This window comes from Narcine bancroftii, chromosome 6 (genome assembly GCF_036971445.1).
Source record: "Narcine bancroftii isolate sNarBan1 chromosome 6, sNarBan1.hap1, whole genome shotgun sequence".
Taxonomy (NCBI): Eukaryota; Metazoa; Chordata; class Chondrichthyes; order Torpediniformes; family Narcinidae; genus Narcine; species Narcine bancroftii.
Genome location: NC_091474.1, coordinates 146,275,732 through 146,347,820, shown reverse-complemented (window position 1 = coordinate 146,347,820; position 72,089 = coordinate 146,275,732). Strand labels below are relative to the sequence as shown.

Here is a 72,089-nt window from a genome sequence, read left to right as displayed (position 1 = left end):
TATTATAGCACTATTTTTAAATTAGAACTAAGCTTAAAGATCAGATGATGTTTAATCATTAGCCTGTTACTTTGATACCCGTTGTGTATTCAAGAATTTTTAACACTAAAGGTCAAATTCAAAATAATTTTCAAGCAAATTATCTTACTAATCATATGTTTTCTGATTAATTTAGCATTATACTCTTAAATTATTGCAATGACCATTCACATGGTCACCACTTGTCTGAAAAATACACTCCCACTGTAAAGAACTATTGGAGTGAGTTGCCTTGGTCACTCAAAGAATACTCATGGTAATTCTTTCTGGATTCAAGTGATTGAATAGTGTTTAAAATATTGAACCTTTTCAAGCGATAACCTGTGTTTTTAAGGTCAATGTTTCGAGTAGGTCACAGTTTCTTCATTATTTGATTGGATCACACTAAATTAATCCACCAAATGCTTGATTTGTGCATTAATCACAAACATTATGCACTGTACAATAGCAATCACACTGTGGCAAACAAGAAAGATGCTGGAAAACTGGAGCAACACACAAAACACTGGAGGAACTCATCGGGTCGGGCAGCATCCATGGAAAGCAATAGATAGTCAATGTTTAGGGCTATAACCCTTCATCTAAATTTGTGTGTTGTATCAATCAATTACACTGTGTTATTATTTGCATCAATGAGAAGAGTGTAGACCTCTTCCCTAAAGGAGGGAAACAATGGTTACTCAATGGAACGTGAGAACAGACCAAAACAGTATTGTTGAATTCCATTTTCACTGGAAGTGCTGCTTTGAGATTTGAGATAGGCAAAACGCTTTTATATTGATGCATTTATAGTGGCAGATTTAGCTTAAAAATAATTGTTTTGACTGATTATTTTACACAATAATTAAGGAACTAGTCTTTCATTGAGTTGCATAATACTGAAATGTGAGAAGGGGAAGTGGCAACACAGGTAGGCAGGGTGATATGGAGGTTGTATGGTATGCATGTCTTCATCAGGTGGGCATTGAGGAAACAAGCTGTGACATCATGTTACAACTATACAAGATATTGGTTAGACTGCTCTTGGAACATTGTCTACAGTTCTGATCACTGTGTTATAGAGGGATGATTAAGCTAAAGAGGGCATAGAAAGGATTCACAAGGATGTTGCTGGGATTGGAGGGCTTGCGTTTTAAGGATAGATTGGATAGAACTGGGTCTATTTTCCCTGGAGTATAGGAGGCTAAAGGGCAACCTTGCTACAGTAAAACTGCTGTTATCCGGAATTCAAGCAACCGGCAGCCTTAAGCCACCGGCAAAATAATTGAGGAAAATAAATAGGTAAAAACTACAGATTTAAAATTGGCGCACCTCACCATTCGTTCACCAATCACACAACATACAATCTCAAGCAACTGAAAAAAAACTTAACCAGCATCTACAAATGCCTGTAGGTGCCAGGTACCATGGATATAAAAATCACGAGGGGCATGAACAGTTACAGTCCTTGTCCCAAGATAAGGTATTCTAAAACTAGAGGGTACAGGCTTAAGGTGTGGGTAAAAATTTAAAGGGGATCTGAAAGTTAAGTTTTTCACATTGAGGGGGGTAGATATGTAAAATGAGCTATCAGAGGAAGTGGTAGAATCAGGTACAATTGCAATGCTTTAAAGATATTTAGACAGCTACATGGATAGGAAACATTTTGAGGGATGTGGGACTAGCTCAACAGGCACTTTGGTTGGCATGGATGAGCTGCTTCTGTTAGGTATAAATAGGTGGAGAGGAAGAGCAAATGTAGGTTCTTGGGAGTCACTATCTAGGAAGATCTTTCCTGGAACAAGACACACCAATGGCATCATGAAGAAAGCCTCTACTTCTTCAGGAGTTTGCAGAGGAGCTAGTGGAGTTGTTCAAGTGAACCGGTACGGACTTGAAGGGCCGACATGGCCTGTTTCTGTGCTGTAAACGGTTATATGGTTATATGGTTTTATGGCACTATGACTCTATGAATACACACCATTAAAGGATGGAGGAAGCCCAGAAATAGGGAATGAAAATGGCTAAAGATTAAGATGAAAGAAAGCAAGTTTCCACATTTTCCCATGTAAGAGTACAGATGGCACAATTGAGAATTGAAGCATTTTATTGTTAAGAGTACTGGGGAGAATTACATGCAGAATCCTGGAAAATCTACCATGTCCCTGAGGTCTCTTACCAATTTTTACAGATGCACCAGAGAAAGTATTCTGTATGGGTGCATCAGAACTTGGTATGGTGCTACAAGCCAGACCAGCAGCAATAGAAATCCACCAAGGCAATGGTATCTTCAATAATTTTTATTAATAATTATTAATCATATAAAATCTTACTTAACTCTAAACTTAACCCCACTATGCACAAATGTGTGTGTGTATGTGTGTGTGTGTGTGTGTGTGTGTGTGTGTGTGTGTGTGGGGTGGGGGGGGTGGGGGAAGATCCCAAACTATTACAGCTTAGGCACAATTCTGAAGAGATTACTTAAATTTAAAGTTCAGTCTTAGAGATCTTTTGTGTTGAAACTCAGAGTCTTTAAACTGCATGTTCAAAAGTTCTCAAACTCATGAATTCTTGTCGATTTGCTTTCAGAGAAATATTTCTTCAAATATGAATTACTTTTTTTTTAATTCCCCTCTCTTGCACGGAGGTTACAGAATTCGTATTTCAGACGATGATTTCACCAACCCAGACAAGGGGTTAAATGAAGTGGCCATTACAAATGGACATGCAGAACTCTCTTGACAAAGAGACAGTTGAAGTGGTCCTTTTCTTCAAAGCCACTGATTCTGTGTCCTTCCCTGTCAAAGGGAGAATGCCGAACAGTACCTCTTTCATTGAAGGTTATTGCATTTCTGACTTCAGATGAAACATGATTCAATATTAAAGATGCCTTCTTGAAGTCTCCCAATCACATGATATTTTATCACCACTGGCTCTTGTTTAAAAATACCACTCATGGCAGTGGTCTCCAACTTGTCTCCACAGGTCATGAAGCAAATGAGACTTTCTGTTTGCACAGGTGTTTATCCAGCAAACATTCATTGTCTTCAGTATTTCTATGGATCAATCCCTCTAGTTTTATGGCTTTTAACTGAACAATGATAAGGCTTTGATGGCTTCTGCTTTTTGAATTAGCAGACACTTTGATTCTGGAAGACCTCTCTTATCTGCTAACATGAATGTGTGATGTGTCTTTCCGTGTTGTAAAATAATTATAAAATATATATTTCTTAGTAAAGTTAGTTTGTGGGCTGGATCCAAGGTCACACACAAGTCACATCACATTTACAGAGTTTCAGAGAGAAAGTTCATTTCAGAGTCGCTGAGTCTGGAAGACAAGACCCTCATGAAACTGAAGTGGGTCTTAATTGATTCAAGAACAATGGAGTGTTTGCTTCATTAAAACAAATGAAGCTTTTAAGTACTCAAGAAGAACTGCTGGTTGTTCAGGAGGGCCACCTGGCATGATTCATGCATTAGAAATGAAATGAAACTGAAACAGTGGTGATGTCATGTCTCATGGTTTCAGAGAAACATAACTGAAGGCAGAGAGACATTTTGAAAACAGAAAGAGGAGACTGAAAAAAATTGACCACCCTGTGAAAGACACAGAGGTAAAACGGTAATCTCTGGAGAGAGAAGGAGATGTGGTTATGTATTATATTATCCTTATCATAGAAGATACTCAAAATAAGTGGCTTTAAAGTAAATAAGACCACTTCGCTCTTGATTAAAAAAGAATGCATCTTGAAAATCATAGTTCCGTAACGTTAATAAGAAAACGGGAAACTTGTGAAAACACTCGCATGAGGACTCTCTCTCTCTAAAAGACAACTCATCAAAAGACTTATGAGTTTAAAGAGAGCTGAAGCCATAATGTTTACGAAAGTGCTTCATAATTACTTCTGAACTGCGATTTAAAAATCTTCAAGAAACACTACATGTTTGATGCTGAAGTTTAAAATTGACGTTTCAGACTCACTCAAACTGTAATGGCTTTGATTTTGACACATACACATATTTACATTTGCACATAGTGGGAATTAAGTTAGAGATAAATAAGAAATGTTATGTAATTTATATCAATCAAAACTATTACTTTGAATTTACCATTGTCTAGTGAATTTTCCATTGCTGTTCCTTTGTCAGTACTAATAAGATTTTATTAGTTTGTAATACTGTCCAAACCCATCCAATAACTTTACTAAGAAATGTATTTATATAATCATAAATATTAATAATAACACAATTCCGTAACAACGGGAACTACTCTGCCTAAGACCACAACAAACTGCAGAGTTGTGAATGCAATTCTGCCCATCACACATATCAACCTCCCCTCCATCACATCTTTTAATACTTACCAATCTCTTGGGAAAGCTGCAAACTTATGAAAGGATGCATCCTACTCCTGTAACACTCTCTTCTCCCTCTTCTGCCGGCCAGAAAATGCATGAGCTTGAAAATACCAACCTTCAGATTCAAGGACAGTTTATTTCCTACTGTTACCACAGTCTTAAATGGACTTTTGTTTATAAAAAAATTGATGCCCTTGGACTGTTTTAACTGGACTTTTCTCTATACTTTGCACTTTGTCCTTGTAACACTATATCCTGCACTCTTTGACTCACTGTAATACTATTCCCTGAATGCTTGCTTTATTATTGCACTATCTGATATATTTAAATACGTGGTGTTGTGACTGGATAGCATGTAAAACAAAGCTTTTCACTGTATCTTGGTACCTGCGATATCACAAGTCTCGTACTTCCAGGTTCGGGAACAGCTGCTACCCCTCGACCATCAGGCTCCTGAACAACAGATTCATTCAGATTTCAGATTTATTGTCAAAGTACATACACGACATCACAAACAACCCTGAAATTCCTATTCCTGCGGGAACGGCAGAATTATACTAATTGGTGTGCGAAAAATCAACTCTACACAGCGTAAACATGTAAACAAATAAAAGAACTGTAAACAGATAAAGAATGTAAACAAACTGATTGTGCAATACAGAGAGAACTAAAGAAAATCAATAAAGTGCACAAGTAAGAGTCCTTATATGAGTCTCTGATTGAGTTTGTTGTTGAGGAGTCTGATGATGAAAGGGTAGCAGCTGTTCCTGTACCTGGTGGTGTGTGTCTTATGGCACAAATACCTCTTTCCTGATGGTACAGTGAGAACAGAGTGTGTGCTGGGTGGTGAGGGTCTCTGATGATTGCCGGTGCTCTCCGACAGCTGCGTTCCCTGTAGATATACTCATTGGTAGGGAGGGTTTTGTCTGTGATGTCCTTGGCTGTGTCCACTACCTTTTGGAGGGATTTACGCTCATGGGGTATTGGTGTTCCCATACCAGACCATGATACAGCTGGTCAGCACACTTTACACCACACCTCTGTAAAAATGTGCCCGAGTTTCTGGTATTGTATCAAACCTTTGCAAACTCTTGAGGAAGTAGAGGCATTTTTTTTAACTTTATTTATTCGTTCAAAATACAGATAGTAAATAACATATACAACAATAAACGAAAAACATGAATGTTATATTTTATAGAAAAAAATGAAAAAAGAAAAAAAAATAAAGAACCCCCTTCAGCCAGCTCTCCTAAGGTGAGTCATAAAGAAAGGAAAAAAGAATATTAAGGAAAAATTAAACATACATATTAAAATCTAAATAACATAAATCGAAATGTCAATATTCTGAATATAACAACCACTTACTAATAAAAAAGCTATAGTTATCACGCAAAACATATGTAATTTTTTCCATTATTAAACAATATGTCATCTCATTATGCCATCTATTAATATCAATCATATTTGTATCTTTCTACATACTAACAATACATTTTTTCTCTACAAATAATGCTAAATATACAAAAGCAAGTTGAAATTTATCTAATCCCAAACCTTTCAGAGGTTGCAAACTGCCCAATAAAGATACTATCAGATCTAAAGGTATTTTAATCTTATACAGATCTGGATTTATCCCAACCCTTTTTATCCATACCATCCTATAATATTTAATACATGAATGAAATATAACCCTTCTCTGGTACCTTCATAAGAAAAGTCTCAAATTTAATCATTTCAGATAAAATCATATCGCTACCAAACACACATTTTACTAAAAATCAAATTTAAAAATAAAGAAACAAAGAATTCTTATCAATACCATAGCTGTCCCTCATCATTACACTTAATTGAACCGTTTAAACCTCGAACATTAAAAGTAGCAAACCTCAACTTTAACATATCTTTCTTTGGCTTGGCTTCGCGGACGAAGATTTATGGAGGGGGTAAAAAGTTCACGTCAGCTGCAGGCTCGTTTGTGGCTGACAAGTCCGATGCGGGACAGGCAGACACGATTGCAGCGGTTGCAAGGGAAAATTGGTTTGTTGGGGTTGGGTGTTGGGTTTTTCCTCCTTTGCCTTTTGTCAGTGAGGTGGGCTCTGCGGTCTTCTTCAAAGGAGGTTGCTGCCCGCCAAACTGTGAGGCGCCAAGATGCACGGTTTGAGGCGTTATCAGCCCACTGGCGGTCGTCAATGTGGCAGGCACCAAGAGATTTCTTTAGGCAGTCCTTGTACCTTTTCTTTGGTGCACCTCTGTCACAGTGGCCAGTGGAGAGCTCGCCATATAACACGATCTTGGGAAGGCGATGGTCCTCCATTCTGGAGACGTGACCCACCCAGCGCAGCTGGATCTTCAGCAGCGTGGACTCGATGCTGTCGACCTCTGCCATCTCGAGTACTTCGACGTTAGGGATGAAAGCGCTCCAATGGATGTTGAGGATGGAGCGGAGACAACGCTGGTGGAAGTGTTCTAGGAGCCGTAGGTGGTGCCGGTAGAGGACCCATGATTCGGAGCCGAACAGGAGTGTGGGTATGACAACGGCTCTGTATACGCTTATCTTTGTGAGGTTTTTCAGTTGGTTGTTTTTCCAGACTCTTTTGTGTAGTCTTCCAAAGGCGCAATTTGCCTTGGCGAGTCTGTTGTCTATCTCATTGTCGATCCTTGCATCTGATGAAATGGTGCAGCCGAGATAGGTAAACTGGTTGACCGTTTTGAGTTTTGTGTGCCCGATGGAGATGTGGGGGGGGCTGGTAGTCATGGTGGGGAGCTGGCTGATGGAGGACCTCAGTTTTCTTCAGGCTGACTTCCAGACCAAACATTTTGGCAGTTACAAAGCCGTCCTGTCCAGAGAAGAAACAAGCCTTCCGTCGCGCATGCAGCCATCTTCAGCGCAAACTCCGGGAGATCCAAAATGAGTGGTGGACTAGCCTCGCCAAACGAACACAGCTCAGCGCGGACATTGGCGACTTCAGGGGTTTCTACGAGGCTCTAAAGGCTGTGTACGGCCCCTCACCCCAAGTCCAAAGCCCGCTGCGCAGCTCAGACGGCAAAGTCCTCCTCAGCGACAAGATCTCCATCCTCAACCGATGGTCAGAACACTTCCAATCTCTTTTCAGTGCCAACCGCTCAGTCCAAGATTCCGCCCTGCTCCAGCTCCCTCAACAGCCCCTAAGGCTAGAGCTGGATGAGGTTCCCACCCTGGATGAGACATATAAGGCAATCGAACAACTGAAAAGTGGCAAAGCAGCAGGTATGGATGGAATCCCCCCAGAAGTCTGGAAGGCTGGTGGCAAAACTCTGCATGCCAAACTGCATGAGTTTTTCAAGCTTTGTTGGGACCAAGGTAAACTGCCTCAGGATCTTCGTGATGCCACCATCATCACCCTGTACAAAAACAAAGGCGAGAAATCAGACTGCTCAAACTACAGGGGAATCACGTTGCTCTCCATTGCAGGCAAAATCTTCGCTAGGATTCTACTAAATAGAATAATACCTAGTGTCGCCAAGAATATTCTCCCAGAATCACAGTGCGGCTTTCGCGCAAACAGAGGAACCACTGACATGGTCTTTGCCCTCAGACAGCTCCAAGAAAAGTGCAGAGAACAAAACAAAGGACTCTACATCACCTTTGTTGACCTCACCAAAGCCTTCGACACCGTGAGCAGGAAAGGGCTTTGGCAAATACTAGAGCGCATCGGATGTCCCCCAAAGTTCCTCAACATGATTATCCAACTGCACGAAAACCAACAAGGTCGGGTCAGATACAGCAATGAGCTCTCTGAACCCTTCTCCATTAACAATGGCGTGAAGCAAGGCTGTGTTCTCGCACCAACCCTCTTTTCAATCTTCTTCAGCATGATGCTGAACCAAGCCATGAAAGACCCCAACAATGAAGACGCTGTTTACATCCGGTACCGCACGGATGGCAGTCTCTTCAATCTGAGGCACCTGCAAGCTCACACCAAGACACAAGAGAAACTTGTCCGTGAACTACTCTTTGCAGATGATGCCGCTTTAGTTGCCCATTCAGAGCCAGCTCTTCAGCGCTTGACGTCCTGCTTTGCTTAACATATCTACTAATATTACTAAAGACCAATAATATCTTTATATAAAAACTCAAATCATCGTATATAGGCCCTCCAATAGGAGAAAAAAAATCACAAAGTAACAGCTAGATAAAATAAAAATTTTAAAAAAGAAAAAAAAGAATTAACAAACCCCCCCCCCTCAAAAAACTACCAAAAAGTAGTAATCCCTAAACAAAATTTGGATGTGGATCACCCACCAGTGGCTGATGACTAATAGAACCTAGAAAAAAATCTCTTCCTCTCCAGCCGAACAAAAAAAATCTCAAAATATCATAATAACATAAAAAGTAAAATAAGAATAAGAAGATTCTGCTATTCATTCAAGAGGTTCCAAACTTGAAGATCCCATTTCAAAAGAAGTTGGACTCTTTCCATTCCGTTTTTCCCATTTCTACCATTTCTTCCATTTCCAGAACAACCAGATTTTTCTTTAGGAGACAATGGTAGACTACGTCTTTGTCCTCTTATATCAGGCAATGAATCAGCAAAAATCATTGCTTCATGATCATCCTAAAAAAAACAAGATTGATAATCTCCATGAAACACCTTCAACACTGCCAGATAGCGTAAAGTAGACTTATCACCTTTATGCCACAAAACTTCTTTAACTGGATTAAATTGACGTCGACGATCATATCAGGGTAGAAAAAAACTCTGCTATTCTGAATCAATAACGGAGTTTGTCGTTTTCTCGCATTTTGCACCGCCAATCGAAGTATTGCTTCTCTATCCAAATAATTCAAACATCGAATTATTACAGGTCTCGGTGACTGACCAGGTAAAGGTGATCTCCTTAAAGTTCTGTGAGCTCTTTCCAATACCAAGCCTTCAGAAAAAAAATTCTTGCCCTAGTACTTGTGGGATCTAATCTGTAAAAAAATGAAGAGGATCTCGTCCTTCCATACCTTCTGGCAAACCGACAATTTTCACATTATTCCTTCTACTTTGATTCTCCAAATAGTCTATTTTCCTCTCCAACTCCTTCTCACGTTCTCGCAATTCTATAACGGATTTTTCAACCTTCAACACTTTTTCTGTATTAGAAGCCACTTGTTGTTGACATTCGAAAAAAGCAGACTGAAATTTTTAAAAATCTTCACAAGATGCCTCTACACATGTTTTAACTGTATTCAATTCTGAACTTATCCTTTGAGCCAACTCATTCATTATAGGCTGAATGACAGCATTTAACTGGTTACATTGTAATTTAGAAAAGCTCAGCCCTGCTTTCTCTAACGTAGTGGCAGAACCAGGTAACTGCAACTCAACAAAAGGCATTTTAACAGTCTTACTGTGGGTCTGGACTCTCAGCGACGGCACCCCAACTTCCTCAGGGGGTCGACGCTGGTCTCCCCCCCGCAGCTTGTTGTTTTTTCAAAAAATCATGGAAGAGATCAAAATCTTCAGGTTGGAGCATTGCCAGAAAAGTTTCAGACAATGGAGTCGTCTTCCTGCATGCTCCCTCCATTAAAATTGGCAGGCTGCCAGAATCGGGATCCACTACATGGGAACACGCACCTTCTTCTAGAGAACAGGTAATTCCAGCGCTATCCTTCATTTGGTGAGTAGTAGACTTTTTTTTCAGCTCCCACAGGCAGGCTTTGTAGTTTAGGCACTGAAGAAATTAAACCTGAGGCTGTTGCAAGTTGTTTAGGCCCCAAATCTTCAGTACTTCAAAAATGTAACTTCTTCTGCACTTGAGGTTTAATCTTTTTACCATAAATGGCCATAATAATTCCTTAATACTTTAAACTAAAATTTAAGAAGTTTAAACTTGAAAACAAAGGGTTAAAAAATGGGTACTTAAAAGTCCGGCCAGAGAGGTCGAGATTACACGTATAGACTCTATGCCATCTTGCCACACCCCCAGGAAGTAGAGGCATTGATGAGCTTTCTTTATGATGCCATTGGTGTGTTGGGTCCAGGAAAGATCCTCCGAGATAGTGACTCCCAAGAACCTAAATGTGCTCACCTTCTCCACCTCTGATCCCCCAATGATCACTGGATTGTATACCCCTGGCTTTCCTTTCCTGAAGTCAACAATCAACTCCTTAGTTTTGGTGACATTGAGTGCAAGGTTATTGTTGGTCACCATTCAGTCATGTTTTCAATCTCCATCCTGTATTCTGACTCATCCCCTTCCTTTATACAACCCACTACCATTGGCAAATTTGTAGATGGTGTTATTGTCGTATCGAGCTACATAGTTGTAGGTGTAAAGTGAGTAGAGCAGGGGGCTAAGAACACAGCCCTGTGGTGGACCAGTACTGATGGAGATTGTGGAGGAAACGTTCTTATCAATCATCACTGATTGTGGTCTGGGGGTGATGAAATCCAGGATCCAATTACACAATCAGGTGTTAACTCCCAGGTCTTGGAGTTTGCTGATCAGTTTTGAGGGGATGATAGTGTTCAATGCCAAAATGTAGTTGATAAAGAACATCTTGATGTATGCAACTATACTGTCCAGGTGCTCTAGGGCTTTGTGTTGAGCCAGTGAGATGGTATTCACTGCAAACCTGTTGCTATGATAGGCAAACTGGATGGATCCTTGTTACTGCTCAGACAGGAGCTGATATGCTTCATCACCAGTCTTTCAAAACACTTCATCACTGTTAATATAAGTGCTACTGGCTGATAATCATTAAGGCAGGTTACTACCCTCTTCTTGGGCATCGGTATGATTGACACCTGTTCTAAACAGGTGGGTACCACGCCCTGCTGGAGTGAGATATTGAAGATATCTGTGACTACCTTGGTAAGTTGGTCAGCACAGACCTTTAATACTCAACCAGGTATTCCATCCGGGCCAGATGATTTCCTCAGATTCGCTCTCCTGAAGGCAACACGAATATTATCCTCAGATATGGACAGGATGGGACCAACAGGGGACCTGGGGATGCGGAGAGATGGTTCTTCATTGTTACTTAGGCCAAATTTGGCATAGAAGGCATTTAGTTCCTCTGAGAGAGAAGTTTTGCCATCTACTACTTCACCTGATTTGGTTTTGTAACAGGTTAAGGCATTTAGGCTCATTTAAAGACTCTTACTTTGCTCATTATTTATTACTTTTTTTTTCTGTATTTGCACAATTTGTTTATATTTCTTTCTTTTGTTTACATTTCTTTTTTTTGGTAAACATTTTCTTTTCTTTAGTATGGTTTAGTTACCTGCAATTAGAAATTCTGCCTGGCCTGCAGAAAAAAGAATCCCAGGATTGTATGTAATGTTATGTATGTATTCTGATAATACATTTGAACTTTGAACTACAGTATTTAGTTATGGTTCTAAACAGCACCAAGGACTTCCATAGTAAAGTCATGGCCTTGAAGGGTATGAGTGGGACCTGTCATTCATACCAGAAATTGTTAGGAGGAGACACAAAAACAGAGAATATAGGAAACATTTAGCAGGTCAGACTTCCAAGGCAAGAGTAGTGGAATTTCAGATCAGAAGTGCTACATCTGATTTCTGCAATACCCATGCAGAACATTTGCTTAGCGAACTCGGGCAACACAGTGGATGTCATGGTTAGCGCAAGGCTCTTACTGCACCTGTGACTCAGGCTCGAATCTGGTGCTGTCTGTAAGGAGTTTGTACATTCTCCCCGTGACCTGCCTAAGTTTCCTCCATGCGCTCCAGTTTCCTCGCACCCTCCAAAACAAAAAAAAAACGTATGGGGTTTGTTGGCGAATAAGTATATTTGGGCAGCATGGGCACAAGGGCTGGAAGGGCCTGTTTCTGCCCTGTGTCTCTAAATTAAAATTTAAAAAGGAATCATTGATTTGAAATGTTGACTCCATTTCTTTCTCCACAGATGCTGTCTTTCCATGTCTCCAGCACCTCTTGCTTTTATTATAGCACATTAGGTTGTTCCCTTTTAAACAAATCAAGGTTTTAATAACACTCACAACACTCCTTCCAGATGAATTAGAATATAATCAGTGTTCAATTGCAGAGAAAGGGGAGATGGAGAAAACTGTTACTTTTAAATAAAACAGTTGGAATGAAATGATATGGAAGCAGAAACAATTTGTACATAATAAATTTTAAAAAAGAGAAGTTACTTTAAATGATTAAACCAATGTAAGCTCCAAGATTTGTGATCTGTCTTGTGAGAGAATGAGGTGCTGTTTGTTGAGCTTATGCTGGATATTGTTAATACAATGTAGGAGGCCAGAGACAGAGGGGTTAGAGTTAGACTGTTAAAGTGACTGGCAACTGGAAGTCCTGTTTGTTCAGACAGTACATTTACTGAGAATCTCATTTTCTGTAATACATGCTTACACATAACTCTCACAGCCTAGGAACATATACATGCTAATAAAGAGGAATAAGGAATGATCCTTTTGTGCTTTCCCTATAAATAATCCTTTAAATCCAGGCATCCTTACATTTTCTCCGCTTGTGCAGACTGCAGCAACTAATTAGCACTGAGCCATCTTGCAATGCCAGGGAACAACAGGTTAGAGAAGGGGAACATAAGAATGCCAGCTAGGTGATACCACATGAAGAGATACTAAAGACCATAATTGGCTTTCTCTCTGGCATGGCAATTAGAGATAGGGAGATGAAAGAATCTGGGCTTTTAGTGGGGCTGTGTGAACGTATAACATCTGCCTTCAAGTATATTATTTGCTTTCTTGATGAACTACACCATACTTTAGAAAGAATCCATGAAATAATTGATGATATTATAATTTATAATTTCTAGATGGATAGAGCCCAAAGATTCCTGAAGAAGGAAGAGCAGGCAGAAACACAGCGAACCAAATGGCCTTTTATTCTGAATCATTCTGGTGAGGCATGTTGCTCTTTCATAGGCATAGCTTCACCTTTGGAATATTCTCTAAGATTCAACATGTGATACTGGCCAGACTTTGGGATAAAGGTGGGATGCGTCTTTAACCACTTCTGCACAGTTTGCAGACTGTGAGCCTAATGAAGCCATAGGTTTACCAAGTTCTGGCTTCAAAGGAGTTAATGACAAATTGAACCTGTCCTGGACTATGTGACCTGACAAGCCTTGTTTGTTTTCCAACTGAAGAGCAGAACATGCCTCCAATGTTCTGAAGGAGTTCATGGAAGAACTGGCATGGCCACAGGGGATTAAAGAAATCATACTTGCCGTTATTTCCATCGAAGTATATGTGGGTGAATGGGAGAACCCTCTTATAAATTCACCTATTATTCCTTTAACTAAAATAGCAGATAGTGTTATTTTACATCATCTAAATGTCAGCCTTATCATATTTGCTCAGATAAAAAAATGATTACTTTCAAATGTTAACTCTGTTCTCATTCTACAGATACTGGCTGACCTGCTGATTATTGCAAGTTCTTTCTGTTTTTAGTTTTGAACATTTGGTTGTTCTCTTTTATCCAAATCAATGTTATAATACCTTTAACAACCGCTGAAGGCTAGTTAAAATATAACTGAAAGTCCCCAAGGTGTAAATGCAAAGGTCTGAATTTGGAAAGGAATATTATGTACCTACTTCTGTGATTTCACAATCACTCTGATACATAGAATTACTCATGTGACCATTTCTACAAAATAAAATCTCCTTTCAAATGAACTCAAGAACAGTTCATTTTGTATTACATGAGAAATGGCAGGGGCTGGTGTGATAGTACAGATCTATCACCAATGTACATAGTGTATATAGTTACTGTATCTAGACTGTGCTTACAGCGATTGGCTGAGAGCTAAGCCACACCTATTGTTTGGGCCTTAAAGGGTTGTGTCCCTAGCCAGGTCGGATCATTCCGGACTGGTCGGCCACCTGTGAAGAGCTCCGGTCTTTTGCTAATAAAAGCCTTGGTTTGGATCAACAAGTCTTTGGTTCTTTCGACGAGCTCTACAGCTGGAATCTGGATCTAAAAGGAATCTGCTGGAGTAACTGGAGTTCACGGAATGAAGGGATTAGCATATGAGGAACGTTCGTCAACTCTTGGATGAAACTCTTTGGGGTACAGAGAATGAGTGGGGGGGGGGGGACCTCATAGAAGCATTTCCAATGTTGAAAGACCTGGACAAATTAGATGTGGCAAAGTTGTTTCCCATAGTAAGGGCATCTAGGACAAGAGGGCACAATTTCAGAATTAAAGGGTGCCCATTTAAAACAGAGATGCGGAGGAATTTCTTTAGCCCCCTTTGGAATTTGCTACCATGGGCGGATGTGGAGGCCAAGGCAATATTTAAGGCAGAGATTGATGGTATCTGAATGGTCAGGATATCAAAGGTTATGGGGAGGAGGCAAGGGAATGGGGCTGAATGGGTGAATAGATCAGCTCATGATGGAATGGAGGAGTGGACTCAATCAGCCCATCAGCCTACTCACTGGGGGTTGTGGACCGCACCAGGTGACACCATCAGAGGGCGTGACACCAAAATGATCATCGATAAAATTTTTGTGCAGTGCTTCAGCAGAAATTTATTATTTTTTTGATAACAATAACCCTGTAGTTAGTTATAACAACAAAAACATTTTTTTGCAAGCCCAGCTTACGTGTATCAATATTCCTACAAGGCGACAGATCTATGCTAATTTACTTCTTGAACCTTCGAATGCGCTCCAGTCAGAGCTGTCATTATTACCCAATTACAATGATGCTTTGAATCACATGGTTTCCTCTGCGTGTGCTACAAGCTCACACTGTTGATCTCGTTGCTACTGGTGTTTTTATAGTCACGGCTTTTATCAAATTTTTTGGTGGTTTAGCTACATTATTGTGGTAATTAGTATTTGTGATTTACGAGTAACATTTAGTACAAAAACATTACAGGTAGACCCCAACTTATGCCGTATTTGGGACCAAAGGATCAGTCATATCTGGGAATGGACACAAGTTGGATTTTGCCCACGCTCATGGAGTACCGAAATCTTAAAGCAAACTTTTTAATCAAATCTTTTCTTCGTAGTAGATTTTTGTTGTACTTGACAAACTATAACAGGGATACAGGGCATGTAAGAGCCAAAATGTGAGTCCTTACCATGTTAGTCGGCGTTCCTGGGTTCATAGGCCAGGCGCAGCTACCTTTATTCCTGTTGTCATGCGCGAGTCTTCGGTTGGCGCATATGCAGTGGGTTTGCATATTGGAGTTCAGTTGGTGCATGCCCGAGAGTTAAGGGGGTGAATTCAACATCGTCAGGAAGCTTAACTTTCAATCATATCACAGGAATTTCACTGTAACCCTGTGGAAAACCAGGAGAATCTCTGGGAATGTTAGTCTTCCCGTAATTTTTAAGAACCTCCATGTACCCATTGCAAGGCAGGTAAGTTTATTGGCTGAAACCAGTACTAAGAGCTCCTGCTTCTGACCCAGTGAATGGAGATACTCTGTAATTCACAAAGCATATCTAGACCCACCTAATGGGTTAAACTAAGTAAGCAACATTGGCCCTGTAACAGTGCAGATTTGCTTGGAAAAAAAATAGCTACTTCCCTATTTGGTTACATGATTGAGAGGGTCACAGAGAAGGACAAGTATGGAGATGTTCCTGGGCAACTCATTCCTTTATAGGCAGGATGTGTTGGATAAATTTGTGCCCAAAAATTCATTCTTGTATGTCTAGAAGTATGCATGAGTGGATGAGAGCAACAGGGGGACAGGTGTTGTGTTTTATCAATAATCATCCTGTTTCTGCGTATTATTTTAACACTCTGCAAGAGTAATCTAATGTAAATTCTTTCAAGTGCCTGAGCACGTGCCCAACCCTGTGAGAATTCTACCAGACAACACTGATGAATACAATCTGTTTGAGATTACAAATCTAGAAATCTTGGTGTCAAGTATCTTTGGTAACTGGACATATAACTAACAAGTGCAGCCTCCTTGAGAAGTAGCATGTGAGAATATCATTGAATGGCAATTAATAACTAACCAGGAGGTTTCTAGGTGAAAAAAAGAGAGATGTATCTGTGATGTATAAACACCCGACATTCAAATAGACAAAATATTACTATACTGACCTTTCTCTAGATTTCAAAGTCACTGATATTCATCGGCAGAAAATTTATTTCTGCTGTTTTTCTGACTTGCATGGATGCTAAGTAGAGTGAAACATGCACGTCTGTAAATGCTGTGATTGTAGTAAAAGCACAGAAATGCTGGAGGAACTTAGCAGTTCACGCAGCGTCCATTGGAGATAAATGGATATATAACAAACATTTCGGGCTGAGCCTTTCTTCAAGGTATGGAAAAAAGCAAGAAGGCACCTGCATAAAAAGGCTGGGGGAGAAGGGAAGAAAAGGGGAGGAGCCTAGGTCAACAGGCAAAAGGCCATAATTGGACATGGAATCAAATCATCAAAATTATTTTCACCTGATTGTACAAGTACAAGCTGACAAAACAGTATTCTCTGATCCTCGAACATAACATGCAGACTTACAACCAGTCATAACAGTGTAGCATGCCGAATGACTCAAAGACTTGTTGACTCAAACTAAGGCTTTTATTAACAAAAGACTGGAGCGTAGTACATCGAGGTCGACCAGTCCAGACTGACCTGGATCTGGTTAGGTGCAGCTCTTTATGACCTGAGCAGTAGGTGTGGCTACAGCTCTCAGCCAATCATTATCACTATATGCAAATATATACAAATATATACAGTGGTGATAGGATCCCATACTATATATGCAAATAAATAAATATTGCATCGTAAATATGAGAATCTCAGATGTTTAGTGTAAGCAGTTCCTTTGATTGTTCAGTATCCTTATTGCCTGTAGGAGGAAGCTGTTCGTCAGCCTGGAGGTGCTGGCTCTAATACTTCTGTATCTCTTCCCCAACATGAGCAGCTGAAAGACACTGTGAGCAGGGTAGAAGGGGTCCTCAATGATTTTGTGTGTCCTCTTCAGACAACAATCCTGATAGATCATATCAGTGGGGGAAGAGAGACTCCAGTGATCCTCTCTGCCACTCTTATGGTCCTGTGGATTGACCTCCAGTCCATTTCTCTGCAGCAACTGAACCACACTGTGATGCAGCCAGCCAAGATGCTCTTGATGGAGCTCCTTAGAAGATTGACCTAATGGTAGCTGGTGGCCTTGCCCGCTTCAGTCTGCATTCAGGAAATGCAGTTGCTGTTGTGCCTTCCTGACAAGTGAAGAGATGTTGAGTGTCCACAATAGGACACTAATTAAGTGTCCTGAAAGCAGCCTCATGAGCTCTGAGAAGGGCCCGGATCTCTGCATCCAATCATGGTTTCTGGTTAGTCCTGGTTGTGAAGTATTGGATCTCAGTGACATCCTCAATGCACTTGCTGATGTAGCCAGTCACTAAGCTTGTGTACTCCTCTATGTTTACATGACTGTTGTAGGTGTCCACCTCCCTGAAACAGTTCCAGTCTGTGGCCTCAAAGCAGTCTTGCACCCATGCTGTGCGCCCACACACTAGCCACATATTGGATGAATACCAAGTAAATCATTTACGGTAAACTCAATTACAATACTCTGAAAACAGAGACTTCTTGTCTGAGGAAGAAATTGCTAATATGAGAAATTAATCCTCTTCTAGTAACAAGGTCTAGTAATCTGGAATAAAATGAAATTTAGTCATCATTTAGGAAAGAAATCAGAACGTATTTATATTGTGCCTCTTTCATCCTTATGGGAACAATGCAATTTACAGCTAAAAAAGTACATTAGAGGTTTTGGCACATCAAGTACCACATGTATCTATGATCACATTTCATGGTATGAGGTGAAGGACAGATATAAGGCACAACATCAGATGGAACTCACCACCTCTTCAAAATGCCAAAGGATCCTTCACATCCAGCTGAGAGAGCAGATGGGGCTTAAATTTAACTTCCCATCTGAAAGAAAGCACCTCTGGTAATGTAGCATCCTTTCAGTTCAACAATAGTATATCAGTCTAGTTTATTTCATTCAGCTCTCTGGACCAACTAGGTTGTGGTAGATGTACAGATGTTGTAAACTCAAAGAGATTTTTTGCACAAGCAAATATATGGAGCATTCAAAGAAATACAATAAAGACAGGGAAAGTCTATTTGTTTCTCATATTTCTCATGATACAGAAGGAGGTTATTGGCCCATCAAGTATATGCCTGCTCTTAGTAAGCTGATCAATCCCATCCCCCAAATTCTTTCCCTACAATATATATCCTCTCACATGCCTTTCAACTCTACCCAGGTTCTCCTACTATCTATCTGCACTAGGCATAATTTACTGAGACCAATTAGTTTACCAATCAGCACATCTCAAGAATGTGGAAGGAAATGAGATCACCTGGAACGACCCTCATAGGTTCAGGGAGAACATGTGAACACCACTTGACAGCAAGGAATCTGAATTAAACCTAGGTTGCTGGAGCTGAAAGGCATCAGTGTGACTGCTATTCCACTCTACCATTGTGAGCACTGCTGTGCAAATAATTCTAATGCAAAGTCCACAGACCATACAACAGGCTTTAATTAGCTTAAACTTGTTCGTACCAGTCTCAGTATCTTGCTAGTTCCATGTGCCTGACTATTCCCGAAGGGGCTGGCTCAAGTCTTTATCTTCTTTCTTCTTTGGCTTGGCTTCGCGGACGAAGATTTATGGAGGGGGTAAAAAGTCCACGTCAGCTGCAGGCTCGTTTGTGGCTGACCAGTCCGATGCGGGACAGGCAGACACGATTATACAGGCTGGTGATTGACAGCCAGAAGGTGGGGCCAGCCTCCCAGGTTGCCTTCCTGCAGGTACAGTGGTTGCCCCCTGCAGTAGGCTGGTAGGAGTGTGGCCAGTGTAGTAGTTGTATTACCACAGCCACCCTATGTGCTGCCCCTTTGGAAAGATTCTGTCTACACTGAACTTCTTTTAGCTTGATTGGATCAGTATATCAAATGGGGCATTTGTTCTGCTCATTTGCCTTCAGTCATTGAGGCAGCCCACCATCACTCTTGTAATCAGTCAAATCAATTAAGTGATGGAAGATTTTTGTGACTCACCTCTGAGAATCATTCAGAGAGTAGAAATGATGCTATTTATGAATGTATGACCAAATCCTTCATTATTTGTAAACTAAAAGTGCAAATAACTGTTTAACGTTAAAGTTGGTTCTGAGGGATCAATGAAGCCAACATATACCTGCTTAGATTAATATCAGATAAGCATTAGGCATCAATGCACTTTAGTAGCTGATGTTTAGCTTAAACTCTTTAATGAAGTACTGAATATAAATGCTTGGCGATGGTTCCACTGATGACCAAACACAAATCGGGTGACCGCTTCGCCAATCACCAGTACTCACTCTCACTTTCTCTCTCTCTGAATGACCAGTAACCAACCATTCCAATTCCCTTCGCCATTTCTGTCCTCAACCTCATCCCTCATCAGGGTGATGCCGCACATAAATGTGAGGAACAACACATCATATTACTTCTGGAAATCTTTAAAACCAATGGCACAAATATCTATTTTTATAATCTTCAGTTACTCCCATTATATGGTTAAAATATTCCTATCACTTCTTTAGTTACTTCTGTTCTTACTTTTATCTCTAACCACCCCATCCCCAGTTGCCTCTCCCTCTATCTGTGTCTCCAGCACTCCCATTTCTATTACCTTTTGGCCCCTCCCCAGCTGCTTATCCCTTGATATATTTAATATCACAAATATCTTAGTCTCAATATAGGGTCCTGACCTGACTGACCATTTCCACCCAAGGATGCAGCCAGACCTGTGGAATTCCGCCAGGATCTCATTGTTTGCTTTACATTAAACATATGAACACTTCTGAATAGATGGAGGGAATGCAGGTTGGATCCGCAAGAGTCTCCATAAAGAAGATGTTAGATTGAAATGATTTTATCCTGGAAGCACCGACCAAGTGGCAGAGAGTCTGTGGCTGCTAATTTACACCATCTATCAGTTAGTGTCAACAGCTACTAAAAGAGCCTTGAAAGTAAGTGACCTATCACCTTCTTCAATAGCAAATGCAGTGTGGGCTTAAGAAAAGCCCAGGAGAAATTAATGATCTTAAAATAGTGGAAATAATGCAATGTGAATATTAGAATTAATTCTGTCTCACATTAATGGTTTCAAGAATTTTCACAAGGTTTAATATCAACATTTTTGTTTGCTGATATCAGTGAATTATAACATTTGATTTCTTTCAAAGATACCAGTTACATTTACAATATGCAAATGGAAAGCTTGATTGAAGAATGCCAGACCTTGGGGACATAAATGTGTTATTTGTTAGCAATGCTTGTAGTTGGAAATTTAACCTGATGACTATATTCCTAATCATACTTGTGGGACCTTTTGGGAACAAAGGGTTTGATTTGGAAATAACAGGCTCATGTCTTTTATTGTAAGAGATTATAAAAAATATCAGTCAATTACAGATAAAGCCTGTAGAGCCAGAGAGCATGGAAACAGGTCCGACATGACCCTGCTAGCCAAAGTACCCACCTGAGGTAGTCTCATTTTCCCGTGTTTGCCCCATACCCTTCTAAACCTTTCCTAACCATGGACCTGACTAAATGTTTTTTTTAAACACTGATGTGGCTAACTCTACCACTTTATCTGTCCACTCATTCCAAATACCTATCACCCTCTGCATGAAAAAGTTGCCCCTAACATCACATTTAAATCTTTCTCCTCTCATGAATCTATGGCCTTTAATTTTAGACTCCCCTAGCCTGGGGAAAAAGACAGTGATTATTCACCTTATCTCTGGCTCTCATGAGTTTATATACCTCTATAATGTCATCCCTCAGCTCCAAGGAAAAAATGTCCCAGCCTATCTTGCCTCTCCTTATAACTTAAGCTTTCCAGTCCCAGTAACAACCTGGTGATTTTTTTTCTGCACCCTTTTCAGCTTAACCATCCTCTCTCTAGCTAGGTGACCAGACTGAATTCAATACTTCAAATGTGCTCTCAGAAACAAAACTTATTATCATGAACATGTCCCAAAATTTGCTGTTTTGCAGTAGTATCCCAGTGCAAAGCATTTTCTATAAAAATTCAAAATAAATAAATTAATGCAGCAAAAAGAAAGTCAAAGTTCCTGAATGAAGGCAGAGAGAAAGAAGCTGTCCTTGTGCCACTGAGTGCTTGTCTTCATGCTCCTGTATCTTTTTCCCATGGTGGAAGACCAAAGAGGGCATGGCTTGGGTGGTGGGGGGTTCTTAAGGAGAGACATTGGTATCTTAAAACACCACCTCTTGTAGATATTTTCAATTGAGTGAAGACTGATACCTGTGTTGTCACAGGCTGAGCTAACAACCCTCAAGAGCTTTTTTCCTGACCTGAGTGTTGTCAGCTCCATACCAGACAGTGATAATAAGTTCTGTTTCTGAGAGCACATTTGAAGTATTGAATTCTCTCCATGGTACACCTGTAGAAGCTGTCATCAACATCTTGTACAGAAGTAATGTAATGTCTCAACTCTTGCACTCATTGACCTGACTGATGAAGACAAGCATGCCAAATGCCTTTTTCACTACCCTGTCTACCTGTATCACTACTTTCAGGGAAATATTTACTTGTGGACTCTTTGTCCTACACCCCTTTTCATGGCCTACACTTACTGTGCAAGTTTTGCGTGTTTTAACTTTCAAAGTGCAGCACCTCATACTTGTCTGAGTTAAATTCCATCTGCATTCCTTGGTCCACTTACACAGTTGGTTGAGACTATGCTGTAATTTTAGATAACCTTATTCACTGTCCACTATCATACACAAATCCACTAATTGTATTCTCATCAAAATCGTCAATTCTAGATGATGAACAACAATTGACCCAATCCTGATACCTGCAGCACCCCATTGGTAACAGGTCTCCAATCTGAAAATCAACACTCCAAGCCAATTTTGAATTCATTTTACCAGTTCACTCAAGATCTCATGGTTCCAACCTTCCAGACTAGCCTTTAAAGTCTATATCTATCTCTAATTCACTCTTTATCTTTCCAAAACCAGATAGATCCTGTATCTCAGAATCTGCTCCAGTAACTTTTTCACTGACTTGTAGTTTTCTGGCTGGTCCTTATAGATTTTTGAAAAATAACGGCACCACATTCGCCACCACATTTCCAACAGAAGCTGCACATTGTCCTTGGATGTTGTTAGAGATAGGTGAAATGGATATCTGGCTTTAATTGAGTGAAGTTTATTTTACTGCATCCACCTCAGATGCTTTCAGATACAGAGATGAGAGCCATGTGAGCTCACGTTTCACAGTCTAAGTAAAACGTCAACAGCATTTCTTCCTTTGTGCTCACTTAAGACATTAATTAGAAAAAGGAGAGAACTGCAACAATTTTAAAAATCTTTTCAGTCAGTAGGACGACTACCTATTGCTTTCCATGGATGCGGCATGGCCTGCTAAGTTCCTCCAGCACCTTTGTGTTTTGTTCCAGATACTCAGCAGATCAGGCAGTAGCTGTGGAGGGAGAAACAGTCAATGTTTCAGGCTGGTGGCCTCTCATCATAAATAACCTTTCCTGATTTCCTGTGTTCTCTTGTTCAGATTTCCAACATCAGTGGTACAGTATCCAGCATTCATTAGGATTGGTAGTTGCCAGTTCAGTGAATTTTCTGGTTGCTTCACATTGCACATTGTCTGATTGATGAACTAATGGTGAGGAGCGCCAATTTTAATCTTCCGTATTTTTTACCTATTTATTTTCTGTGATTTTTTTTTTTATCGGTTGCTTGAGGCTGCCAGTTACTTGAATTCCAGATAACAGGGGGTTTTACTGTATTTTGCTTAGTCAAAACTTGTGCTGTTCCACTTATTCCCAACAGAAATTATAATGCGACAATGTGAAATTGTTTTTTTATTGGAATAGACTTGAAATGAGAAATTGAAGTATTTACTTAACAAAAGAATGTCACAGTAGACTACTCTGACGAGAGGGAATTGTCACATGGGTAGAGGCTTTGAGACTGCTTCCTTTGACAATCCCTTAATAACCGAGTAAGGTTATTACTCAAAATGAAAATAAGATTTAAGAAATGTCATATGTGTAGCATTTGGATGATATTTAATCAAACACAAGAAGACATTTAAACCACAAAATTGCAAACAATTCTTGATGTGAAGCATGTCTGCAGATGCTGTGATTGTTGTAAGAAAACAGAAATAATGGAGGATCTCAGTGTCCGTAAGAGGAATAATGCTGCTTTGCAGTCATTTTTTGCACTGGTAGCTTGTCCAAATTGATTAACTATCTGTCCTGGACACAGGTCAATGATCCTTGTTAAATCTGGGAATTCCCTCCCTCTTCAAATAAACATTTTGCTTTTTTTGGAGTTCAAACATGCCAAAGTAAATATGTTGCCTTTTGCTGGGTAGAACATTATATGCAAATTGCCTGGTGGTTAGTTCAGTGAGATTTCTATCACTGTTTTCTCTGTCTGTTTGCAAACAAATCACAGAAGGGTTACCAACACATTTTCCTGAAGACAACACCTTTTTAACAACTCTGCAGCTAATTTTCTATATAATTGCTATTGTACTTGTTTATGGCGCTGTTCCCACCCCCTCCACCCACCCCAAGAGAATCTCCTTGTAGTATTGCAAAGTGTTTGAGAGTTCACTAAAAAGCATTTGTTAATCATTTATTTACCTGATTTTTTTTTACATCACCTTTGTTGACCTCACCAAAGCCTTCGACACCGTGAGCAGGAAAGGGCTTTGGCAAATACTAGAGCGCATCGGATGTCCCCCAAAGTTCCTCAACATGATTATCCAACTGCACGAAAACCAACAAGGTCGGGTCAGATACAGCAATGAGCTCTCTGAACCCTTCTCCATTAACAATGGCGTGAAGCAAGGCTGTGTTCTCGCACCAACCCTCTTTTCAATCTTCTTCAGCATGATGCTGAACCAAGCCATGAAAGACCCCAACAATGAAGACGCTGTTTACATCCGGTACCGCACGGATGGCAGTCTCTTCAATCTGAGGCGCCTGCAAGCTCACACCAAGACACAAGAGAAACTTGTCCGTGAACTACTCTTTGCAGATGATGCCGCTTTAGTTGCCCATTCAGAGCCAGCTCTTCAGCGCTTGACGTCCTGCTTTGCGGAAACTGCCAAAATGTTTGGCCTGGAAGTCAGCCTGAAGAAAACTGAGGTCCTCCATCAGCCAGCTCCCCACCATGACTACCAGCCCCCCCACATCTCCATCGGGCACACAAAACTCAAAACGGTCAACCAGTTTACCTATCTCGGCTGCACCATTTCATCAGATGCAAGGATCGACAATGAGATAGACAAAAGACTCGCCAAGGCAAATAGCGCCTTTGGAAGACTACACAAAAGAGTCTGGAAAAACAACCAACTGAAAAACCTCACAAAGATAAGCGTATACAGAGCCGTTGTCATACCCACACTCCTGTTCGGCTCCGAATCATGGGTCCTCTACCGGCACCACCTACGGCTCCTAGAACGCTTCCACCAGCGTTGTCTCCGCTCCATCCTCAACATCCATTGGAGCGCTCACACCCCTAACGTCGAGGTACTCGAGATGGCAGAGGTCGACAGCATCGAGTCCACGCTGCTGAAGATCCAGCTGCGCTGGATGGGTCACGTCTCCAGAATGGAGGACCATCGCCTTCCCAAGATCGTATTATATGGCGAGCTCTCCACTGGCCACCGTGACAGAGGTGCACCAAAGAAAAGGTACAAGGACTGCCTAAAGAAATCTCTTGGTGCCTGCCACATTGACCACCGCCAGTGGGCTGATAACGCCTCAAACCGTGCATCTTGGCGCCTCACAGTTTGGCGGGCAGCAGCCTCCTTTGAAGAAGACCGCAGAGCCCACCTCACTGACAAAAGGCAAAGGAGGAAAAACCCAACACCCAACCCCAACCAACCAATTTTCCCTTGCAACCGCTGCAATCGTGTCTGCCTGTCCCGCATCGGACTGGTCAGCCACAAACGAGCCTGCAGCTGACGTGGACTTTTTACCCCCTCCATAAATCTTCGTCCGCGAAGCCAAGCCAAAGAAATTTACCTGATTGCAAACAAATTATGTGATATAAATTATACAGCAATAAATACACAGAAATATCATGTTGTAAGATGGAAAGATGGTAAGATGGAAGAGTTGGATCATAGAATCCAAAGGTGCTGCACAGCTGCCGATGTTCTCATTTGTCTCGAACCACAGACCTATGGGCTTTCTCAAGAAAATGTCCAAAAAAAATTACCAATCACTTTATTGTGGAAGACACAGATGTTTTACCCTTGGTGCTCAGACCAATATTATTCCCTCAATCTACAGCCATAAAACAAATTGGTTGCTTTCGTATTGCTATTGGTTCAAGCTTGCTGAGTCCAAATTGATCACCTACGTGTTTGCTTACAGTGATCACACTTTTTGACTGCACTCCCCTGGATATCAATCAATTGCGGGTGGCTCAAGGCCATGCTTCATAAATGTGAGCTGTACTTTTTCCCTCTCTCCACAAATGAAATCAAATTAAAAGCACTTTCCACTAAAGGCAAGAATTTGATTGCTACAGTGGAGTCACAGCAAACAACAGGTTGGGGGTGGGAGGAGTAACAACGAGGTGCCACAGTGGTGCCAATTATGCTAAATAGAGAACGAGTGTAACAATGTTTACTGATGGAATGAATGGACAAGAATATGAATGGATAGGGAGATTGCACCTTCTCACTAATGACCAGATGGGTTTTACCTGGGTCATCTGATTTCAACGTCTTGCTGTTAGGTTAATTAGCTGCTCCAAATTTTCCCTTAGTACACGTAAGTAGCAATTTACGAAAAGGGAGTTGATGGGCATTTGAGCTGGAATAAACTACAGGGAAAGAAGAGAGAAAATTAGAATGATGGGATTTCCCTGCTGAAGGCCAGAATGGATCTGATGGGCTGAATATCCTCCATGTATGTCATAGTAATTACTATTCCAACTACTTCTCTGAGGTAACTGAGCACTTGGCATCAAGCACAGAAACAGCAAAATTAATTGTTATTTAATGTGTCAAAGAAGAAAATCTTGTAGGACAATACCATCTGGGACAAATGGTGGCTAAACAGTGTCTTTGGATGTTGTTAAAAGAAATTTGACTAGATGTCTGACTTTGAGTGAGATTTATTTTACCACCGCCACTGCAAATGCTTTCAGATGCAAACCTTAGAGCTGGCTTCGATTAAGTGTTACGAGCCCAAAGGACCCCAAAACCCAGCAGCAATAGACATTCACCAAGACAAGTAGTTACTTAAACAAAAGTTGTTTTTAATGAACTTTAAACATGAAAACAGAATCAAACTTTAACTTATCTCTATTAACTTAACTAACCCAAATTAATCCCCTTCTAATTCTAAGCGCATGTGTATGATATGTGTGTAAATTTAAGAAAAGTTCTTTGGTTCACATGTCTCATTTTTCCAAGTTCACTGGTTGTAGGCAATTCTTATACTGTTCACAGAATTTAGCATGCATAACGTTCACTAGGCTTTGGTGCTTAAAAGGTAAATGTTTACCGCTCAGGAAGGTTTGCAGAGAGAGATTTGTTGTTCCAGGATTTTCACAACTGAGTTAACACCATTAGTCACCTCAATGTCTTGCTGATGAAACTTGCCACATCAGGGTTCTCCAGATGATAACCTCTTTCTTTCAGGCTAGCACAGAGTTGCTTTCTGTTCTACTTGTTCCAAGAGAAACATCAGACAGATAGCACTTCCAGCCATCCACCACACTGGAGCTTCTGTTTCAGTTCCAACAAGCTTCCTGGCTTGCACAGCTGTGACTGTTCAGTCATTCTCTCTCTTCATCTGAGAATGCTAGAAAGCTCATGTGACTCTCTCACTTACAAAAAAAACCCACCTTCTTCAGCAAACAACAGGAACTCTCCTTCTGCTCCCATCTGTTGCTTTAGGTAAATAAACCTCTCAGGAATGACCTTTCTGTGCACTTTGCAGAAAGGTCAGAAGCCTTGTAAAAATGTTCAACACAGAAGACGTCTCCAGTCGCTTCATTTGATGACATCATTTCAATTAGAACCTACTTGTGAAATGTACATATCATTCTCCATAGTTTCTGTAATGTTACTGAATATGGATTCTTCAGTATTTCAAATAAGATCTGTTTTAAAATGTGTGTATGTATGTAACCTACTCTAATTTTACCAAATTCTCCCAATAATTATTTACATTACACAAGTTTAAGTGCAAGACTGGACTGTGAAGGACAGTGGCAGTTCTTTCTTTGTGTTTATTTTAAATATTATTTAGGGGAGCAAAGCATTGTACCAAGATCTTTTGGAATTCCTTCTTTTCTGCTAAATTTAAAAATATTTTCATAACTTATTTGCTTCAGTTTAGATTTATTATCCTTTCAAACTCAATCCCTGTACTGATGAGTTTTGCATTTTCCCCTAGCCTTTCTCAGGTTAAAACCACTTACAAATTGTCTTCCCACTGTTTCCTTATGCTGATATCAGCCTGCTGTGTTCTTCACATTTTAGAAAATGCAGAGAGAATACAAGAGAGAGTCAGAATGTGAGAGATAGAGAGAGAGACAAGACTGAGAGAGAAGGAGAGATAGAGAGAGAAAGAGAAAACATTAGTCACAAAAAATACAGCATTACTTTAACCAAAACTTCATCAGGAAAGTGAGAATGAAGGTTGGATTAGAATCATCCATCTTTTGCTAAACTATCCCTGAGGAACATGGAGATTCACATATTATGCCCTTTTCTTTCTGCTCTTGGTCATTTGAGGTATTGTGTTCAGCTACCTGATTGAAAAATAGATTGTGATGGGGATGGCAAATGAAGAGTGATGGGAAGAGGATTGTTGAAATCGATCAGTAAAATAATCAAATAAGTTTGGTCAGATCGATGCTGGGGAGTCAACTAAGGAAGCCTGAAAACAACTGGCAGCAAGGGTTACATAAATTTAAAATTTGGGCATACAGCATGGTAACAGGCCATTTCAGCCCATGAGTCTGTGTTGCCCAATTTACCAATTAACCGACCCCACTGCTACAAGTTGAGAAGCCACAAACTTTAAAGAACTGACCTGGAATCTAGAAATCTTTGGCAGTAGGCTATAGCATGACATTTGACATCACTGGGTATTCATGTGTTTCATATCATGGAGAACGTGCATTTGATTTCAGGAACTGAGCTACTGGCTCACGAAGCACCAAATGTGTGTAGTTAATCATATTCTGTTTTCAAAATCCATTCTGCGTAGTGATTAAAAATACACAAGTGATAGAGTTTCAAGGTTCTGGGCTTGTACTGATGTTCAGCTGATATCCAGGTGGATTACTAGGACAGCTCCCATGTAAATTCCAAATGTGGGTGCGTTCATTTTTTTAAATTGTCAGCAAAAGTCCTCATTTAGCATGCTAGTGACTATTTCTTGGTAAGTCAAACTGAAACTACCAAATTTAATAACATTTTCAACATATATTTTCTTTATTTTGCTAATGAGAGAATAAATGTATCAACAAACAGAAAATGTCAAGAAATTTCCTGATATGTATTCAGGACTTCATAAAAATACTGTGAGATGTACATAATATTTTAAAGCCATTGACCAATGTCTAGTGAGATGAGATGTGCAAAGGACATCTGCAGCTTGCTGCTCAGAAAGGCAAATATCATAACATCTTTATTTTTCTGGAATCAAAACGAATAGGATCTGTTGATATTCCAAATTCAGTTGACTCTCCTTCCCTTCCAGGACATACCCTTTATTGGGCCAGTTCATAGACGCCTCTGATGTCCTCATTAGTAAGCTGTGTTATCAGCTTACTGATTCAATGCAAATGATGCCCAAGGGTCAGTTGTTTCGTTATTAGGTAAATTTCTGGTAATACTGCTGAAATTTCCTCCCTTGATACTCAATCATTTTGCATTCTATTTTCCATTTGTATTGCAAAATAGAATGACAGAACAAAGCACTTGAATAAATGAACTCTGGCAATGTGTTTTAACTGCCTGCTGAAGAGATGTGAGCTGCTGTAGCACAGTTAAAATATTATGGACAAATTAGTGTCAAAATAATGATATTGATTCTGTTCTCTTTTTTGATGCAAAATTGATAATACCAACTCAGATGACTGCAAGAATTTTTTAGTGCAAATCATATTCTATGCATTCTGCAGTTTCAAATGGTCTAAGCCCAAGCTTCCTTCATAGTCCAACTAGAGCCTACCTATGAAAGAAGACTGCGATCTGATGTCTGGACCTACCACTCAGGTAGTCTGAGGACTCTCTGAGGGTCTGGGCTCTTTGGGTTCACCAGATGCCCTGTTATGTTTCAGGAAAGGAGATGAAAATGAATTAGCTCATCCTGGGGAAGGTGCCTTTTGATTGTAAAATATCACTCATGTGACCAGCAAAATTATACCTTGTGATTATGAGAACAAATTCGGCATGTCCAAGAGGGCCCAAGTCTGAACACAGCTTGTAACAAACAATGTCTCTCCATGGCTTCATTGAAATCTATCGAATATTGAAAGGACTGGATAGAGTGGACAAGGAGAGGATGTTTCCTATGGTGGGGAAGTCTGGGATCAGAAGGCACAGCCTCAAAATACTAAAAAGTCCCTTTAGAACAGGCATTAGGAAGAATTTCTTTACCCAGACGGTAGTGAATTCATGACTGTGGATGGGTGTGTAGGCCAGTCATTGGACATTCTTAAGATAAGGTAGGTAAGTTTTTGATTAGAAAGGGAATCAAGGGATATGGAGAGAAGGCAGGAGATTGGGGTTGAAAAGGAATAGTAAATCAGCCATGTTGGAATGGTGGGAGGCTCGATGGGCCAAATGGCCTGATTCCACTTTTATGCCTTGAGGCTTTATAAAATTCATACTCAGAACAAATACAAATGCTCATTTTAAATATGTAGAAGTATATATAGATACCAGTACACAAATGGCTTGTTTGACTCATCTAATGCATCTTGATGGAGAGACAGCCTTGTGGCACTGCTCCATAGCTGCTATTGTGACATCTAAAGCTCCTTATATTTTCTTCTCATCAGTGGATGTAGAACTGTTGTTCAAAGATCTTTTCTGGGTTTACCTCTTGTGGGCATCCCTTCTCCTTCCTCTTTTGCTGGGCAATCCTCCTTAGCAGGTCGACTCTCTTGTTCTCCTAATTCTATGCTCAAACAACAGAGCAACAAAACCAATGTATAAAGTAAGGTGGCAGTAGATTTAGGCTAATAATGCTCATTTGTAACTTCAGGAACAGTGCTCCTGAAAGATTTGAGATGGCATGGTTGGCATAGGGGGCAGCATGGTTGACGTGGCAGTTAGCTCAATGCCTTTATAGTGGCACGATCAGGACCGGAGTTGGAATCCCGAGCTGTCTGCAAAGAGTTTGTACATGGGTTTTGCCCGGGGACTCGTTTCTTCCCACCTTTCGAAACATGCTGAGGATATAGGTTAATTGGCTGTAACTTGGACAGCACAGACTCGTGGGCCAAAATTACCTGTTACTGTTCTGTATATCTAAATTTAAAATTTAATCTTAAACTTCAATATATCTAAAATGAAAGAACAGAAAATCTCCATAATCAGCTCCATTCAAAGCAATCAAGACCCAGGGAGGTCAATAGAATCATTGAGTAGTAGAGTCATGCAGCACAGAAGCACGGTGATCTGGCACACGCTGACTTAAAATGTCGCACCCACACTAGTCACTTCTGCTTGCGTTTGCCCGACATCCCTTTAAACCTATCGTAAACAAGTATCCATCAAAATGTTTCTTAACGCCCTCCTTCAGCAATTTATTCCATGCACCCACTACCCTCTGTGTAAATAAAAGAGTAACCCCACAGATTCCTATTAAATCTCTTCCCCTTCACCTTAATGTCCTCTCGTTCTCAATTCCCCAACTCTGGACAAAAGACTCTCTGCATTCACTGATCTATCTCTCTCAGGATTTTGTATTCATTTCTGTAAAATGTGTTCTGTTTGATTAACAATGACTATAACAGGATCATCCTAGTATAATTTGGTAATTATGGCAAAAAAAATTGTGATGCCTGGGGACTGTGATGCTGACCAGCCAACACCGACTACCTTTGGTGTGCATGACTAATACAGGAACTACTGTCCTTTGAAATAGCCGGTGACCTAAAATAAACTAAAAACATTCAGGCACATATGGCGCATAAAATTCCAGCTAAATCAGCACCCTTGCTGTTTATTTCAGTGGGGTTTTTTTTAATGTATTTATCATTGCAAGACAGGCGAGGATAGAAAACACACATTTTTAAAGAAGGTAATATTAAAAAAGTCAGTGATCTGAAACTCTCTCTCCATCTTGGCAGATGTTATCTGATCGACAAAGTTTGTTCCCGAATTATGATTTTGGTCCTGGGTCATTAACAGCATGCTCTGTATTTTTGTCCCTGCAATGAAGGCAGGGCAGCCAGCTATGCCCAAATATTGTGAGCAAATGAAAGAAAATAACCTCTGTTGAACATCTCATGTGACAGGGTGTTCATCAGCACTAGAACGAAGCTTCAGTTTCATGATAATCCACCTTTATCACCAAAGTGATCCTGTGTTGTTGGCAATTGTTAATAATGTTGCTCCTTAGTTACTTGCAGAATCCATTACTGTCAATCTGAATTAGAATACAGATTTTGAGTAATGCTTTTAAACAATCAGTAGCCTATCTTATCAGAAAGTAATAGCCTATTGTTTACCATTGTGCCCTCTCAGCTCAGCAGGCTTACACTTGCCTTCAGTCAAAGGTTGTGGGTCTATGCACCAATTCTCAGCTCGCTTTTATATGATTGGAAAAGTGGATACTCACACAATGAGCTATGATACCCCAATGAACAGAGAGCCCCATTACATTAGAAATGAACAGCACCAGAGGAGAAAGAACCTTGGCCATGAAGGAACTGGGTTGGTGCCATTTTCAGGGGCATCTCATCCAATGCCAGCACCTCATCCTAGGGTTGCTGCCTTCCTGGAGGCAGTCTTCCCAAATCCTAGGAGAATTAAAAACATTTAAAAATTAAAAAGTTGAAATTTAAAGGCCCATGTAAGGGACAAAAGTACTGGGAAGTGAAAGGAATGATCTGACACCAGGCCACAATAATGGACTGAGCATTCATTCTGTTGCTCACTCAACAGGAGGGGAAGAAGACACAATACTGGGTTGATTGGAAAAAGCAGCGATGAGTGGTTTTTGAGTGCCTGGGACTTTGGGAAATTTACTGGAGGGCCCTAAGCAGGCCCAAAACATTGAGTTTTTTTAAATTGATCTGATATTACTCTAGGCTGACGTTAATTTTAAAAGCAGTGGATAGAAAAGTGGAAGATGTGGCTGATGGTGGGATCATGCTAAAGTTGGCAGAGGTTTCAGAGGATAATGTGTTGGATGTGAAGGCTGGCGGGGTGGAAAGTGAGGACCAGAGACACTCTGTCCTTGTTTGGCCTTGGTGGGAGAGGAACTGCTTAGTGAAACAGTGAGGAAACTACTCTACTGGCTATGCCACTGAGTCACTATGAATTCTTTAAATCCATTGGCACTTTAATGAAAATCTTCCATTAATTCCTTTAGGGATTAGGAATCATTAGGCATTAACAACATCTAGATATCAATGAAAAGCAAAAAGATGCCGTGAATCTGAACAAAAGTAGAAACTACTGGAAGAAAAGAAGAAATCTGCAGATACTGTGGACTAGTGCAGTACACAGAAGTGCTGGAGAAACTCAACAGGTCACGCAGCATCCATGGAAAACAAAAGGCATTCAATGTTTGTGCTTGAGCCCTTCCTCAGCTAGGCCAAAAAATTTAGAAATTCAGAGAATAAGTTTGTCAGACCAGGATTGACCTGAAACATTATGTCTTTTACTTTCCTCAGGTGTTGACTGATGTGCCTTTTCAGTAAGTTTTGGTTTTGTTTTTAAATACCAATGGCTTTTTACATCTCACCCTTTCCATTTTGCTCTCTGATTCCAATCAACTATTCCTTACAAAATTTCATCTTTATCCCCACAATGAATCCCATTTGAGTTCTTCCATTGTGGTGGTACACAATCGGCCTACTGCAGGGGGCAACCTCTGTATCTGCAGGAGTGTAAGGGGACAGGACAACACCTGGCCGGCTGTCAATCAGTTGACGTGAATGGATCAGCCCCACCCGGTTGGGTGTCAATCACCCTCCGGGATATAAGCCTGCGCCGGCCTCCCGAGGCCTCACTCAGATATGCTGCAGCCACAGCCAGCCTGGCTCTGTGGAAGTCTTTGTGGATTAAAGCCTGTTGTGCAGTCTTTATCTTTGTGTGTGTCTGATTCTGGCTAACAGTGCACCACAACCATGCACCTCCTCCTCCAAAGTTATTTCATTGGCCAGGAATCTTCCTTCCATTTTCAGAATTCTTGTTCCACCTGGTTACCTTCGCCAGCCAATCTCGACATTTGCATTGAAATTTAGATCACATCAATTTTTTCACCCTCTCACTCATCTTTAATCAGCCTTTCCCTGAAAGTGTACTGATGAAAAATCATCAAAAATTGTGTTTCTTTACTTTTATAAGTAACCTTGATTAGATGGAGATGCTAGATTAGCGTTAGTTTTGCTTTTTTTCTAAATAAGTTGATTAATTAGGGTTTATATATGATAGCCCATCTCACTGACAAAAGACAAAGGAGGAAAAACCCAACACCCAACCCCAACCAACCAATTTTCCCCTGCAACCGCTGCAACCGTGTTTGCCTGTCCCGCATCGGACTTGTCAGCCACAAACGAGCCTGCAGCTGACGTGGACATACCCCTCCATAAATCTTCGTCCACGAAGCCAAGCCAAAGATATATGATAGTCCTAGCCCATTACATTATTTAATATTGTACCAAGTTATGAGCAGATTGCTTATAATGTAATTAATATGATTTTTATTTTTAATTTTAACAATATTAATCAATAATTAATAACAAAAATTGGAAATTGTTAATTAGTGCATTTTACCAGTTATATAATATGTATATTTTATGATATCTTCTTTCTGTTATATTAATACAACATGTATATGAGATTATTCTACTGAACTCAATAAAAATATTTTAAAATGTTATGTTCCCCTTCGTAGCTCCAGTCTGACTTGTTTAATGTTGTTTGCATTAGTAGGTTTTATTTTAGGGATTCATGATTTTTGTTATTCCTTATTTGCAAAAGCCTGGATCACTTTTAAGTGGACATATCTGCATTAGTGATTGACACAAAATGTAGAAACCATTTAATCGAGTCTCAATAGGCTGGAGAAAATGTGGGAATTCATTAATGCTTTTATGCCAATTATCCTGCAAGAATGGCCATCTGTGAATGAACTGTGATAAAAATCTCCATCAGGTTGAAAATAAAGCTAATTCAGCCCAATTTATTTTGACAGATTGAAAAAAAGTATTTGTTCATTGCAGCGTTTGGGGATGGAAATAAACATTGCTCTATATCAATGTGTCAGGACCTTTCAGTAAAGTTACACATAGAGCTAGGTATACCAAGTTTAGAGGTGAAAATAATCTGCTGGTGTATTCTGGTATGACTTACTATTAAGAATGTGGTTAGAACATTCAGTGCACATAAAAATAAATTTACGTTACTTTCGCTCTTGAGCAATCTCTGCACATGCTCCCATTAGTCTTTTTCTAGTTCTTCAAGACACCAGAGTCTGCAAAAGAAACAGTGAAATAGTACTTGCAATAGAGGTATGGGTATAATGGAGAGTAGATATTACAGACTTGCATGGAATTTAAAAACACCAGCACAGATTAGTTTACTCAAATGTTCTATGGCTCAACATGTCTTTTCAATCATAGACCCAAGTTAATGCAATCCCAAATGATGGGATAAAAACTTCCTTATGGTGAAAAGTCCTGACTGGAGTGAGCAGGTGCTATAGAGAGAGTTGTACAGCAAAGTGACAGGCCCCTCTGGCCCATCTTGTCCATGCTGATCAGGTCAACTACCTAAGATAATACCATTTGTGTAAGTTTGGCCCATATCCCTCTAAACCTTTTACCTGTCCAAATGACTTTTAAACACAGTTATTGTCTCCAGTTCAACCACACCCCTCTCAGCTCGTTGCACATGTTTAACACCCTCTGTGCGATCAAGGTATCATCAGGTTCCTTTTAAACCTTTCTTCTCTTACCTTCTTAAATCTATGCCCTCTCGCTTTAGACTGCCTACCCAGGGAAAGGGCTATAACTATTTACCTTATTTATTGCCCTCATGATTTTAATAAACCTCTATAAAGTCCTCCCTCTGCTTCCTACAAACCAGGGAGAAAACTCTCAATCTATCCAAGCTCTCCTTTTAACTCAGGATGGTTGTCCTCGTAACATTCTCATGAATATATGTAATGTACTGAGTTAACACAAAACCTGGGGACGGAAGCAGGTGTGAGGAACTGAAAGGTTGGAAGCATTCCAAAAACATGTCGTATGGACTAAATCTGATCTTTATTTTAGGTCCATGAAGGCACTGCTGCTTCTTTTTCGCACTATCCTTGTTTATTCCTCTCAGACCTCTGCCCTTTAAATGTGTCCGGATGCAGGATGAGGTTGGCTGCCTGTTGATTGGTCAATCACCTCTACTTTACGGATAATGGCTTGGATTTTTGGAAGAAATATCAGCAGTTACTTTGCATATGATGAGGTCTCAAAGTCACTGGGAATTCATGCAATTTCTAACCAACCAATCTCTAAAGATGGATATCCGGTGCAGACTCGAAAGGCCGACATGGCCTGTTTCCGCTCCGTAAATGGTTAATATCAAGTGTCATCCATGAATCAACTTTTAGGAAGCCTTCAGAAATCTGAGTCCTCCAATTTTGTGGAATGAAGGAATAAGGTGAAAGAATTGTGGAAGGATTGGAGTTAAGTGTGGAAGAGAGGGAGAGGAGGGGAGGGTTATTTGAATCTTCCATGCATGGGGGCAGAGTGGCTGGGAAGCTTTATGGTTAGTCAAGTGGCTGCTGTGAATTATCGTTTAGTGTGGATTATGACAAAAGAATGACAAATAGAGTGGAGGTGGACATGCATAAGAAAAAGGAAGCTAAGGGGTCCAAGGAAACGAGGAAGGAGAATGGAATGAATGGGATTGCTCCTCTAGTGGCCACCATGGGCTCAATGGGCCAAATGGCCTACTTTTACGTGCTTACCAGATAAATTTGAAGGTCTCAGAATTTCCACAAAGATTTTTTGTTATTAAGTAGGTCTTGATTTCTTTGAGAATTTCTTCTTGACCTTTGAGATCATAATTCTTTTGCAAGTGGTTGATATTTCTGCATCGCAACATGTGGCCTGTTTTTTTGATGCATGTATTCTAACAGCATTCTTCAAAAGACAATGCAGTTCACTGGAAAGGCTGAACAAAACTCCACACTAGGTATTTCTCTTGATCAGATGTGCAACATTCTACCAGGAAAAAAATTTGGCTGAAAGGAAAAGAGGTTACTGATGGGCAATTGCCCGACTTTAATGTTTTCACATGCAAACAGATGATGGGATCTGGAGAAAAAGGCCATTTTTCGGAGAGGCTTGAATCATAATATCATAGTTGGTGAGCAAATATTTCATCCTCTCCTCACCAAAACCTTTTTCTATAATCAACAGAATGCAGTCAAACACCTCACTGTTTGATTCAACAACCCTTCTGTACTTACTGTCTCTGGCAAAGCCAAGAACAATTGCATTATGTCAATATCATCACATGCAAATTTCTTTCTTGCTGATTTTAATAAATATCTCCACACCTTCAATATCACTATATCAAAACCAAGGAATCAGATGTATAAAAGTGCATTACTTTGTCATATTTCATTAGTACAAACCAAATCATTCTATTTACTAACAAAATTGGCATGACATCAATTTTTTTCCTTGATATACATTTCTCTGGTAAACAGTCTGAAGGATTTAACAGTTGTCCCATCCCTTCAACAAATAAAGGTGATACTACCTCAATGTGGGCTTTCAATACACAGAGAGCACGCGAGTTCGGGACCGAATCCTGGTCTCGGGTATAGTGAGGTTGTGTTTCTACTCGCTGCACTTTGTAATTTTAGTTGATTAATCTGAAGCACCCCCCCAGCTCTCACGCTTGCTTTCCTGCAGTTTCCCAGACAAGGATAAATGAGGAAAGAACAAGCAACTGTGATTCTTCCAGCCTTGAATGAGCAAAAACCCTCAAGCATAATGTTCCAAAAATTCTTCTAAATGGCCACAGTTAATAGGAAAACTTATTCATCTAAACATCAGACAGTTTACCTTTTAAAAGACAACTTCCCATATTTCTAAAACTGCAACTGTGGAGAGGAAGTCTTGGAGAAGCAGGAATGCTCGGTTTCCTGTTTGACACCGTGTTTTCAGAAATTCCATTTCCCTTATTTCCTGTTAGTTGGATGCAAGCATCTCTCCTGGGATAGAATAAATGCAAGTCCATAAGAAGTTCCGAACTGCATTGTTATGCCATGCTATATCTGTCCATTTTTCAGAACAAACGGCAATTCTCAGTTTCAGTGCCGAGTATTCTGCCAGATATACAGAACCATTCCACTCACATTCCTCTTACTTTCTTTTCATGCTGTCAAGGATAATTTGATTGTACTTGTTTTGTAGGATTAGGGAAACCTGTAACCGTGTCACTATGTAGCACATGGAAAATTAAGTGGTGTATTGAAATTGCCAGTGATATTCTCTGACAAGCAGCCAAGTTGAGTGCACAGTAGCACAAAGGAAAATGAACTGGAAAGTCGCATCAAATGGATTGAAAGCAATCGAAAGTTCAAACAAATTCTGAATTTGAAAAAGGCAGTGGAAAGGATACTTGTTCCAAATCTTACATCATAGAGGATACAGCAAGGAATCAGGTCCCTCGGCCCATCAAGTCTGTGTTCACCACAAACCACCTACTTACACTGATCCTGCACACTGGGGGTGATTTACTGTGTCCAATTAACCCACCAGCCTGTAGATCTCTGGGTCATGGGAGGAAACTAGAACACCCAAAGGAAACCCATGTGGTCACGGGGAGAATGTGCAAACTCCATGCAGACGATAAGTGCTGGATCAAGCAGGAAATCCTGTCAGCCAGGCTAGATTTAATGATCTGGGAAGACAAAGGATCAGGTTGATGAAACCTGGCACTCTATCATCAGGAAGAGGAATGAACAACACAATAGCCTTACGTCACTTTGGCCAACAATAGGAGAGAACAGAAAAGTGCTCCTTGAACCCTAGACATGAAAACTGATTAGACTATTAGTAGATGTTATACAATTAACAGTCTATATCATTATTCTATGGAAATCGGCTGCAGGTTAAAATTTCCATCTATATACATATATATATATATATATATCTGTTCATCAAAGATTTAAGGATTTGCACAGATTATAATAAAATAATAAGATTCTCCTTTCTGGGGAGTCTCAGGACTGGAGATGCTTTGCTCCTACTCCAGTTTATTGATTTTGACAAGCCCTCTGTGGATCCAGAGAATTTGCTGCAAAGTGGGCAGATGGTACACAGTGGTTGTTTGGGATGTTTTGTGCTTTGTCTGTTATTTATGCACAGCTTCCAAGTATCTGCATTGTGGATACTTGAGGTGAGTAATGCCTTCTTCATTTTGAGCGGTCACTGGCCATGGATTCCCATGGGCCAGTGAAGGTGACACTTTGAGATCATCCTTGAAGTGATTTTTCCATTCTCTTGGAAATATCTTGCAGTGCCAAATGTTGGAGTAGTGGAGTGTTTGATTCAGGAGTCTGATGCCTGGGAACATGCATAATGTTATCCACTTTCCTGTTATTTCTAAGTTCAATCAGAAGAAGCAACTCTGAAGTTTTGATGAAGAGTCAACACCATGGAAGGAGTGAGAGGTCATGTGATGGAGTAGTGGCTGGTCGGGAAAAATCCAGCCCTCCTCAGACAAAATTTTTTTTTAATTTTTTAAAAAGATTGAAAAACAAGGCAGAAAAGAAAAATACTAAAAAGTCATAAGATAAAAACCACAAGAAGAATTTAAAGATGACACCAAAGAAAGAAAAGTTAACAATAATGACTGAAGAAGAGTTATAAATTCACTAGAAGAAGGCCTTACCGATATCCAGAACCAGGGGACTCTCCCCAAGAAGACGACCCAATCAAAGAAGTCGATATACAGTGACGAGTTGTGCATGCGAGATACACATAATACGTGAGAAGCCGGCAAAGACAGTCGCCAATGGCGAGATACTCCACTGACAGTTGGAGGGACCACAAAGGAGACATCCTCACACGTACATAATAAAAATAATATTGAAATAAATGGTAAAAACGAAAGGTGACAGCGAGACGATGGATCGGCAATTAGAGAAATTATAAAAGAAATATTAATGAAAAAAGGAGCCACATAAAACCAGAAATAGAACTTGAGAAAGAAAATCAAGATGAAGATAAAAGCTTACAAGAAGAAATACAAAGTAAAAATCATAAACAGATGATTGACAAAGAATATTTTGATAATCAAATAAAAATTCTAATGGACACAATAATGACTGAATTCAGTATTATTAAAAATACTATACAAAAAACAGATTCTTCTAGCAAAGAATAGAGAAAACGATGACAGATATGATAAAAAGAACTAATGAGGTGGAAGACAGAGTGACAGGTATGGAAATGGAGGTGACTGAGCTAAGAGAAAAGTTGGAAGATAGAGATAAAAAAATTAAGAAAATACGTGATTTATTAGCCCAAAAAATTGATATAGAAATCTTCAACAGATAAAATAATATAAAAATAGTGGGCATAAAGAAGGCGAAGAAGGAGGAGACATAAAAGGATTTATAAAAAGATGAATCCCACATATCTTGGGAGTGGAAGAACTTCAAGAAGAAATAAAAACTGAAAGAGCCCATAGAACTTTGGCACCAAAGCCACAACCAAGTATGAAACCACGCTCCATACTAATAAAACTATTATGATATACAACGAAGGAGAAAATATTAGAACTGGCAAGAAAAAAAGTGAAAGAAAATAAAGCACCACTAGAACATAAGGGGAAAAATATATTTTTTTATCCAGACATTAGTTTTGAACTTTTAAAGAAACAATAAGAGTTTAATTCAGCAAAAAATATACTATGGAAAAAAGGTTATAATTTTGTGTTGCGACATCCAGCAGTCTTGAAGGTATTTATCCCTGGTGGACAAAATACATTGTTTTCAGACCCAGAGAAACTCATCACTTTGCAAACCACCTACTGAATAAGCAACAAGAAGAGGAATAAAGGAAATATTAAAATAATGCATAATAATTAGTTAGAATGTTAATAATTTGAATACAGACATTTAAGGTTTTTTTTTAAAGGCTTTATTATATTTTAAGAACAATATAAAGTATTTTCTCTGGGGGAGGGCTGGGAAAAGGAAAGGGATAAAATCTACCCATGCGAAATCAGTTGACATTTGCGGTTAATATCGCAACCCAAATAGGAAAGGGAGTTGTGGTTGTCTTGTGAGGTGGCAAAGACAACTCAATAAAAGGGGAATTAATGTTGTGTTTTTTAATAGTATTGTTTGATTTAATTATGGTTTTTGTTAATTTCTTATTAGTTGTGTTGTCACATATAGTAAAGAATAAGAACAATTTAAAGTCTGATTTTAAAAGAGAGAGATGGAGAGGTTGAAAAGGTGGAAGAGAACTCAGAAAAGATGATTAAGATGAGTATGTTGAACAATATGATTATTAATATTAATGGAATCCAAAATCAAATTAAGAGAAAAAACTTACTGACATTACTTAAAAAAGACAAAATAGATATAGCATTTATACAAGAATCACATTTAACTGAATTAGAACACTGCAAGTTAAAGAGAGACTGGGTCGGTCATGTAGTGGCATCATCATACAACTCAAAATCCAGGGGAGTTGCTATATTAGCTAATAAAAATCTACCAATTAAGATAAATGAAGTAATAACAGACCCAGCAGTAATGATGAAATGCCAGATTTATTCAGAATTTTTGAACTTGTGAATATCTATCCACCTAATAAAGATGACCAGGAATTTATGCAAAACATCTTTTTAAAAATAGCAGACACACAGGGACACATTTTACGAGGGGGAGATTTTGACCAGGAAGACAAATATAAACAATAAAGCAGCCAAATTTACATTAAACTCAATGATTGACATATGGAGAAAACAATACCCAAAAGAAAGAGATTATTCATATTACTCAAACAGACACAAAACCTATTCTAGGATTGATATGTTTTTGTTGTCAGCCCAGATTCAGGGAAGAGTTCGAAAAACCAAATATAAGGCAAAGCTATTATCTGATCACTCATCCTTATTAATGACAATTGATTCAGAGAATATTCCACTGAAAACACAGAGCTGGAGGCTAAACCCTACACTGTTAAAAAGACAAGATTTTCGGGAAAGCATTGAACAACAAATCAAAATATATTTCAAATCAAATACAAATTCCAAATTCGATAACAGATAAATTTATATTATGGGATGCAATGAAAGCGTTTATTAGAGGACAAATAATTAGTTATACGACTAAGATTAAAAAAGAATATAATCGGAAAATAGAACAGTTGGAAAAAGAGATAGTAATTATAGAAAAAGATTTAATGAGAAGGGAAGATACAGGGAAAAAGAGAGAATTAGCAGAAAAAAAGTTAAAATATGATACATTACAAACATATAAAGTAGAGAAAAACATTATGAAAACAAAGCAAAGATGTTATGAATTAGGAGAGAAAACCCAGAAAATATTGGCTTGGCAGCTAAAAACAGAACAAGCAAAAAGAACTATCTTTGCAACAAGGATAAAGGATAAACAGATTTCATATAACCCAATGGAGATTAATGAAAATGTTTAAAAATTCTATAAACAATTATATCAAACCGAAAATTCAGGGAAAAACAACAGAATAGATGAATTTTTATCAAACATTGAATTACCCCAATTACAAGTGGAAGATCAAAATAAATAACTAAAACTCCTGACAATTGCAGAAATACAGGATACATTAATGGCATTACTGAATAATAAAACGCCAGCTGAAGATGGATTCCCTCTAGAGTTTTATAAAAAATTTAGTAGTCTATTAATACCTCCCTTTTTAGAAGTAATGAAACAGGTAGAAGAGACCCAGAATTTACCAGACTCATGTAAAACAGCAATAATTTAGTAATTCCAAAAACAGAAAAGACCAATATCTTTGCTAGATACAGATTATAAATTAATTGCAAAAATACTAGCGAATAGATTGACAGATTATATATCGAAATTAGTAAAACTAGACCAGACAGGATTTGTTAAAAATAGAAGAGTGGCAGATAATGTCTGTAAATTTATTAATTTAATCCACACAGGACAAATAAATAAGACACCGAGAAAGCTTTCAATAGGGTGGAATAGAATTATCTGTTTAAAATACTACAAAAATTCAAATGACCCCAAAAAATTTATTAATTGGATTAGAGCATTATATAATGGACCTTTAGCAAATGTAATTACAAATGGGTATGTTTCACATTACTTTAAATAGAATAGGTCAACCAGACAGGGATGTCCACTATCACTTTCTCTGTTTGCTTTGGCCATAGAACCATCAACAGAACTGATAAGAAGGGAACCTAAGATAAAGGGAATAAAAGTAAAAGATGAAGAATTTAAAATTAGCTTGTTTGCAGATGACATTATAGTATATTTAACAGACCCAAATAAATCAATAAAAAGGCTATATATAAAATTGAAAGAATATGGAGAAATATCAGGATACAAAGATAACATCAATAAAAGTGAAATGATACCAATGAACAACCTCAATTATACAAAACATAAAAAAGGATTCCCTTTCAAATGGCAATCACAGACTATATGTTACCTTGGTATCAGGATAGATAACAATTTAAATTATTTTATAAATTAAACTACCAATCATTAATAAAAAAGTACAAGAAGATTTAGAAAAATGGAAAGATTTACCATTAACTTTAATAGGAAGAGTAAACTGCATCAAAATGAATATCTTTCCACAGATACAATATCTATTTCAAACATTACCGATCCCCTTGACAAAATAATTTTTTATGAAACTGAACAAATTAATAAGAAAGTTTTTATGGAAGGGTAAAAAAATCAAGAGTGGCTTTAGAAAAATTTACACGGATGTATAAACAAGGAGGACTACAATTACCAAATTTCAAAAATTATTATAGAGCAGCACAATTAAGATACCTATCAGAATTTTATCAGATGGGAGAAAAACCAGATTGGCTCAAATTAGGAGAAAAAGTCCCGGAAAATGTACCCTGTACTTGATAAATGGGATGAAAAACTGGTACAACACAACAACTTACCAATATCCTAAATATCATATACTAAAAACATGGAAGAAAATACATCTGGAGCGAAAGATGATAAATTATCAAATACCAAAAATGCTACTAACACAAAACCCATTAATTCCTTTTACAATAGACAATTTATTTTTTAAAGAATGGGCAAGAAAAGGAATTAAAAGAATAAAAGATTGCTTTTTGGGAAATAATTTATTAACACTTGAACAGTCAAAAGACAAATACGTAATATCACATTGTACGATATTTTCATACTATCAGTTGAAAACATATTTAAAAGAAAATTTGGGAACAAGCTCAAGATTACCTGAAGATAGCTGCTATGAATACTTAATTACAGGCACAGCGATATTAAAATAATTTATTACAAATATGTACAGAAAATTGCAATACAAGGAAAATGATGAAACAATGTACAAACCTAAACAAGGTTGGGAAAAAGATTTAAATATATGAATAAAGAATGAAACATGGGAAGAACTATGCACAGAAACCATGAATAATACATTAAATACTTAATTTCGTATGATACAATACAATTGGCTTCATAGATTATATTTGACACCATAAAAGTTGAAAGAATGGAATCCAACAATGTCAAACAGATGTTTTGGTTGTCAACAAGAAATTGGAACAATGTTACACGCAATTTGGACATGTACAAAAGTAAAAATTTTTGGGAAGATTTAAACTGTTAAACAACATAAAAGACAAAGAATTAGGCCTAAAATTAGACTGGACTAAAAAAAGATTTATTATGATTGCACTTGCAGCGGCAAAACAATGCACAACTTGGAAAATGGAAGCAACGTTAAAAATACAACAATGGTACATAGAAATGAACAAGTGTATTCCATTAGAAAAAAATACCTACATTCTAAAAGACAAATATGCTTTATTTGAGCAAATTTGGAAACCATACATAAAGTATACTAGAAACCACCAATTTCAGACCTCCACCTCTTAAAATGATAAACTCTAAATACGAAAATACTTAAATATAGAATTTAGGATGACATGATTTCTTTTTTCTTTTTCTTTTGTAATCTTTTATTGCTTATTTATTTTTCTTATTTTTCTACTTTCTTTAACTTTTGATTTATGTTATAGAGGGTGGGGAGGGTGGGGGGAAAAGGGGAAAAATGTCACTGTGCATATTTTAATGATGAATGTTTGTACATACACACATATATATATGTATATATATATATATATATATTTATATATATATAGTTATTGAAGTAGTTCACAGTGAAATATTAAATAAATAAAAGAAACACCATGGAAGGAGTGAACACATATAGCCTCTCAGAATGGTAGTCAGGGTGCGAATCATAAGTCATAGGAGCAAAATAGGCTATTCAGCCCATCAAGTCTGCCCTGCCCATTCTTCCACTATTTCACACAAATCTTCATGAAGTGTGCGATGATACAGCAAACAGACTGCACTTGGGAGAAGTAAACCTTGGCTTTGATGGTTGCAGAGTTCTTCTAGTGATTGTCCTATTATGGGAGAGCAACAAGATAATTTGCTCTTTTGTTCACACTTCTGATAACCTTGACTTGCATTTAGTGCCCTGAGAGAGGAACGGGCTCATATAGATTGAGCATGATGTATACAGGCTCACTCGGTGTTACCCTGGCAAATTTCCCCAAGGATGATCCTGCTCCTAACCAGAAATGAATTAGAAGAGCAACTAATCGATCTGTTTCAACTCATGAACCAATTTATAATGTGGGCTCTTTATCATCAGGAGCATCTCACCATATCCATAATGTCGTATCTTGGCTGAGGAGACTGACAGGGCAATTGCTGATGTGAGGACGAAGAGTGGTGGGAAACAAGCAATGTAAATTAGGAACTGAGAGAAGCTTAAGGATGGCCAAAATGTGGATGCAATGGCACAATAGAGAGGGAAAGGACCTCTAGTCTACGTGACAAGCTCTGGGTACTGTCTGCTGCTTATTTGGTTACGTGGCAGTAACAATGCTGTGCAGTTTTTGATCTTTGTGGATGTAGTTGTGATGGGAAAGAAGATAAAGTTAACAAGGAGGGTCATCCCTTGGACACGATGGCACAGCATGTGGAAAATAATTATTGACCTGGATTAAAAATTGACAATTTTGATTGCTTATTCCATTATGAATGCTATTTTAGGTGGTGTTGTGTGGTACAGCTGATTATATCAAAGCTGCAACTGGAATTTTTCAAGGTTCAAGATCCGTTTTATTGTCACGCAATAATACATAAAAATGTAATACACCGAGTGTAAAAGTCAAATTTTGTGACCAATTTTTAGGGTAAATTTGGGGGGCGGGGCGGCAATGTCGACTATTATACTCATACTACTTACGACCACGGTAAGTACCTGCTGTCGGGAGCTCGGGTTGGTGGGCGGGTGGGTCCAGGTGTGAAGTGCCAGTCGATGAAGTAGATAAAGACGATGTGGTCAAACAATAATCATGGCTTTTATTAGTAGAAACTCATGGCTCAATAATGAAAGACAATAGGTGCATATACAGTTATATCCAAGGGCAGAGTCTTTAACAGTAGAGATAATGCGCAGCCAATGTTAGTACAGCAAGGTTCGCCAGAGGGGAGACAGGCAGCCTGGCAGACATTCACCACAGGGTGGTAAATCCATGTTCAGGGCCTCTGCAGCTCAGATGGGCAGGCGGACAGAATTGGGTGTTAAGTCCAGATTTGGCCTGTCAGGAGTTTGGATGGGCGGGTGGCTGGGGACAAAAATGGAGGGGGGGGGGAGGGCGGGCTCAACTTTTACATGTGATACATGGAAGATATCAGATTTTGGGGCCAAAAGTCGGGGTGTGTACTTCGACATGGTATCGACTATTCAACATATATATTCGGTAATGATATACTTCAAATTTTGTCTGCCTTGAGGCAAAGGAAGGGTTGCCACGATCAATGCCTGGTGCCACAAACAATAAGAGAAAGAAAAGTAGAAGAGGGTCCCTTCAGAGACATGAGTTTCTGTGGTTTTTCCTCCAATGCTCCCATAGCCTTTGTAGCTGCACAGACTCCTGTTCAAACCATCAGCAACCTGAGCTTCAGATTCAAACCTCCAACATGATCAGGTAGCCTTCAGCACCTGAGGCCATTCGGGAGCCCTCCTTGCTCTTAGCATCCTCATGAATCCCGCTCCAATACTAGGTTCCCATGAGCCAGTTTCCAGTAGCCCGTGTAAGTCCCCAACTGCAAGTTCCCTACAGCCTGCGTGATTCCCTCAGCCGCTGAGCCCCTTTCTGGTCCACTGCCATGGTCACTGTCCTGTAGAGTCATCTCCTCTATTTCTCCTTCTTAATGAGGGGTGTCCTACTTCTAGTGCCCTGGAGTCTGCTGCTCCCTGGAGTCTGCAACCCCTCTTGTGCACAGATTTCCCTGTTGCACGATTTTACTTACAAACACCATTGACTTTTTTAATAGGCCTTTTAAAGCCTGGACGAAAGCGGTTGAACCCTTTGGAGCAGCACTGTGTCGCCGCTTTCTGCTCTCCTGGGTCTGCACCATGTACAGGGTACGAAACATAATTGTGAAACTTGGCAGGGCTCATTGAAGTGGATTTTGGTTTCAGACATAAGTAGAGGCAAAGGATTCCATAGCAAAGAAAATCAGGAGAAACTGGCTGGCGATTAACCACTATCTGTTTCTCTGCATTGAACAATCTCAAAAATATATTCAGCTATCACTCCAGATCAAATCATATATTGCAAATCAATTCTTTTCAGAGGTTAACTCAAAAGGTATTCTATCTTCTACTGCCTGCTGTGTTACCCTGCATTAATAAACAAATCTTAGTAATCACAGTTTTCATTTGAGTTCAGTTTTTTTATGTCCATTTTGTTGATGATTGAATGTTTTCTTTCTCAGTGGCTAAATAGCCAAATTTGAGTTTCTCTACCTGTCTAATTTGTATCACTAAAAGTTACAAAAGGCCAGATTCATTAGAAATACTGATTAAATGTCAAAAGGGGAAAGTTCTGACACTCCCTCCCACCCAATCCTCATTATAATGAAAAACAATGCAGTGGGCACCAGAGCTGTGAAAATACAATCATAACGAGTTTCATTTTATATTATGTACAAATGCACAAAATTATTCTTTGCTGCAACTGAACGGGTACTTCATAAAACAAATAACTAAAAACAATTACAATAATATACTTGATTGAATTAAAAAGACAATAAATACAAACAAAACTAGACATAATAAAAACTGACTTAGCAATATTTCAGGCAATCCTTTTACGATGTCATAGGAGATTCATTTTCATATTCATCATCATATTATTACAGAATGCAGTGGTCCCAGATATCCAATAGTGATGTGCTGCCAATCCTAACTTCCTAATTCATGCCCCTTATGTTTGTAGCTCTACCAAGGTCGCCTGGTGTCATGACATTCCTCACTTTCCTAAGCACAGGAACAATCTCCAGCAGGCATGAAATGACAGCTCCCTTTTAAACACTCTACAAAATGGGTTCAAATTAACCTAAGGTGCAGTACCTCTGCCTAAATAGCTCTCATGGATAAATCGATTCTTGTGCTTATTTTGTAGCCCACTTGACAATAACATTGAAGAGGTTGGAGTGGGGTAACTTAATATATACTTGCCCACCACTCTTGCAATAAAGAAAAGTTCTGAGATTAAATGCACACATTTATATTTTCTCATGGCCTACAATGAGACTCTTCAGCCCACTGAATCGATTTTCATCATCATATTTAATATTCTGGCTGGCTTGCAGAACAATCCCATCAATCCCTTTCCCTCACATATTTCCATGTAGCCATTTCTCTTTCACACCTCCATTAACTTCACCCTGACTCTCCTGCCACCCAGTGGGATTTTACAATCAATGTACCAACCAAGCACATCTTTGGGGTGTGGGAAGAAAATGGAGTGCCCGGAGCAATCTGTGTGTTCATAGGGAAAACATGCAAACAGATAACACTGGAGGTCTGGATCAGACCCAGGAGCCCACTAAATATTGTCCAGGCATCAACCATAGGGGTGGAGGCCAATCACCTTAACGCCAGGACATCACTGTGTGAGTTCCTCAGTGCAGCCACTTTCAAACACTTTAGCAGCGACCTCCCCTCCAATATCAGATCAAAAGTGAGATGCTCACTGGTGTGGGAGTGTTCGGTTCCACCTGCATGTTGTCAGATACAGAAGTTGGCTCTTCCTGCATGCATCAAGACCTGAATGACATTCTGGCAACTATGATTTATACCACACAAGCACTAAGCCATGATGATCTTCATCAAGGGAGAGTCAAATTAACTTGCCATTCAAGGACACGATCATTTCTAAATCCCCCAATACAAATATCTGGAGAATAATTAATAAATGGAAACTTAACTGGGTCAGAATAAATATCATGGCCACAGGAGCAGATGAGAGGTCTAACAGTGACTGACTTCCTGACATCCCAAACCTATTCTACCAGCTGCAAGGGAGAGGGCTAGGAGTAGGATGGGGTATTTTTTCACTGGTGCAGCAGTGATAGAAACACTAAAGAAGTCTGACACCACCCAGGTCAAACAGTCTGCTTATCTGACACCACAATTCATCATTGCCAGCACACAAAGGCATGGTCTGAAGTTGAAATGGATCATCGCCCAAGGCTTTGCCTCATGGCTACAACTTCCAAATCTGGAAGGGCAGGACTGCAGGTATACGGTACCACAGCCTCCTGTTCCCCTTTCAGAAGCTCATAATCCTAATGTGCAAATATTATCACCATTCCTCCATCACACTCAGATGAATTCCTGGAAACAGTCACCTAGCCTACACCACAGGGATTAGAGTGGCTCTGACATATTCTCCAACACAATTGGGAATGGGCAATCAATTCTGTCCTTGGCAGCAATGCCCACAATCTTAGAGGAAATAAAAGCCCCCTTAAATAACTAGCTCAGGTTGACAGGGAAGCATTGCAGCTGGTGACAGGCTCAGGACTTGTCTGTCAAACCAGAGCACCATACCATTGGGTTGGCTTGGCTGGGGAAGATGAGTGCCGAGCAGATTGCCTCGAGTGACCATTACTTTGTCAGGCGTGCCCCTGTGGTGCACATTAGCTGGAGCGTTATTGCAGCAGATGGTACCACACAGTGTGTGGCTCTCAGTGGACTTGGAGCCGAGAATCTCGAAAGCTTTGCCAGGAAGTTCACATATGGTTGTAGATTTCTTGGCATGTGTAGCCAATCATGCTTTGCAAGCTGTTGATCACCTTAGCACCCCTGCTTACTTTTAAACACATCCCTTCATCAGCCTGTGCCTATCTGTGGGTACATTTCTGGTGAGGTTATAGATCTACAAGAGCCATGCAACTTAAACAAAAGAAACCCTGTTACTGCTTCTGGGAACCTCTCTACTGCAGGTCAACAATTCCTTTTAATAAGTTCTATGACCACTCGTCAGCCATAATAATTGATGGATCCCACTCTTACAAGTGGTTAATAGATCAACATAAATACCATGGCCACAGGAGCAGATGAGAGCTCCCGCAGCAAGTAACTCATCTCCTGACTCCCCAAACACATTCTGCCTGCTGGAAGTGACAAGTCCGAAGTAGGATGGGGTATTTTTCACTGAAGCAGCAATGATGGGATCTCTAAAGAAGTCTGACACCATCCTGGTCAAACAGCTTGCTTGTGTGGCACCCCAACATGTCAACTCTCTCCATCACCTGCAGTGATGTGAATGATCTTTTTGTTGCAATGCATTAATTCCCAACACATTTCCCCATTACTTAAACTTCTAAACCTGCAAGTTAAGGTTTTATTTGCAAATAAAAAAAATTTTAAACTCAAGATATTGAAAATCTGAAGTAAAAACAGAAAATGCAGCAGTTCAGACAACTTCCTTGGAAGGAGAAGCAGGGCTACTGTGCCAGGACGAGAGTCCTGATGAAGGGTCTCAGCCTGAGCTCTTTCTCTTTCCATAGATGTTGCCCGACCTGCTGAGTGTTTCAGTCATTTTATACCCAGTATGATTGTTGTTGCCACCCCTCAGTACGCAGCCTGGCTCCAGTCTCATTACTGGCTTAAGCAATGGCGACCTGATCCCAGCGAAGGGCCTTCCTCAGATGTTTGCACATGTAAACTTATCCAGCCTGGTTCTCCCAAGGAATCCAAGATCTACATTAGCTCTTATGTCAAGTTGAAGACAGAAGACACAACATCAGTGAGAAAACTAAAGTTAATGAAACTCTAGAGACAGAACGGCTCAACCATGTAGAAAAAGGCATTGTGATCTACTCATTATATATATAACCTTCTACAGACAGCCAGCAATGAGAAACAGATGCAAGTGCCTGCCTGCTTTTTGCTGATATATTGTCAAAGGACTCAGGCACCAAACGTGGGTTATATATCCTTTCCTCCCGTGGACACTATGGGACTTGCTGAGTTTCTCCAGCACTTTGTGCATTTACTGCAATCACAGCATCTGCACTCTCTTCTTTCATGAGAAATAGATTACATGGTGTTAATACAAAGAACATATCTAAAATTGATAATAGTAAAAGGGAACCCTTTGGAAGCATTTAAACAAGTGGTTCTCAAACTTTTTCTTTCCACCCACATACCACCTTAAGCAATCCCTTACTAATCACAGAGCACCTATGACAGAGGGAATACTTAAAGTGGTGAATGGAAAGAAAAGGTTGAGAAACACAGGTTTAAACCAAATAAATGCAGAGGCCAAATTTATCTCTGCCTGCCAAAAAAGAACTAAAAATTACCTCTTAATCTTACTGCCTTCTTCTGGGTTTTGATTCTAGGCATGTGAAAGGCACATCTACCATAAGTTTCCTGGGTCCTTTGATATCATCCATTGCAAATACAGTTCTAACTGAAGGCCTGCACTGTGGATGTGTCATCTATCTGTGCTTCAGTTTAATTTCTTCCACCCCTTGTTTGCACAATTAAATCTAACCACACTAATGTATTGATATTTTTAACACCACAAAAAGTACATAAAATGAAATTGGGCTTATCAGATAAATTTTTTCGACGTGGTGAAGAAATAGGAACCTTTTTGCATTCTTCTTGGTCATGTTCTAAAGTTAAAGTGTTTTGGACGGATTTAGGAAAGTTTTTGGAACAGATTAGTCGGGATGTTATAACCATAACCATATAACCACTTACGGAGCGGAAACAGGCCATGTTGGCTTTTCGTTATTCCACAAAAATCTGGATTTATTTTTGTTGGGGAATATAGAAAGGACAAGACCTAAATTAAAACTATAATTTTATCAAGTTAAATTTATTAAAATAGGTTTGGTGGTGGCAAGGAAGTGTATTGGAGTGACTTGGAAATCACTGGGTATAGAGAGAAGGCATTTGGAAATTCAAAGTTTTATACCTTTGGATAAAATGACATATAATTTTAGAAATAAATATTCTACTTATGTACAAATATGGAGCCCGTATATGCAAAGTTTAGGGTTAAATATGTAAGAATGTACTTCCTGCCTCTTAAAGCCTGTAATAATCTTCCCTAAAGTTGCTTAATATAAATACTTTGTAAGATCCCAGTGTGTGAGCTAATCCTTTGAGCAATCCAGATTGATATTACTTTTTCTTTACGTTTTTCTTACTCCATAATTATTTTAGATAACTATATATTGTATCTATTGTCATAATTATCTTTATGGAGGTTGGGGGTAAAAAGGAGGGGTGGGTGTGTCAGGGGGAGGGGTTAATATCATGTAACCACTGTAATTTCCAAACAAGTATTGACTCTATAATTATAATTACATGGTTGAAAACTTTAAATAAAATACTTTAAAAAATTAATGTACTGAGTACAGTGGTATGATGGTGCAGCTGTAGAACAGCTCCAGTGACCTGAGTTCAATCCTGCTGTCTGTGTGGAGTTTGAATGTTCTTTCTGTGCCTGTGCGTGTTTCCCATTAGGGCTGCACTTTTCTCCCACATCCCAAAGATGTATGCAATGATTTGTTAATTGGCCACTTCAAAATGGCTCTTGTATTAAGATGAGTGGCAGAATTTTGGAGAGTTCTCGAGTCATACAGCCCTGCAACTCAACTTGCACACACCGACCAAAATGTCCCACTCACACTAGTACCACATGCCAGCGTTTGTCCCATATTCCTCTAAACATCTTATCCATGTATCCCTCCATTTTTTTTTAACCATTGCAATAATACCCTGCCTCCTCTGGCAGCCCATTTCATACACCTGTAACACCACTTTCAAAGTACTATTGACCTGTAATCCCAGATCCTTCTGAACCAAAACACTCCACAGACCCCACTGTGTAGGTCCTACCCATGTTAGATCTCCCAAAATGCCGCAGCTCACATTTTTCTGCCCAACTGATCAAAATCCTGTTTCATCATTTGGTAATAATCTTCTTTATCAACAATACAGGACACTTTAACATCATTTGCAAACCTCATTATACCTCAGAACACTTTCATGTAAATTATTGATACAAATGACAAACAGCAATGGGCCCAGCGCTGAACCCTGTGGCACACCACTAAAGGTTTAAAAGTTCTTTTCAATGTCATGTGATAATACAATAAAAATGTAATATACATGATATATTTCATGTTTTGTCTGCTGTAAGGCAAAGTCACCATGAGCATTGCCTGCTTCCCCTAACAACAGGAGAAAAAGAAGCACTGGGTGTCCCTCAGTTCGCCTCCAGAGCTCCCACAGCCTCTGCAGCCACATAGACTCCAGTTCAAACCATCAGCAATACAAGCTCCAGATTGAAACCTCTGATACGATCAGGAAACCTTCAATGCCCAATGTCCTTCAGGACCCCTTCTTGCCCTTAGCACTCTCTTGGATCCTGGTTCTGATACCTGGTTTCCACGAAACAGTCTCCAGCAGCCCACAGCCTGTGCATGTTCTTTGACCACAAATCGCCAACAATCTGCAGCTTGTGTGGGTCCTTCAAATGGGGAGCCCTTCGCTGGTCCGCGACCGTGGTCACAATCTTATAGGGTCATCTCCACCTTTCTGCTGTTCCCCCAGAGTCTGCAACCCCTCATGGTATGCTGCCCAGCACAGGTACCGCCATCTTGCGCACAGACCCCGTGGTTGCTGGATTTTTTAAAATCACTGATGGCTCCTTTAACAGGCTGTTTAAAGCCTGTATGAAGCTGTCAGCATTAGGTCAGGCGTTAGGTTGCTCCCCAACGTCTGCACCAATGGTGTTGCCGCTATAGCAAGCAGCCTTCCACCATCACCCTTTGCTTTAGTCCAAGAATTAAATATCTGTTCAATCTATTATCTCACCTTGGATCCCATGTGAGTGAACCTTCCAGAGCAACCTACCATGTGGAACCACTTAGAACAATAGTACATTACAACAGAGAAATAGGCCCATTTGGCCCTTCTAGTCTGTACCAAACCATTTTTTTGGCCCAGTCCAAAAGACATGCTCACAGTATGTAGCCCTATATACCTCTCCCATCTATGTACCTGTCCAAATTCTTCTTCTTAACTTCAGATGGCAGCTCGTTCCACACTCCCACCACTCTGCGTGCAGAAGTTCCCCCTCATGTTTCCCCTAAACTTTTCCCCTTTCACCCTTAACCCATGTCCTCTGGTTTGTATCTCTCAGTGGAAAAAGCCTACTTATGTTTACTCTCTCTATCCCCCTCCTTATTCCACTTCACATTCTCCTCTGAGATTGCGATTTGAGTGCAGAACAGCCAAGCACCCAAGTTAGCCAACCTGAGCAGTCTTGAAGTGCAATTAGGAGATCCACGAGATAAGTGGGGGGCTAGTCCATTAAGGGCTTTGCAGACAAACACGAGAACTTTAAAATCAGTTCTGAACTGTACTGGCAGCCCATGGAGGGAGGCCAGAATAGGGGTGATATGTTCCCTCTTCTTGGCACCTGCCAGGAGTCTTGCTTCAGCATTCTGCACCAGTAGCAGTCGAGATAATGACGACTAACCAATTCCCGTATATAGAGAGTTAGAATAGTCTAAATGGGAGAATATAAGGGCATGGATAACTTTCTTAAGGTCTTTAAATGAAAGGAAAATTTTGATTTTGGCAATGGTGTGAAGCTGGAAAAAGCTAGCTTTTACTACTGCATGAACTTGTTTGTTGAACTTGAAGGTGGAAAAATCAAATATCACACCAAAGGATTTGATGTGGGCTTTAATGAGGGTGGATAAGTTACCAAGACTATTGGAGATAATTTTGGTAGAATTAAGGGAACCAAATAGGATAACTTCAAATTTGCCCTCGTTTAGCTGTAAAGAAGTTTTGAGCCATCCAACATGACTCCTGAGGATTCTTAAGATGGTCAAACTGCAGGAGAAATTGCTGGTGTCCTTTTATCATTATTCCATCGAGAGTGTGCTGGCGTACTGCATTCCGATGTGGTCTGCCAACTGTTCGGCAACTGACAAAAGGGACCTTCAGAGGGTCATCAGTACGGCCCAGAGGATTATCGGCTGCGCACTGCCTTCTTTGGAGGAATTATACAGAACTCGCTGTCTCAGTAGAGCAGCCAAAATCCTGAAGGACCTTTATCACCCTGGTCAACATCTGTTTGACCTGCTGCCCTGCTGTCAATGGTTTAGGTCCATTAAATCATTGATAGACATAAAAACAGTTTTTACCCCAAAGCTAAACATGAACTAAATACCACCAAACATTGAATATTGCATTGTTTTATATGTTGTTGTTTTTATATTTTATTGATGTATGTGTGCACCATCAAGATGTGCACTCAATTTAATTCTACCTGTGCAATGACACTGAAGGTTATCTATCTATCTTTCTATGTCCTCTAGTCAGTTAGTGCCCTGCACTGCCTGCCTACACCCTTTCCCTCTCCTGACTGTCACCCATCTACCCTTCTCCTGCCTCCTGAGTGTGATAGTGTCCCTGTAACCCCTGTCTATCACCCCCTCTGCCTCCCGAATGATCAGAGTTCATCTAATTCCATTTTCTTAACTTGGCTTGTCAAGAGCTGCAGCTGGATGCACTTCTCGCAGACAAAGTCATCAGGGATACTCTTGGCTTCCCTGATGACCCACATTCTGCAAGAGGAGCACTCCCCTGCCTTGGCTGTCATTCCCACTGTTTATGACTAGAGGGAAAAAAATGATATCTAAAACCTGCCCCTAACTGTGCCAACCTGCTGAATCCTTTTCCTTCCTTGAATAGGGTGGCCCTTTCTGACTTCAACTCCTGCACCACCACCTCAGCTTCTTCTCGCTGAAGCACCTTGAGCCTTTCCACTGTGACTCAGCCACTCCGACAATGATCACTTCCTTGATGACTGCTCCACTACACAGTCCCTCACTTTTGTAATGATATTTGGGTCACTAGATCTCGATTGCCCTTCAACTGTTGAACTCAATTGCCCAATCAAAAACCTTGCTGAAATCCAGATATACAAAGTTATGAACCACGTTGGTCACATCTTCAAAACGTCATTCAGATTGGTCATTCAGACCAAGACCTCTTAATTTCAAAACCATGCTGACTATCCCTAATGAGTCTTTGTCCATTCAAGTGCATGTATATCTTATCCTTTAGAACACTCTCTCCAGTGCCTTTCCAACCACAGATGTTAAGGTCACTGGCTTTTCCCACAAACCCTTCTTGAAAAGAGACCCAATATTTGCGGGCCTTCCAGTTTTCTGGTACCTCCCTTGCAGTTATCAATGACTCAAAAATCTCAGCTAGGGCACCTTATATATTTCCATACCTCAATGAAGAGCTGAGGCTTGAAATGTTGGTTATGTATTTTCCCCTTTTCTATATAAAGGACACTGTGACCTGCAGAGTTTCTCCAGCATTGTGTTTTTAACTTCAACCACGGTGTCTAGTTTTTCATGATTTACTTCTTTACCTTACATTTCCTCTATTTTCTCAAGTGTTCTTGGATATATCTAATCAGGCCCAGGTGATTTGTCTACCTTCATAAACCATCAGCACCTCCTCAGCTGTAACACTGACTGCTATCAAAGAACTACCATTGACTGCCCCAAGTTCCCCAGTCCTTATGTCTTGCTCCACAGTAAAAACAGAGGAGGAGTTCTCATTGAGGACCTTATTCTGAGGGCAATATAAGGAGAATAAAATAAGATGAACCAAAGCTGATGCTTCATGGCACAGACTCAGTGACTGAATGAGCTGATTCAGTGCTGCATGACTCTATAACTTATTTGCACTGAACAAAAGCTTTAAATTTTTAATCACATTTACCATCAGTAATTGTTGTTTTAATCTTATCTTTACAGTGCACTGCAGTATAATAAAAGAAAAAAAATACACAGAAAACTATATAATAACTTCAATTGTTTCCTGTCTCTTCCCTATCCAAAATATATTCTATTTCTCAATGGATCTTAGTCACTTTTATAGTTAGCTGGAAAGTTCATTTTCCAGGCTTGTCCTTGCTTTCACAGTAGCAATGGGAATCTTTGTTCATTGGATGAAGGAAGCTAATAACTTTCACAGATCACAAATGAGGCCACATTTGGAGTGGCATGTTCAATTTGTACAGCTTGCCATGAAAATAGAGATTTAAAGGGAATTTGAAAGTGACAGAACAAAGGTGTGAAAAGCAGAAGAAAAGGCAAAGATACAAAAAAGCCAAGTGTCATAATTGTGCTGTAAAATCCATCTCCATTCATCCTTGTTGCTGCATTGGATGTACATCTTTCTCTGACTTGGTTTGAACAAAAAATTCAACCATAATTATAGCACAGAAATGCAAGTCATTTAATTTATGAAGAATCATCCCCCTCACACCTTATTTTGAGTCTAGAATTGCACAGATGTAATCTTTCATCCGTGGTCATTAAATCTAGTGCAGACTGCTGTCCTTGTCATTGAGTTCTACAGCAAGGACTTAGGCCATTCAACCCAACTTGTCCATGCCAACTGAGCTATTCCCATTTGCCCAAATCCCTCTAAACCTTTCCTATGCATGTATCTTCTAAATGCCTTTTAAATGATAGCTGCTTCTACCACTTCCTCTGGAAACATATTCCATTGATTCACCACTCTCAGTGTGAAGAAGGTACCCTTCAGGTCCTTTTTAAATCTTTCCTCTTTCCCCCCCTTCCCCTACCATGGGAAAAAGACTATGAATGTTACCTTATCTCTGTCCCTTATGATTTTATAAACCTCTATAAGTCATCCTCTTAACCTCCTATGCTCCAGAGAGTAAAGTCCCAGCTTATACAGCCTCTCCTTATCCTTCAAGCCTACCAGTCTCAATAACATTCTCGTGGATCTTTTTTTTAATTTACAACATGGTAGAACCCAATTCCAGCCATTGAAACCCGCTGCCTAATTAAACAACAAACCTCAGATGTTTTGAATGGTGGGAGGAAACTGGTGCATCCACACAGGTCACGGGGAGAACATAGAAACTCTGTTTAGACAGTTCTGGATTTGAAGCCGCGTTTGCTAACCATGCTGCCCTAACCATGGATCTGTACATTGTATGTGTTGATAAACTCACTTTATTCGTTATAAGCTGGCCTAAAGCATAGGGAAGAACAGGGGCCCAGTTTTTAGAGCTGTGGTCTCACTGCTCTGGTGACCTCAGTTCAGCCCTGCTTCTCTTTCCATGGATGCTGTCTGCAAGGAGTTTGTATGCTCTTGCTGTGACATCATGGGTTTTCTCTGGGCAATCTGGTTTTCTCCTACACCTCAAAAATTGGTAGGAATATACACCACATAAATTGCCCCTAGTTGTAGGTGATCACCGTAAATTGTTCCTTGAGTGCAGGTGAAAGAAAGTGATCATTGTAAATTGCTTTTAGTTGTAGGTGGGAGAGTAAACACTGCTCATCAAAACAAACCCGGTGGGGTAGGGGATAGCTGGAGGTGGATGATAAATGGAGAATAAGGCATCGGGATCTGACAAGTAGAGGTGATAATGGTGAGGCCAAGGACATATGAGACTTGCTGGAACTAAAAAGTGCTGGTATCCTGTCGGAGAATGTGGTTGGAAGAGGATAGAACCAGAAGGGGTTGGAGGATGAAACTGGTGGGAGTGTGTGAAAAAGTAAACAAAAATGGCAGGGGGAGATGGAGGAGGAATGTAAGTACTCAGAAGAGAGAGGGGCTTATTATCTGCAATTGGAAAAGTCGATGTTCGTACAACTGAGTTAGGGTCTGCACTGGCAGAATATGAAGCGTTATTCTCCTAATTTACATTGGGCCTCACTCTGGCAGTGGAGCAGGTCAAGGATGAACAAGCTGATGCAGGATTAGGAAGGTATGTTGAAATTCCATGCAACAGGGACCCGAAGATGATCATTAATGACAGAGGGCAGATGCTCTGCAAAGTGATCCCCAAATCTGCTCTTGGTCTCAATGATCTCAGAGGAGGTCACCCAAGGTGGACTGAATGAAGAAGTTGATGTTGGAAAAGGTGCTTGTGAATCTCTGCCTCCTGGAAGAATTGTTTAGGTTCTTGGATGGTGGTAAGGGAGGAGGTGGAAGTGCCAATATTGCAGATCCTGTGTTTGAGGGAAAAGTATTAAGATCATGGAGAGGGAGGGATGATCAAAGAAACCACAGAGGAAATAATTCTTTTAGAAGGTGGAAAGGGATGGGGAAGGCTTTTTTTTTTTAAATTTTTTTTATTTTTCACACTATAGATCACATTATTCAAGATATACACATTTCTCCTTTCAAATATATACAGTGTCGTTTTTCTCCCCCCTCCCTCCTCCACTCCCCCCCCACCTCCCCCTCCATCCATTCAAAACTCTGAGTCCAAGATACATCAAACCCATCAAACAATGTTGTCACTCAACATTAACGAACAAAAACTTCCACTGAGTCAATTCTTTCCATTCTCTTTTCCTTTTGTCATTTTAGGTGATAGATGTCCCGGTAGGTTTTCTCTTTTATATTCCATGTACGGCTCCCATATTTGTTCAAATAATGTTATATTATTTCTTAAACTATATGTTATTTTTTCTAATGGAATACATTTATTCATTTCTATATACCATTGCTGTATTTTCAAATTATCTTCTAATTTCCAGTTTGACATAATACAATTTTTTGCTACAGCTAGGGCTATCTTAACAAATCTTTTTTGTACACCCTCCAAATCAAGTCCAAATTCTTTATTTTTTTATGTTACTTAGGAGGAAGATCTCTGGGTTTTTTGGTATATTGCTTTCTGTAATTTTATTTAATATCTGGTTTAGATCTTCCCAAAATGTTTTCACCTTTTCACAAGTCCAGATTGCATGAATTGTTGTTCCTATTTATTTTTTACAACGAAAACATCTGTCAGATACTGTTGGATCCCATTTATTTAACTTTTGAGGAGTGATATATAACCTATGTATCCAATTATATTGTATCATACATAATCTCGTATTTATTGTATTTCTCATAGTTCCTAAACATAACCTCTCCCATGTTTCCTTTTTTATCTTTATGTTTAGATCTTGTTCCCACTTTTGTTTAGTTTTATCATTTATTTCCTCATTCTCCTTTTCTTGTAATTTGAAATACATGTTTGTTATAAATTTTTTAATTATCATTGTGTCTGTAATCAGATATTCAAAATTGCTTCCTTCTGGTAACTTCAGACTACTTCCCAATTTATCCTTTAAATAGGATTTCAATTGGTAATATGCCAGCACTGTATCTTGAGTTATATTATATTTATCCTTCATTTGTTCAAAGGATAATAATTTATTCCCCGAAAAACAATTTTCTATTCTTTTAATCCCTTTTTTCTCCCATTCTCTAAAAGACAGGTTATCTACCGTAAAAGGGATTAGCTGATTTTGCACCAGTATTAGTTTTGATAATTGGTAGTTTGTTTTATTTCTTTCTACATGAATCTTCTTCCAAATATTAAGCAAATGGTGCAATACTGGAGAATTCCTATGTTTTACCAATTTTTCATCCCATTTATATAATATATGATCAGGTATCTTCTCCCCTATTTTGTCTAGCTCTAATCTAGTCCAATCTGGCTTTTCTTTTGTTTGGTAAAAATCTGATAGATATCTTAATTGTGCGGCTCTATAATAATTTTTTAAAATTTGGCAGTTGTAAGCCTCCTTGTCTATACCATTCTGTTAATTTATCTAGTGCTATCCTCAGTTTCCCCCCTTTCCATAAAAATTTCCTTATTATTTTCTTTAACTCCTTAAAGAATTTTTCTGTCAAGTGTATTGGCAGTGTCTGAAATAGGTATTGTATCCTTGGAAAAATGTTCATTTTAATACAGTTTATCCTTCCTATTAGTGTTAATGGTAAGTCTTTCCAATGCTCTAAATCTTCCTGTATTTTTTTCATTAGTGGATAATAATTAAGTTTATATAGATGGCTGAAGTTTTTATTTATTTGTATACCTAGGTATCGTATTGTTTGCATTTGCCATCTAAACGGTGATTCTTTCTTGAATTTTGAGAAATCCGCATTATTCATTGGCATTGCTTCACTTTTATTTGCATTAATCTTGTATCCCGACACTTCTCCATACTCCTTCAATTTCTTATGTAATTCTTTTATTGATGTTTCTGGTTCCGTTAGGTATACTATAACATCATCTGCAAATAAACTGATTTTGTATTCCTTGCCTTTTATTTTTATCCCTTTTATTTTATTTTTTGTTCTTATCAGTTCTGCAAGTGGTTCTATGGCTAACGCGAACAATAAGGGCGATAGTGGGCATCCCTGTCTTGTTGATCTGCTTAAGTTAAAATGTTTTGATACATATCCATTTACTGTCACTCTTGCCAATGGCCCCTTATATAATGCTTTAATCCAATTAATATATTTCTCTGGTAAACTAAATTTTTGTAGTACCTTGAATAAATAATTCCATTCTACTCTGTCGAAGGCCTTCTCTGCGTCTAAAGCAACCGCTACTGTTGGAGTTTTATTTCCTTCTACTGCATGAATTAAGTTAATAAACTTACAAATATTATCTGTTGTTCGTCTTTTTTTTATGAATCCAGTTTGGTCTAGACTTACTATTTTTGGTACATAATCAGCTAATCTGTTTGCTAATAATTTAGCTATTATCTTGTAATCTGTGTTAAGTAGAGATATTGATCAATATGATGCTGGTGCAAGTGGATCTTTCCCTGCCTTTGGTATCTCCACTGGCCACCGTGACAGAGGTGCACAAAGAAAAGGTACAAGGACTACCTAAAGAAATCTCTTGGTGCCTGTCACATTGACCACCGGCAGTGGGCTGATATCGCCTCAAACCGTGCATCTTGGCGCCTCACAGTTTGGCGGGCAGCAACCTCCTTTGAAGAAGACCGCAGAGCCCACCTCACTGACAAAAGGCAAAGGAGGAAAAACCCAACACCCAACCCCAACCAACCAATTTTCCCCTGCAGCCGCTGCAACCGTGTCTGCCTGTCCCGCATCGGACTTGTCAGCCACAAACGAGCCTGCAGCTGACGTGGACTTTTTACCCCCTCCATAAATCTTCATCCGCGAAGCCAAGCCAAAGAAGAATTATTGCTGTTTTGCACGAATCTGGTAAGCTTTGTGTTTTATCAATCTGGTTGATTACTTCCAGGAGGGGAGGAATTAATAAATCTTTATATGTTTTATAGAATTCTATTGGGAGACCATCCTCTCCTGGTGTTTTATTATTCGGCAGATTTTTTATTGTCTCTTGTATTTCTACTATTTCAAATGGTTCTATTAATTTATTTTGTTCCTCTGTTTGTAATTTCGGTAGTTCAATTTTAGTTAAGAATTCATCTATTTTGCCTTCTTTCCCTTCGTTTTTAGTTTGGTATAATTGTTCGTAGAATTCTCTGAAATTTTCATTAATTTCCGTTGGATTATATGTGATCTGTTTGTCTTTTTTCCTTGATGCCAATACCATTCTTTTAGTTTGTTCTGTCTTAAGCTGCCACGCTAGAATTTTGTGCGTTTTTTCTCCTAGTTCGTAATATTTCTGCTTTGTCTTCATTATATTTTTCTCCACCTTATATATTTGAAATATTTCATATTTTATTTTTTTATCTACCAATTCCCTTCTTTTAGTAGTGTCTTCCTTCCTTGCTAATTCTTTCTCTATATCTGCTATTTCCTTTTCCAACTGTCTGTTTCCTGATTGTAATCCTTCTTCATCTTAGTTACATAACTTATTATTTGCCCTCTGATGAACGCTTTCATTGCATCCCATAATATAAACTTATCCTTCACTGATTCCGTATTTATTTCAAAATACATTTTAATTTGTCTTTCTATGAATTCTCTAAAATCCTGTCTTTTAAGTAGCATGGGGTTTAATCTCCATCTATACATTTTTGGAGGGATATCCTCTAACTCTATTGTCAATATCAAGGGTGAATGGTCCGATAATATTCTAGCTTTATATTCTGTTTTCCTAACTCTATCTTGTATACAAGCTGATAACAGGAATAAATCTATTCTTGAATATGTTTTATGTCTATCCGAATAATATGAATATTCCTTTTCCTTTGGGTGTTGTTTCCTCCATATATCCAAAAGTTGCATTTCTTGCATCGATTTAATTATAAATTTGGTTACTTTATTCTTTCTGTTAATTTTTTTCCCGGTTTTATCTATGTTTGAATCCAAATTGAGATTGAAATCCCCTCCTATTAATATATTCCCTTGCGTATCTGCTATCTTCAGAAAAATATCCTGCATAAATTTTTGATCTTCTTCATTAGGCGAATATATATTAAGTAAATTCCAAAACTCCGAATATATCTGACATTTTATCATTACATATCTTCCTGCTGGATCTATTATTTCCTCTTCTATTTTAATTGGTACATTTTTATTGATTAATATAGCCACTCCTCTAGCTTTTGAGTTATATGACGCTGCCGTTACATGTCCTATCCAATCTCTCTTTAATTTCTTGTGCTCCACTTCAGTTAAGTGTGTTTCTTGCACAAATGCGATATCAATTTTTTCTTTTTTCAGTAAATTTAGCAGTTTCTTCCTTTTGATTTGGTTATGTATTCCATTAATATTTAAAGTCATATAGTTTAATGTAGGCATTTTATACTTTGTTTATCTTTCCCGTTTCCTCATCATCACCTTTCCTTCTCATCCATTTCTGCTTTCTTTCTTTGAACAGTTTATAAGACAACATTTTTAACACATCAAACATTCCCCTTATTCTCCTACCTAATATTTCTTTAACCCCATTGTCCCCTCCCCTTCCTGAGTTGTCCATTATCCCTTGTCGGGCAACCACATCTCCCCTCTCCATTTGGATTTGCGAATTCACTCGCAAGCGTCAACTGATTTTGCAGTGACCGTAATTTCTCCCTACCCAGCCCCCCCGAAAAGATTTCAATTTTTATATACAACAAAGGTCACTCTCTAAATTCCCTCTTTACTCCTCTCTTCCCCTTTTTTCCCTCATTAATTCTTCTCTATACACTATATATTTTCTTTTAAATGCACATACACTTATGTAATATATGTATTATATATGTATATAGTCCTATACACACGTCTTTTTAGTTCGCAGTCTTTTGTACTCTCGTTACACGTCTTCATCTCTCAGTCTATTTTGTAATTGTTCTGCAAATTTTCATGCTTCCTCTGGATCCGAGAATAGTCTGTTTTGCTGTCCTGGAATAAATATTTTCAATACCGCTGGATGCTTTAGTATAAATTTATACCCTTTCTTCCATAAAATCGCCTTTGCTGTATTGAACTCCTTTCTCTTCTTCAGGAGTTCAAAACTTATATCTGGATAAATAAAAATTTTTTGCCCTTTGTACTCCAGTGGCTTGTTGTCCTCTCTTACTTTCTCCATTGTTTTCTCCAGTACCTTTTCTCTTGTAGTATATCTTAGGAATTTTACTAAAATGGATCTTGGCTTTTGTTGTGGTTGTCGTTTAAAGGCTAATGCTCTATGTGCCCTTTCTATTTCCATTTCTTGCTGTAGTTCTGGACATCCTAAGATCCTGGGGATCCAATCTTTTACAAACTCTCTCATATTCTTGCCTTCTTCATCTTCCTTAAGGTCCACTATCTTTATATTATTTCTTCTGTTATAATTTTCCATTATATCTATTTTCTGAGCTAACAGCTCTTGTGTCTCTTTAACTTTTTTATTAGATTCTTCTAATTTCTTTTTTAAGTGATGGGGAAGGCTTGATGTGGCTGGTGGTGAGATCTAGTTGCAATTGATGGAAATTATTAAATATGATGTGCTGAATGGAAAGGCTGGAGGGGTGAAATGGGAGAACATGGGGAAACATATCCTTGTTCTACCTGGTAGGTGTTTGGTACATTTACATTTATTGGTCTGGTCAATGACTGCATGATTTGTCAATTCATGTTGTAACCCAGCTTTAGGAAAGATGTCATTAACCTGGAAAGTCTGCAGAAGATTCGCAATGATATTACCATGGCTGGCAGGCTTGTGTTATAAGGAGAGGCTGAATATGGAGTGGTTTTTCTTTCTTGGATGAGTGCTGACTGTGTAAAGGTATTTAAAATGGACAGCATGGTGTCCATATCAACTACTGATTTTAACTAATTTTCAGTTAGCAGAACAGTAAAAGATAGTGCCAATGACCCAAGTTCGAATCCAACACTGTCTGTAAGGAGTTTGTACACTCTCCCTGTGCCTGAGTGGGTTTCCTCCAGGTACTACAGTTCCTTCCCACTCAACAGAACGTACAGGATTGTAGGTTCATTCGGGTGTAATTGGATGGCACAGATTTAAATAAATGGCTGGAATCAGCTTCTACTGTGCTGTAAATAAAATTTAATTTTAAAAAGTCATGACGGGTGTAGATAAGTCATAGTCACAGATATTTTTTCCAGGGTAGGGGCATTTAAACCTAGAGGAGAAATGATTTAAGGTGAGAGGGGTAAGAGTGAAAGGGGACTGAGATTGATGCACCCCATAAATTAGGATTTTCCCACATGCCACATTTACTCTTTTTTTTGAGCAAAACAACACAGCTACGATATCTTTGGACTAAACACACTGACTGTATTTACAGATCACACATCCTTCAATCTCTTAAGGGTGTATCAAAGATGGAATAAGTTCTCAAAACCAAATAGTCTGATCGACCCTCATGAACCAGAGAGTCCACATTGCTTGTGGACAGTCTTTTCATGGCAAAGATCAGTGTCAGAAGCATCCTGAAAGGTGCATTCATCCCAAATAGAGTGAGCCCAAGTGGAATTGTCTAACCAATAGAATGTTATATCAGAAGAGGGAAGACATTCCCATCAGCATCCTTCATAAAATTTTATTCCAGCCGAAACATGAACAGGACAATAGTGTGATGATGGGGTTGTTAAATTTCAGAACTTTCCCAACAAAGAACATTAAAGTAGATGATTTGCAATAGCAGGGTGCACTTGAAGAAGAGCCAATAGAAACACCCAACCCCATAAATGGTGTCAATATAACCCAGACCAAAATCAAGGACCTTAAATAGGTCCAGGGCAGTGATAACAACCTAAAACAATGACAGTAGGGGAAACACACTGTCTCTTATTATGTGGAAGAACAAAAGTACATTATATGATAAAGACAGAGCATTGGAAACAAATCACCAATAAGTGCCGTGATGTCCAGGGACATCAAGAAGCAGAGGACATAGGAGAATGCATTAAGGAATTATATTGGTGGCCTTGGACAAATGGAGATGTGAAACATTACATTGGTCATTGTTTGACCTGAGCTTAGAATAATCCAAAAATATTCACCTACGTCGGGACGATGATTCATGGACATGAAATCTCACACCACCAGATTCAAAACAGTGACCATCCCTGCTGTAATTGAACTTGTGAACAACATCATGATAGAAAAATAATGTTCCCCTTACTCAGTTCTAACTGACCTCACTCTATGCACAGAACTGTTTCATTGTCGCACTTGTGTATCAGCCAATTTGCTGGATAAGACACAAAACAAATATTTTCACTGTAGTTTGATATATTTAAAATATATGTGAATTCAAATTTTAGCCACTTCTATCTGCTAATTCTCCAAACTCAATCCTTATCACCTTGTGTCTTTCAATCATCCGGATTAGATCCCAGCCAATGCTTCCATCTTGGTCCTGGCCTCCTTATCTCTGAAGGTGTTACTGGCTCAGTTCTGGGTTCTTCCCAGCACTGATATCCTCACACCCTTCCCTGCACCAATGTTCCCAGCTAATTACTGGCACCTTTGCTCTGCAGATGGCCTTGACTTAGTCATGTCCATCTTGCTCTTGAAGTTTCTGCCTCAATCCTGGTGAACAAACCTCCTCTAGTGCATTTATCTTGGTCCACTGCCTTGTCCAAAGGTCCTATATTGTTGACGCAACAGATAAGAAAGCGCCCATGCATCTACTTCCTTAGATAAGAGAAAAACATTCAGCATGACCCCAACACCCTTAATTAATTTTCCAGGATGCCCCTCATAAATCATCCTGGGATGGGACTTGCTCCACCCAAGATTTTAAAGAACTACAGACAACGTTGAACATAGATCAGACCATCACTCTAAGTCTTTCCATCCATCAATTTAAATCACACATACCACTTCTTCCAAAAAAAAATCATGTACCACCAGAATGAAACCCATTGCTACACACTGCAATCATACTTCATTACTAGCCTCAGAATGGGAAAATATTGTTGCCCTTGCTCAGTTCTAACTGATCCTCTGTAGCTTAACTCTTTGTACTGTGTTTTATTAGTTGTGCTAATGCATGGGTTGTCTTGCTAAACAGCATGGAAAAAAGTAATGTTTCACTGTACTTCTGCACAGGTGACAATGACATTAAATTGAGATGGAACCATCTTCCCTCTTCAGTGGTCCTGCATTGTTCCTTGCCAACATTACTTCCTTTAATGCTCCACAACTGATCTTGGCCTCTTTGCCTTCTCTGGTGACAGCATTGTCCAAGCCACATTGCCTTTTCTAATGGTCAAAAACTAGAGCTGTCCCCATTGGCTCCTTCCATTGTCCCAGATTTGTCAGTGCAACAACTAAAGAGTGTATCAACTCTTCTACTTCCAAGAATAACTGAGAAAATTCTTCATGAATGCTGAGCCATCAACTTTCACAGAAAGGATCCGGTCAGGCTACATTTGTAAAGGTTGTGGAGACCATGAGACACAGAACAAAGTAGTTAATGCAGCTCAGATTATCACATAAAACACCCCTGCATTGAATCTGTCTGCCCATCCCACTGCAACATGATAGGACTCAACCCCCCATGGCCACATTCTCTTCTCCCTCCATTGGTCAGAAAGAAGATTCATGATTATGAAACAGTCACAATCTCCTCTCACAGGCAGAAATACAGAAGCCTGAAGTCCAGGAACATTTGGTTCAGGGCCTTTCTTTTAACTCCCAAACATTCATCACTCTCTTTAATCTCCCTGCTCTCCCCTCATCTCAACCGTGAACTACTTAGGGACTAACAAACGATCAGTTGGCACTATAATACACTATATCACACTACTGAATGAACACCACAATGGTAAAATAATGTTGCCTTTGATCCGTGCGTACTGACATTTCTCCACCCATCTTTTGTAGTGTCTTTTATTTGCTGTAGTCCATTCAAGTTGACCTGCTAGATAGTAGACTAAACAAATATTTAATTGTACCTGAGTACACATCATAATTAATGAGCTGTTGTTTGAGCCATCTTTCTGCTTGAACTTGACCCGAATTGATAGAAGCTATGCTACCTCATTGTCTTTTCTGATGATATTTGTTTGCTTCTTTTTTTCTCATTTGTTTTCATACACTACAGCACAGAAACTTGCCCTTTGATGGGGCTGAACTATTTATTCTGTCTAGTCCCATTGAACTGCACCCTGTCCATGACCCTCACAATTAATTGACAATCCAATCTTCTATTAAATGTTGAAACTGAACACACCTGGATGAATTGCCATCATTGTCCTGGCCTCATGGACCCCTTCAGGGGTTCCTGGCCCAGTTGTCTCCTCCAAATGTCCTGCCTTAAGTCCTGGGCCACATGCTTCTAGCGAGGTTCTGACTACATTGCCTTGACGGATGCTCCCGAATTGCTTGTGGCTTCTTTGCAGTCTCCACATTTCCATCTTGGTCCTCATCACATTGCCTCCCCTGATGGTTCTGATGTTGTTAAGGCCACATTTCCTCCTCCATTGCTCATTCTGAATATACTCACAGCATGTTCCTGGCCCCATTTCCTCCTCTGGTGGCCAGAAATAGTTGTAGTCACATTCCCTTCTCCCATGATCAGGATTAGTCCTGGCCACATCATCAATGGTTTCAGATTGGTTGGTGTGATACCCCTGCGTAGTGCACAAACATGTCTGTTTCCTCAGATGACCAAGGAAACGAGAAACATTTCCTCTGACTCTCAAAATCTTTCCCGACCACACTGATTCATTCCTTGGATGGTCCAGGATTGGTCCTGATCACATTACCTCTCCAAGGATCCAACCTTGTTCCTGTCTACATGATCTGCTCCAAGGATCCTGGCTTAGTCCTGACGGCTTTGTCTCTTCCAACAGTCCTGATTGAGGCAATGGGCGTGAAAGCACACAGAAACCTGTATTTCCTCAGTGGCCCAAGAAAAATCCTCACAAACCCTGCGATAGCTTTTTACAACCATTGTCTCCATCAACAATTGTTTCAGATACATCTTCACAAGCTAAAGAGTAGGGCACCTACTCTAAATACTGCCAGAAAGTGCAAACAATGGCAAATGGAGCTCAGACTCTTTCACTCTCTCTCTCTCTCTCTCTCTCTCTCTCTCACACACACGCAAGCACACGCACACTCTCTCAAACCACATATCCCAATGCCTGAACAAACAAAGATTATCAACAGCCGACAGCCTAAATAGATAAACACAGATAAATAAATAAACAGATGCACAACACCTGATTCTAAACAGTTAATATGCTGCTACGATCAACCTCTTGAAAGAACTTAGAATAGTGAAATAATGTTGTCCTTTGCTCTATTATAACAGTTCTCTCTGGAGCTCAGTATTTTCTTCTCTGCTTAATTTGCTGTATCTACACATGAGTTGGCTTGCTAGAAAGTATGCAAAACAAATAGTTCACTGTACCCCTGTAAATATTACAATAAATTTGTGCTTGTGCTCAAGCAATCTTTCCACCTCAGCTTGTCCCAGATTTGTCCTGACCCTATTGCTTCATTCGATTTAACTGCATTGGTCCTGAGAACTATGTATTGTCTCCTCTGATGAGCCATGATTCAACGAGACTAAAATGCTACCTATTGCGCAGGATTGGTCCTGGGTTTGGTGCCCTCCAGATTGTTCCTGGTCACCTTGTCTCCTCTGATGATCCAGATTCATTGACGTGATGGCTAAAAGAGTGAAACAATTCCTTCTCAAGTGCATAATGTTATGGGCCCAAAGGACCCCAAAACTCAGCGGCAATAGAAAATCACCAAGACAAATGATTACTTAAACAAAAGTCATTTTTAATTTTCTTTAAACATAAGAACAGGATCAAATTTTAACATTACTATTAACAACCCCCTTCTAATTCTAAGCACGTGTGTATATAATGTGCATAAGTTCAGAAAAGTTCTTTGATTCACAATCCTATCTCATTTCTCACTCCTCCAAGAAATTACACCGAAATTAACTTTTCAGATGCACCATCACAAGAATCCTGTTTTAAATACAGCTCAGAGTATCACACAAAATTCCCCTTCAAATCCATCTACACATCCCATGGCAGCACAAAAGCAGCCAATATAGTAAACAATTCATTGACCCCTTCCATACACTGTGTGGCACGGTTTCTGCTCCACCCTAGACTGCAAGAAAGTACAGAGCAGAAAGTTTTCAACATAGCCCAGACCATCACACAAATATCCTACCCTTCCATCAACACGTCACGCTTGCTCAAAATAAACAGTATAGTGAAGGACTCATCACTGTGCTGCATTTTACTCCATCAGGAGAAGATTAGTAATGATTATCAAAAATAAAATACTTCGGTAACACATTAGTGAGCAGGTATGACAATAGTTAAATAACACTGCCTTGCTCCACTCAAATTTATTTTAATTGGAAAGGCATTGGTAACAGTTCTTCCGTTCCTGCGCCATCTAAAAAACACCCTTGTGACCCATTTACCTTCCAATCCCACATGATTTTGGAATGTGGGAAGAAACCAGAGGGAACCCATGCAGTTATGGAGAGAATGTACAGTTTATATTTATATATTTATATATATATATATATATATATATATATATATGTGTGTGTGTGTGTGTGTGTGTGTGTGTGTGTGTGTGTGTGTGTGTGTGTGTGTGTGTGTGTGTGTGTGTGTGTACATATATATATATCTATATATATATATATATATATATAGATATATATATATATGTGTATATATATATATATATATAGATATATATATGTAGACAGAGGCAGATTTGAACCTGGTTCAGTGGTGCTATATTCGTGTTACACTAACTGTAACGTTAACCGTTCTGCTCACTGACCATCTTTCTGTAACTCTGCACTCTGTATGGTCATTTATTGGCTGCACTCATGCATGGTACACTTGCTGCATATCATTCAAATCCAACATTTTCACTGCACTTCCATAAATTTATCAATAAATGTGAATTTAAACTTTTCCCTCCAACCATTCTCCCAACTTAGCCATGGCCAGCTTACCTCTGCCAATGGCCCTGGCCTGGACCACTCACCACTGAAGTCCCGCTATGAGATATTCATGTGAGGAGAATTGGTCCAATACAAGACATCAAGAGACTGTACAAAACAAGCTCGAGGCTCTGAAAACTCAGTGGTTAGTTGCCAATTTGTTCCTTGCTGGGGCCTCATTTCAGTGACTCTCTGGACAAAGCAGTGACCCTCTCTCTTCCTTACAGTGGACAAAGTTAAAGAATTTCATGCACATTACATTCTAAATGTATTATTATATGACAATAATGGAACCTTTACCTTTAACCTTTAAATGAACCAGTTGCAAAATAAACCTCATGGATACCAATTGACTGTGGCAGCGCATGCTATTTATTACAGGCTGCAACACAAAACCAGGCAGAACAGCAAGTAACAACACTTCAATGCAATCTATATTCTCTTTGAGCAGGCAGCAGGCAGTCAGTGAACCAGCCACAATTTCCAAAATTACTTCAGGCAACCTGTACTCAAGATCACCACCACTGGTCCCACAACAAATGGGACAGAGAAAGGATAGATTCAAGCGAGTTGGTGATAATTCACAACCTCTTCTGCAAAATCAGCAAGCA

The 72,089-nt window shown here is 39.4% G+C and overlaps 1 long non-coding RNA gene across 1 annotated transcript; it reads right to left on the bottom strand.

The window, feature by feature from the left end:
• Positions 1 to 34,462: 34,462 nt before the first annotated feature.
• LOC138737618 (uncharacterized) lies at positions 34,463 to 71,683 on the bottom strand. The gene is made up of 3 exons (XR_011341071.1): positions 71,491 to 71,683; positions 37,706 to 37,854; positions 34,463 to 35,103 (listed from the first exon to the last, which is right to left on the bottom strand). It is a non-coding gene; the product is annotated as an uncharacterized lncRNA (long non-coding RNA).
• Between the last annotated feature and the right edge of the window lie 406 nt (positions 71,684 to 72,089).